The sequence below is a fragment of the Aotus nancymaae genome, unplaced genomic scaffold (genome assembly GCF_030222135.1).
Source record: "Aotus nancymaae isolate 86718 unplaced genomic scaffold, 86718_ANA_hifiasm-v0.15.2.pri h1tg000049l, whole genome shotgun sequence".
NCBI lineage: Eukaryota > Metazoa > Chordata > Mammalia > Primates > Aotidae > Aotus > Aotus nancymaae.
In genome coordinates this window covers 30,411,789-30,483,877 of record NW_026988463.1, presented here as the reverse complement: position 1 = coordinate 30,483,877, position 72,089 = coordinate 30,411,789, and the positions used below count along the sequence as shown (strand labels likewise).

At 39.3% G+C, this 72,089-nt stretch overlaps 1 protein-coding gene and 1 pseudogene across 1 annotated transcript; both read right to left on the bottom strand.

Annotated features, from left to right (window-relative positions):
* Window positions 1-33,179: 33,179 nt before the first annotated feature.
* LOC105708964 (farnesyl pyrophosphate synthase-like) lies at window positions 33,180-33,923 on the bottom strand (annotated as a pseudogene).
* A 5,962-nt stretch (window positions 33,924-39,885) lies between these two features.
* Window positions 39,886-55,510, bottom strand: LOC105708965 (zinc finger protein 85-like). The gene is made up of 6 exons (XM_064362895.1): window positions 55,381-55,510; window positions 54,127-54,222; window positions 41,455-42,588; window positions 41,089-41,286; window positions 40,408-40,752; window positions 39,886-39,914 (listed from the first exon to the last, which is right to left on the bottom strand). The coding sequence occupies exons 1-6, from the start codon at window positions 55,490-55,492 to the stop codon at window positions 39,886-39,888; spliced, it is 1,914 nt and encodes a 637-aa protein (XP_064218965.1). The 5' UTR covers window positions 55,493-55,510.
* Window positions 55,511-72,089: the final 16,579 nt, after the last annotated feature.

Sequence of the window (72,089 nt, the reverse complement as noted above, 5' to 3'; positions counted from 1 at the left end):
ATGGATTTTATACATAAGCCCAGTCAATAAGAGAGATTTTTATTATTATCAACAGCCTTATGGGCATGGGTAAGGTTTTGGGTATCCAGTTCGTACAATGGTAACAGAAGATTGTTACATTTATGCATATCGTATAGAGCCCTTGGGTAGTACAGAGACTGTCATAACAGGGTCCACAGCACAGGTGAGATTGTGCCTCTTATAGGAACACTGTGCTGACAGTTAACATTGTCACCCTCAGCTGGGCATGGTGGATCAAGACTGAAATCCCAGAACTTTGGGAGGCCAAGGAGAGTGGATCACTTGAGGTCAGGAGTTCAAGACCAACCTGAACAACATGGTGAAACCCTGTCTCACTAAAAATATGAAACTTAATTGGGAGCGGTGGTGGGCTCCTATAATCCTAGCTACTCAGGAAGCTGAGGCAGGAGAATTGCTTAAACCTGAGAAGCAGAGGTTTCAGTGAGCCGAGATTGCGCCACTGTACTCCTGCCTGGGTGACAGAGTGAGTCTCCATCTCAAAATCAAAAATAGATCATCATCATCACACATGGAAAAAGCCCACTAATGGGTTCTGAATCTCACATGAAGACACAATCCAGTTTAAGTCATCTGTCACATGTAGATCTGGCCACAGTTGGACCCAGCTTACAGGCATGGTGTTTACTCTTATACCTGGTCCCAGACAACAGGAGAGATGTTACCTCTTGCAGCTATGCTAAGAACAAGTAAGGTTGTGAGTCTTTTACTGGTACTAAAGTCACAGAGGATTACAGCACTCACACATATTATATATTGTCCATGGGTGGTAAAGAGAATGTCATAACAGGACCCAACACCAAGTTGAGATTGTGTCTCTTATATGTACATCCAGCCAACAGTTAGAACATTTACCCTAACACATGGACATATCCCACTGGTGAGATTCTGAATCTGACTCACAGATGAGGTCCACTGTTGAAATTGAGACTGTCATATGTGGATCTGGTCACAGATTGGACAGTCACTCATTTCTGGATCTAGCTCACAGGCATAGTGATGACTGTCATTCTTAAACCCAGTCATTAGAAAAACATTGATGCTCATGCCTGGGCTTAGGGCAGTGGGTCAGATCGTGGGTCCATAATAACCTGAAGGTCTCAGAGAAGATTTAAATGCTCAAGCATAACATGTGAAGCCCTCAGGTAAAACAGAAGGTGTCATAACAAAGCCCAGCACAGAGGTGAGATTGTCACCCTCATATGCAGACTCAGCAAATAAATAGTAAGGAGTGTCATTCCACCCCCCAAATGTACACAGCCTACTGTTGAGGTTCTGAATCTCACACCCAAAGGTAATTGAAAGTGGGAATTTTGACTCTCACATGTACATATAATCCACAGGTAATACAGTGACTCTTGGACCAAGATTCACACCCCAGTGGTGCCATGACTACCTCACCAGGCCAATATTTGCAGATGAAGTTGGGGCACTCACAGCAAGAGTTGACTCTCATATCTGGATTTTGGACATTTGCAAGATTGTAACTTTCATCTCTGGACCTTCTCTCAGGGGTAATTGTGATTTATACTTTTGCCTAGCACCTGATTTGTTTTGCTCTGTCTAAGCCCAGCACATAGTTGAAATGTGTACATATATGTGGATCACACACTCATGTGATATGACTCTTCTGCCTGGGACCCTCTCAGGGGTAACCTTGATATATGTATCAGACAGTCACCTAGGTAACATGATTCTTCTCTCCTGCCTGAGCCAAGCACACAAAATGCACTGCGGCATATTTCAGAACCTAGAATGTAACCAAAGTGATGTAACTTTTCTCTCTTGCCTGGACCCTGGCCTTCGTGGGTATGGTGACATATTACTGAAACCAATACCTATGTTATATGACTTTCCTCTGTTGCCTGTGACCTACTTACACCAGGATTGTGACATATTGCTGGCTGAGGACCTAGAAGATGTGACTGCTTTTCCTGCATGGTTTCTGTCTACAGAAGGATTTGTAACATACTGCTGGGTGGAACTGTTACTGTCATATGTGGATTCAGGCACAGATGAGATACTGACTCATTTCAGGACCTAACTTACAGGCACGCTAATGACTCTGATACCTGTACTTAGCCAGTAGAAGAGATATTGACTCCCATACCTAGGCTAAGGGCAACTGATAACTGATTAGATGTTGGGTCCATGTCAGCATGAAAGTCTTGGAACAGGTTGTGACTCTCACACATACTGTATAAAGCTTTCAGGTGGTACAGAGAGTGTCATCATGGGGCCCATGATTCTAGATGATCAGGCTGTCCTATGAGTGCCCTGCCTATAGTGGGCATTGTGACATATCACTGGGCTTAGTACCGATCTGATGTGACTCTCCTGCTTTGGTGAATTGATAAATTTGTGTCTCTTGTATACACACTCAGCAGACATTAAAAATTGTCACCTTCCAACACGGACAGAGACCATTGTTGAGGTTCTGAATCTCACACTGGAAGGCAGTAGAAAGCTGAAATTGTAATGTTCATACATGGATCCAGTATGCAGGTACATTGGTGACTCTCAGAACATGTTTCTCTCTCTTTTTTTTCTTTTTTTGAGATGGAGTTTTGCTCTTCTTGCCCAGATTAGAGGAAGAAGACATTCTAATCTCTGGACATTCCTGCAGGTGTGATTGTCATATAGACCTTTGCCCAGCTCCTGATATTTGACTATTTTGCTTAAATAAAGCTCAAAATGGGACAGTGGCATACATTTGGGCCATATAAGTTGGCAATGTGACTCTTCTATCTTGTTCCTATTGTTGGAGAAAATTTTTGACATATCTCTGGGCCTACAACCTGGGTGACATTACCATCTTTTTCTACCTGGGCTCTGTCCACAGGAAAAATTGTGATATATCTTTAAGCCCATCATCTAGATTATGTGACTCTTCCCTGCTGCCTGGGCCTTGCTTCCAACAGGAAATGTGACATATCACTGGACCCTGCACCCAAATAATGTGACTATCCTGCCTGGGCTCTGCCTACAGTGGGCATTGTGACTCTCACAGGTAAATCCAGCCAACATTTGAGATTGTCACCTCTACCTTCAAACATAGACACAGCCCACTGATGAGATTATACATCTCACATGTGAATGCACACCACGGTTGGAATTGTGACTGTGGGATTGGATTTGACCAGAGGTTGAACAGTAAGTCATGTTTTGACTCAACTCACAAGCTCAGTGTTATCTCTTATACCTGAATCCAGCTAATAGAAAAGATGTTGGCTCTCACTGTTAGGCTTAGGGCAATGGGTGTGGTTCTAGGTTTTCCACTTGCACAGAGGTCACAGAAAACTGCAACACTTATGCATACTATATAATGCCCTAGGGGGAAACAGAGACTGTCAGTACACAGCCCAATTTCATAAGAAACTGAGGTTGTTATTTGCATATGCACAACCAGCTGACAGAATTGTCACCCTCACACATGGACAGATCCCACTGGTGAGGTTCTAAATTTGGGGAGGAGCGGGCAGCTGCCTTCCAGGCATACTTCAATCAAATGTAACATACCTCGATCAAATATCTGTGAGAGGTAACTCTCCAGCCTGGACCTTCCTCACAGAATGCATTTGAAATATCTTTGGGCTTATCGCCTAAGTGATGTGACTCTACTTTCCTGCCTGATCCTGGTCTCCACTGAGAATTGTGACATATTTCTGGGCCCAGTACCTAGGTTATATGAATCTTCTTTGCTGCTTGTACCTGCATTTAGAAGGGATTGTGCCATATATCCAGGCCAAGAACCTCGGTGATGGGACTCTCCTGCCTTGGCCCTGCCTTCAGGAAAAATTGTGACATAACTCTGGGTCTATTACCTAGGTGATGTGACTCATGTCTTGCCTGGGCCAGCCCAAAAGGGTCACTGTGATGTATTTCTAAGAACATCACAAAGGTGCTGTGATTTTACTGTTTTTCCAGGCCCTGGTTCCAGTAGGAATTGTGACATAACACTGGGTCCATACCATAGGTTACTCATGCAACTCTTCTAACCTGTCTGGGCTCTGCTTACAACAAAGATTGTGACATACAGCTGGGCCTATCACCTAGTCAATGTGACCCTTCTTTTCTTCCTATGGCCTGTCATCAGTGAAGATTGTGACAAATCTCTGTGCCAATCAGCTGTGTAATATGACTCTTCCCTCTTGTCTGGGCCCTGCTAACAGGGAGCATTGTGACATATCACTAGGCTCAGCATCGAGGTAATGTGACTCTTCTCACTGCCTGGGCCCTACTTACAGAAGGAACTGTGACATACTACTAAACCAAGAACAGAGATGATGTGACTCTCCTGCCTGTGCCCTGCCTACAGTGGGCATTGTGACATATCACTGGACCTAGCACCAAGATGATGTAACTCTCCTGTCTTGTCCCTGCCCACAGGTGAAGTTAGGACATATACCTGGGCCCAGATCACAGGCACAATGATGACTCTCATACCTGGACACAGCCAATAGGAGGTATTTTGACTCTCATAGCCAGGCTTAGGGCCACAGGCAATGTCATGCCTCTTTTACTTGTATAAAGTTCATAGAGAATTACAACACTCAGGCCTATTGTATAAAGCCCTAGACTGATACAGAGAGTTTTATAACAGGTTTCAACTAACAGGTAAGATTGTGACTCTCATATGCAGACCTGGATGGCATAATCTTAATACTCACACATGAATAGAGCCTACTGATGAGGCACTTAATCTCACACACAAAAACAGTTGCAAGTTGGAATTTTTACCCCTATATGTGGATCTGGTCTACAGGTGGCTTGGTGACTCCTGAACCATGAGTCAGCAGACCTGTGAGGCTGTGACTCCCCCAGTGGAGCACAATCTGCAGGTGGGATTGGGGCTCCTATGCACAGCTCTTGCCCATTGTTGAGATTGTGACTCCTGTACTGGAACCCAACTCACAGGCGGGGTTGCCTCTCTTACCTGAAGCTGGGACTTCTGTGGGACTGTGAAACTCATTTGTGTACATTCCTGAGTGTGATTCAAACATGTGCCTTTTCCCAAAACTCAGGTTTCACTTTCTGAGACCAAGTCCACAGATAAGGTTGTGACATATACATGAATCAATCACCTAAGTAATGTTAAATTTTCCCTGGCCTTGACCCAGGTTATGTGACTCCCCTGCCTGGACTCTGCCTACATTGGGCATTGTGACTTATCTCTGGGTCCATCACAAAGGTGATGTGACTTCCTTCTACTGCCTTGGTCCTGCACTTAGAATGCATTGTGACATATAGTTAGGTACTGAACTCAGGTAATGGGACACTCCTGCCTGAGTTCTTTCTACTGGAAGCATTGTAACACATCACTTAGCACAACACATAGGTGATGTGATTCTGGTCTCTGCCCACTGAAGTGATTGTGACCTATCACTGAGCCAAGAACCAGGGTGATGTCACTCTCCTGCCTTGGCCAGGGGGATGGGTCCCTGAGGTGAGGTGAATCCCTCCATGGCAGTGCATATGGCAGCTTCAGTCTGATCTCTTAAGTAGGTCGACAGGATGTCCTCCAAATGCCATGATTTCCAGAGGACCAACATAGATTAAGAAAGCTCAGGCCGAGTCCTGGAGAACAAGCAGGGGATCACAGCCTCAGACCTGCCAGGATGGAGTGCTGGTGAGTCTCCCCAAAAACCATGACCCCTGTGATCTCAAGGATAAGCCTGCCTGTGGACCCATAGGCTGCTCTCTGAACCCAGGGTCATTCTCACTGATGTCCCATGAAGGTCATTGTGACATATATTTAGGCTAATCATCTAGGTGAAGTGAGTGTCCTCTCTTACCTAAACTCTGCCTACAGGAAAGATTTTGATAACAGTGGACCCAGCACCTTCTGACAGGATTCTGCCCACAAAGGGGATGATTACATATCCCTGGACCAGCACACAGTTGATGTGCCTTTTTTGCTGTCTCTCTGCCCACAGTTGGTATCGTGCCGTGGGACCTGGAACCAATTCACAGGCACAATGATGACTTTATTATTATTATTTTGAGACAGGGTCTCACTTTGTTGCCCAGACTAGAGCACAGTGGCATGATCTCGGGTCAACGCAACCTCCACCTCCGAGGGTTCAATCGATTTTCAGCCCTCAGCCTACTGAGTAGATGGTATTACAGGCACAGGACAGCACACTTAACTTATTTATTTATTTAAGTAGAGATGGGGTTTGGCAGTGTTGCCCAGGCTGGTCTTGAACTCCTGATCTCATGTGACCTGCCCACCTGGGCCTCCCAAAGTGCTGGAATTACAAGTGTAGGAAACTGTGGCTGGCCAATGGTGACACTTGTATCTGGAGCCAAGACATGTATGGGATGAGGAATCATCAATGGAACTTTCCACGAGTGTTATTGTAAAATATACATTTGTCCAACATGTGAGCGATTTGACTCTCCAGACTGGGTTCAGTTTACAGATAAAATTGTGACACATACCTGGGCCAAGAATTTTATATATATGACTCCTGTGAATGGGCCCTGCTCTCAGAAAGATAGAACCATCACACTGAATGCAGCACCCAGCTGATGTAATTCTTCTCTTCTACAAGGGCCTTGCCAACAGTAGGAATTGTGACATATTGCTGTCCCCAGCACACAGGAGGATGCCAAGTGAAACCAACCGACCCTGTGAAGCTCTGCTACATCGGAACTGAACCAGAAGATGGCTCAAAAGGGTACCGAGAGCAAGAGGCCTAGGTGTTCAGCTATGGATCTCGTGCAGCCCCCTATCCCATGACTACCTTACCCTCCCTCATCTGCCTCTCCCTGCTACAGAGCTGCTGTCAATTTTTTTCTTTTTTTTTGAGATGCGTTTTGTCTTGTTACATGGGCTGGAGTGCAATGGCACAATCTCCGATCACCGCAACCTCTGCCTCCTGGGTTCAAGCAATTCTCCTGTCTTAGCCTCCTGAGAAGCTGTGGTTACAGGTGCATGCCACCACATCTGGCTAATTGTTGTATTTTTAGTTGAGACGGAATTTCATCAAATTAGTCAGGCTGCTCTCAAACTCCTGACCTAAGGTGATCGCCCAACGTCAGCCTCCCAAAATGCTAGGATTACAGACGTGAGCCATGGAGCCCGGCCCGCCCTCAGTTTTCAAAGAGGCCGCAGCCTGACTTTCAGGAGAGCAGTGAAGTCAGCCTAGCTGATGCGCAAGCAGGAAGGGTGAGAAGATTCTCACGTCACAGTGACCACAGCCTAGCCAATGCGTGTGCAGGAAGCATGAGAAGGTTCTCTCATCACAGTGACTATCAGCATCACCAGGGGGATGGGTGCCTGAGGAGGGGATGAAGCCCTCCGTGGCAGTGCATATGGCAGCTCCAGTCTGATCTAAGGAGGTTGACAGGGTGGCCTCCAAATGCCGGGATTCCCAGAGGACCGACCAAGATAAAGAAAGCTCAGGCAGAGTCCTGAAGAACAAGCAGGGGATCACAGCCTCAGACCTGCCAGGACGGTGTGCAAGTGAGTCTCCCCAAAAGTCATGACCCCTGTGATCTCAAGGATAGGCCTGCCTGTTGACCCGTAGGCTGCTCTCTGAGCCGAGGGTCATTGTCACTGAGAGCAGAGTGCTGCAGCCTCAGGGGCTGCCTGGAGGTGGGTGCTTCTATGTCACTGCTGCATGTCTTTGTGTGTATGTCACTCTGCCTCCTCTCTCTGTCTCTGTGTGTGCATGTGCCGGTGTTTGTGTGCCCATGTGCATGTGTGTTGGAAGGAATGTGGTCTGTTTGCTGGAGGGCGGATGGTTGCATGTCGGCCTCTCTTCGGCGATCCTCTTTCGGCATCTGAGTCATCTGACTGGTTGTCAGTCACTTTCCCCGCGGGTGAATTTCGGGTTTGTGAAGGCCTGGGCGATGCGGGGGGCTGTGCGTTTCATCTAGAGTGAGCCAAAGGTGACTGTGACTGGCCTTTGCTTTTTAGGAAAGGCGGTGTTGCATTTCATCTGCACTTTCTCATTCTTGAGGGACATCTGCTTCCTCTGCTACTGGATGGGACTGCCTCTCAGTCCTGAATCATTTCACTGCCACAGGTGTCAGGGAGCCAAAGGGATTGGGTTTTGGCTGGGTACAGGGAGGCTGCCTCAGGGCTACTTAGTCCGTGGAGTGGTGGGGGTGGGGTGTACTTTGCAGAAACCTCTCTGCTCCTTTGGCAGACATCCCTGAATGTGGCTTGGACTGCAGCACGGTCCCTCTCCTGGTTCCCAGGTGTGCTTTACTTTTCCTTGGCTTTCTTGGGGAGGTCTCCAGTGCTCCCCCAGGTGCATGCCTGGACAGCTTTGACAATCTCACCATCGGCCGATAAGGCCACAGGAACACAGGCTGACTCCATCTTTTCTTGGGGACACCAGTGCCATCTGTGGTCACATTTGCCCCACCTCGAACTCACCCCTGTCCCTTTTGCACCTGTCCCAGAAAGCTGTGTGGGGATGCAGGAGCCCCTGGGCTTTGCAGACCGAGGCAGGCCACTTCTCCGCCCAGGGAGGACGAGGAGGGAGGAAGTGAGATCATGGGTCAGTGAATTTTCAGCTGACACCTCGCCTTGAGGCCCGTGGAATTTTTCTGTGCCCCAGCGAGGCCCTCCCCACCTCCTCAGATTGCCACCCCATCGTTGCTGACCCAGTGGGACCCTAAATAAGATCCGTAGAGGGGTCTGGAGATCCCAGCCAGTGTTCTGAAGCTCCTCCTGCACCGGAACCAAACCAGAGGACGGCTCAAGGAGGTCCTGAGGACAGGAGGCGCAAGGGTCTGGACCTGGGTCTAGCACAGCCCCTTCTCCCACGCCTCACCCTGCCCTCCCCCGTCCTCGTAAACTGCTGCCTTGCTATCTACATACCCCGCCGCCTCTGCACCGCGGCCATTTATTAAAGGGGCCGCAGCCTGATTTCAGAAGTAAAGTGCGAGTCGGCCTAGCCAATGCGCATGCGCGAGGAGCGAGCAGATTAGCGAGTCACAGTGACCCTCACCGTCGTCTGGGAGATGGGTCTCTGGGTTTGGTAAAGCAGGACACGACAGCGAGGCTCCTGCCTGATCTCTCCAGGGTGTCAACAGGAAGTACCCCGAGTGTAAAGAAAATGCCAGGAGTCGCAGAGGGTGACCGAGCTGAATAAACCTGAAGTGGAGTTTTGGGGAACCAACGGGTAATTCCAGACTCACGCTTGCCCGATGGTCTACGAGTGAGGCTCCCCAAAACTCGTGACCCCTGTGATCTGGAGGAGAGGCCTGCCTGTGCCCCTGGGCTGCTGTCTGACCTGAGGGCCTTTCTCACCAGGAGTGAAACCCAGAACCTGCAGCCTCAGGGGATGCCTGGGGGGTGGTGCTTCTGTGCCACTGCTGTATGTCTGTGTGTGTATATCTCTCTTTCTCTCCTCTCTATTTCTCTGTTTCTCTGTCTCTTTCTCTCTGTCTCTCCCTGTTTGTGTGCCCATGTCTGTGCCCATGTGCGTGTGTGTGTTTGGACGAATGTGACCTGTGTGCTGCAGGCGAATGTTTGCATGTCGGTCTGTCTTTGGTGGCCTCTTTCTGCATCTCTTGCTGGGTCATTTGACCAGTTGTCAGTCGTTTTCCTGGTTGTTCAAGTTTGAGTTTGTGAAACTTGGGCCATGTGGGGAGCTGCATCAGGCCCGCAGGGGTTGAAATCTCCTCTTTTGAGTGGTCTCTTTTCTAGGATCAAGACTGGCACATTACACCTATGGACAAAAGCCTCTAGGAGCTCATTGTCCTCCTGCAGGACGGGTGCAGACTAAAGTCAAAGAAGATGGTTCTAGATGGTTCTTACTCCTCCCACCCTCTTTTCTCATTGAGAAATGTTGCTGCACTGTGACACAGGCTTGGAGAGGAAGCCGGGAATGGGATTTGGCAAGGATCTCTGTTACTCAAACGCTGGCCTTTCTGGCCAAGTCACCCATCGGGCATTCCTTCTGCCCAGATGCTCATGGTGGTGGCATTGTGCTGTATCCTGCCTGGGCTCTGGCCTCTGCTCGGTCCTCCCTCTTGCTCTGTCTGCCATGTATCTGAGGGGCCTAGATCCTCCTTGGTCTAACTCAATGTCTTCAACAAATAACGCTTTTGATTTCATCATGTTGAAACTTTCTTTTTTTAAAGACGGGGTTTCACCATGTTGGTCAGGCTGGTCTTGAACTCCCAACCTCAGGTGATCTGCCCGCCTTGGCCTCTAAAGTGCTTGGATTACAGGCGTGAGCCACCACACCAGCCAGGTTGAAACTTTGTTGAGATCTGTTTAATGATTGTTTTTCTCTCCAAACCTATTTCTCTAGACTGGGTAGGTGTGATGATCCTGGAGCTCTGGTCTTCCATTCCTGTCTCAGATAGGGAAGCTCCTTTGGTCTCCATGTCCCACTTGATGGCTCCGTGTTTTATTTAGGATGAACAGTAGATGACTGTGGTGGGCCTTTGCCTTCTTGGAAAGGGGTTTTGCCTTTCATCTTGACTTCCTGTTTCATTCTTGAGGGACATCAGCTTCCTCTGCTCCTGGGTGGGACTGCCTCCCACCACTGAATCTTTTGGCTGCCAAAGATGTCAGGGAGCCAAAGAGACTGGGTGTTTTGGCTGGGTGCAGGGGAGGTTGCCTCAAGGCTACCTAGTTGTTGCATTGCCTGGGGTGGGGTTTACTTTGCACAAATATCTCTGCTCCTCTGGCAGGTATCCCCGAACGTGGCTTGGACTCTGGCACACGCCCTCTCCTGGTTCCCAGGTGTGCTTTGCTTTTCCTTGGCTTTTTTGGGGAGGGCTCCAGTGTCCCCCTGGTGCATGCCTGGACATCATCGACCTTCTCATTATTGCCCCTTAGGGCCACGGTGACACATGCTCACTCCATCTTTTCTTGGGGGATGCCTGTGCCACATGTGGTTGCATTTGCTCCACCTCAGACTCACCCCTGTTCCTGTTTGCATGTGTCCCAGAAAGGAGTGTTGGGATGCAGGAGCCCCTGGGCTTTGCAGACTGAATCAGGCCACCGCTCTCCATAGGGAGTAGGAGGGAAGAAGTGGGCTTAGGGGTCAGTGAATGTTGAGCTGACACTATGCCTTGAGTTACATGGGGTCTTTCTGTGCCCCAGTGAGGCCCTTCCTGCCTCACTGTATTGTAACTCCATCTCTGCCGACCCGGTGTGATCCAAAATTGCATCCGTGGAGGAGTGGGCAGATCCCAGCTGGCACCCTGAAGCTCCTCCTCTACCGGGAACCAAACCAGATGGCAGCTCAAGGAGGTCCTCAGGACAGACTCTTAGTTGTCCTGCCCTGGGCCTTGCACAATCTCCTTCCCCCTCCCCTCCCTGACCAACCCCCACCCCGTTTGGGCCACCGAGTATCTCCTCAGTGCAGCGTCTTTGCCATTTTGTCTTCCTTTCTTTCTTTCTTTCTTTTTTTTTTTACCTCTTTGTGTGTGTAAATATATATTTCTTTGTTTTTTTCATTTTTTATTGCATTTTAGGTTTTGGGATACATGTGATGAAATACAAGATTGTTGCATAGATACACACATGGCAGTGTGATCTGCTGCCTTCCTCCCCATCACCTATATCTGGCATTTCTCCCCATGCTATCTCTCCCCACCTCCCCACCCCCACTGTCCCACCCCTATTTCCCCCTGACAGACCCCAGTGTGATGCTCCCCTCCCTGTGTCCATGTGTTCTCATTGTTCAACACCCACCTATGAGTGAGAACATGCAGTGTTTGATTTTCTGTTCTTGTGTCAGTTTGCTGAGAATGATGGTTTCCAGGATCATCCATATCCCTACAAAGTACGTGAACTCATCATTTTTGATGGCTGTGTAGTATTCCATGGTGTATATGTGCCACATTTGCTCTGTCCAGTCTGTCATCGATGGGCATTTGGGTTGGTTCCAGGTCTTTGCTATTATAAACTGTGCTGCAATGAACATTCGTGTGCATGTGTCCTTATAGTAGAATGATTTATAATCCTTTGGACATATACCCAGTAATGGGATTGCTGGGTCAAATGGAATTTCTATTTCTAGGTCCTTGAGGAATCTCCACACTGTCTTCCACAATGGTTGAACTAATTTACACTCCCACCAACAGTGTAAAAGTGTTCCTATTTCTTCACATCCTCTCCAGCATCTGTTGTCTCCAGATTTTTTAATGATCAGCATTCTAGCTGGCATGAGATAGTATCTCAATGTAGTTTTGATTTGTATTTCTCTAATGACCAGTGATGATGAGCATTTTTTCATATGTTTGTTGGCCTCATATATGTCTTCTTTTGTAAAGTGTCTGCTCATATCCTTCGCTCACTTTTGAATGGGCTTCTTAGTTTTTTTCTTGTAAATCTGTTTTAGTTCTTTGTAGATTCTGGATATCAGCCTTTTGTCAGATGGGTAGATTGCAAAAAATTTTTTCCCATTCTGTTGGTTGCTGATTCACTGTAATGACTGTTTCTTTTGCTGTGCAGAAGCTGTGGAGTTTGATTAGGTCCCATTTGTCTATTTTGGCTTTTGTTGCCAATTCTTTTGGTGTTTTGGTCATGAAGTCCTTGCCTACGCCTATGTCCTGAATGGTTTTGCCTAGATTTTCTTTTAGGGTTCTGATGGTGTTAGGTCTTACGTTTAAATCTTTAATCCATCTGGAGTTAATTTTAGTGTAAGGTGTCAGGAAGTGTTCCAGTTTCTGCTTTCTGTACATGGCTAGCCAGGTTTCCCAACACCATTTATTAAATAGGGAATCCTTTCCCCATTGCTTGTTTTTGTCAGGTTTGTCAAAGATCGGATGGTTGTAGATGTGTGGTGTTGCCACTGAGGCCTCTGTTCTGTTCCATTGGTCTATATCTCTGTTTTGGTACCAGTACCATCTTGTTTTGATTACTGTAGCCTTGTAGTATAGTTTGAAATCTGGTAGTGTGATGCCTCCTGCTTTGTTCTTTTTGCTTAGAATTGACTTGGCTATGTGGGCTCTCTTTTGGTTCCATATGAAGTTTAAGGTGGTTTTTTCCAGTTCTGTGAAGAAGGTCATAGGTAGCTTGATGGGGATAGTGTTGAATCTGTAAATTACTTTGAGCAGTATAGCCATTTTCACGATATTGATTCTTCCTAACCATGAACATGGAATGTTTCTCCATCTGTTTGTGTTCTCTCTTATTTCGTTGAGCAGTGGTTTGTAGTTCTCCTTGAAGAGGTCCTTTACGTTCCTTGTTAGTTGTGTTCCTAGGTATTTTATTCTCTTTGTAGCAATTGTGAATGGCAGTTCGTTCTTGATTTGGCTCTCTTTAAGTCTGTTATTGGTATATAGGAATGCTTGTGATTTTTGCACATTGATTTTGTATCCTGAGACTTTGCTGAAGTTGCTTATCTGTTTTAGGAGATTTTGGGCTGAGACAATGTGGTCTTTTAAATATACAATCATGTCATCTTCAAATAGAGACAATTTGACTTCCTCCTTTCCTAATTGAATACCCTTTATTTCTTTTTCTTGCCTGATTGCTCTGCATAGAAATTCCAATACTATAATGAATAGGAGTGGTGAGAGAGGGCAACCTTGTCTAGTGCCAGGTTTCAAAGGGAATGCTTCCAGTTTTTGCCCATTCAGTATGATATTGGCTGTTGGTTCATCATAAATAGCTTTTATTATTTTGAGATATGTTCCATCAATACCTAGTTTATTGAGGGTTTTTAGCATAAAGGGCTGTTGAATTTTGTCAAAGGCCTTCTCTGCATCTATTGAGATAATCATGTGGTTTTTGTCTTTGGTTCTGTTTATGTGGTGAATTATCTTTATAGACTTGCATATGTTGGACCATCCTTGCATCCCTGGGATGAAGCCCACTGGATCATGGTGGATAAGCTTTTTGATGTGCTGTTGCAATTGGTTTGCAAGTATTTTATTGAAGATTTTTGCATCTATGCTCATCATGGATATTGGCCTGAAGTTTTCTTTTCTTGCTGGGTGTCTGCGGGTTTTGGTATCAGGATGATGTTGGTCTCATAAAATGATTTGGGAAGTATTCCTTCTTTTTGGATTGTTTGGAAGTTTCAGAAGGAATGGTACCAGCTCCTCTTTGTGTGTCTGATAGAATTCTGCTGTGAACCCATCTGGACCTGAGTATTTTTGGTTGGTAGGCTATTAATTGATGCCTCAACTTCAGCCCTTGTTATTGGTCTGTTCAAGGTTTCGACTTCTTCTTGGTTTAGGCTTGAGAGGATGCAAGTGTACAGGAATTTATCCATTTCTTCCAGGTTTACTGGTTTATGTGCATAGAGTTGTTTGTAGTAATCTCTGATGGTGGTTTGTATTTCTGTGGAATCTGTGGTGATATCTACTTTATCATTTTTTATTGCATCTATTTGATTCTTCTCTCTTTTCTTTTTTATTAATCTGGCTAGTGTTCTGTCTCTTTTGTTGATCTTTTCAAAAAGCCACCTCCTGGATTTCTTGATTTTTTGAAGGGTATTTTGTGTCTCTATCTCCTTCAATTCTGCTCTGATCTTAGTTATTTCTTGTCTTCTGCTAGGTTTTGAGTTTTTTTGATCTTGCTCCTCTAGCTCTTTCAATTTTGACAATAGGGTGTCAATTTTAGATCTTTCCTTTTTTCTCACATGGGCATTTATTGCTATGTATTTTCCTCTAGACACTGCTTTAAATGTGTCCCAGATATTCTAGTATGTTGTGTCTTTGTTCTCATTGGTTTCGAAGAACATCTTTATTTCTGACTTCATTTCTTTGTTTATCCAGTCAACATTGAAGAGCCAGTTCAGTTACCATGCAGCTGTGCAGTTCTGAATTAGTTTCTGAATTCTGAGTTCTAACTTGATTGCACTGTGGTCTGAGAGACTGTTTGTTATGATTTCTGTTCTTTTGCATTTGCTGAGGAGTGATTTACTTCCAATTATGTGGTCAATTTTAGAGTAGGTGTGATGTGGTGCTGAGAAGAATGTATATTCTGTGGATTTGGGGTGGAGAGTTCTGTAAATGTATATTAGGTTTGCTTGGTCCAGGTCTGAGTTCAGTCCTGGGTATCCTTGTAATTTTCTGTCTCATTGATCTGTTTAATATTGACAATGGGGTGTTAAAGTCCCCCCCACTATTATTGTGTGGGAGTCTAAGTCTCTTTGTAAGTCATTAAGAACTTGCTTTATGTATCTGGGTGCTTCTGTATTGGGTGTGTTTATATTTAGGATCATTATTTCTTCTTATTGCATTGATCCATTTATCATTATGTAGTGTCCTTCTTTGTCTCTTTTGATCCTTGTTGGTTTAAAGTCTATCTTATCAGAGATGAGAACTGCAACTCCTGCTTTTTTCTGCTCTCCATTTGCTTGGTAAATCTTCTCCATCCCTTTATTTTGAGCCTTTGTGTATCCTTGCATGTGAGATGGGTTTCCTGGATACAGCACACTGATGGGTTTTGGCTTTTTGCCCAATTTGCCAGTCTGTGTCTTTTGATGGGGGCATTTAACTCATTTATATTTAGGGTTAATATTTTATATGTGAATTTAATCCTGCTGTTTGATGCTAGCTGGCTGTTTTGCCCATTGATTAATGCAGTTTCTTCTTTCTGTTGATGCTCTTTACCATTTGGTATGTTTTTGGAGTGGCTGGTACTGGTTGTTCCTTTCTATGTTTAGTGCTTCTTTCAGGAGCTCCTGTAAAGCAGGCCTTGTGGTGATGACATCTCTGAGTAATTTCTTGTTCGTAAAGTATTTTATTTCTCCTTCACTTAAGAAGCTCAGTTTGGCTGGATATGAAATTCTGGGTTGAAAGCTCTTTTCTTTAAGGATGTTGAATATTGGCCCTTACTCTCTTCTGGCTTCTTGGGTTTCTGCTGAGAGATCTGCTGTGAGTCTGATGGGATTCTCTTTGTGGGTAACCTTACCTTTCTCTCTGGCTGCCCTTAGCATTTTCTCCGGCTGCCCTTAGCATTTTCTCCTTCATTTCAACCCTGGTAAATCTGATGATTATGTGCCTTGGGGTTGCTCTTCTTGAGGAATCTTTGTGGTGTTGTCTGTATTTCCCGGACTTGAATATTGGCCTGCCTTGCTAGGTTGGGGAAGTTTTCCTGGATAATATCCTGAAGAGTATTTTCCAGCTTGGATTCATTCTCTCTGTCACATTCTGGTTCACCTATCAAACTTAGATTAGGTCTTTTCACATAGTCCCATATTTCTTCGAGACATTGTTCATTCCTTTTTACCCTTTTTTATCTAATCTTGCCTTCACATTTTTTTTCATTGAGTTGATCTTCGACCTCTGATATCCTTTCTTCTGCTTTGTCAATTCAGCTGTTGAAACTCGTGTATGCTTCGCGAAGTTCTCATATTGTGTTTTTCAACTCCATCAATTCACTTATACTCCTCTCTAAACTGTTTATTCTTGTTAGCATTTCATCAAATCTTTTTTCAAGGTTCTTAGTTTCTTTTCATTGGGTTAGAACATGTTCTTTTAGCTCAGAGAAGTTTTTTATTACCCACCTTCTGAAGCCTGTTTCTGTCAATTCATCACACTCATTCCCCATCCAGCCTTGTTCCCTTGCTGGTGAGGAATTGTGATCCCTTGGACGAGGAGAGGCATTCTGGTTTGGGGTGTTTTCATCCTTTTTGTGCTGGTTTCTTCCGATCTTTGTGCATTTATCTACCTGTTATCTTTGTAGTTGTTGACTTTCAGATTGGGTCTCTGAGTGGGTGTCCAGTTTGTTGATGATGAAGCTATTTCTTTCTGTTTCTTAGTTTTCCTTCTAACAGTCAGGCCCCTCTGTGGTAGGACTGCTGAGGTCCACCCCAGGCCCTGCTTGCCTGGGGATCACCTGCAGCAGCTGCAGAACAGTAAGGGTTGCTGCCAGCTTCTTCTTCTGTTATCTTTGTCCCAGAATGATACCCGCCAGATGTCAGTCTGAGCTCTCCTTTATGAGGTGATTCTTTGGATATACAGGGGGTCAGGGAGCTGCTTGAGGAGACAGTCTGTCCTTTATAGGAGTTCAAGTGCTGAGCTGTGAGCTCCATTGTTCATTCAGAGCTGCTGGGCAGGTACATTCAAGTCTGCTGCAGCAGAACCCATAAACACCTTTTTCTTTTTTTCCCCAGGTGCTCTGTCCCAGGGAGTTAGGGCTTTATTTATAAGTTTCTGTCATGCTGCTACCTTTTCTCAGGGCTGCCCTGTCCAGTGAGAAGGCAGCCTAGTCACAGTCTGCCTGCAGAGGATTTGCTGAGCTGCTGTGGGTTCTGCCCAGCTGCCATGTGAACTTCCCTGCAGTCCTGTTTATACAGGTATGGTTAGAACTGCCACGGCAATGGCAGGCCATCTCTGTAATGGGGGATTCTCTTTGTAATGGCAGACTGCCTCGGCAATGGTTGGCTGCCTCAGTAATGACGGACTACCTCTGTAGTGGTGGACTGCCTCGGTAATGGCAGATGTCCCTCCTCCACAGAGCTAGACTGTCCCAGGTTCAGGTGTGCTTGCTGTGAAACTCTCAATCCAGAGCATTTCAGATTGCTGCTTTTTTGTGAGGATGGGACCAGCCAAGCCTGATCACCTGGCTCCCTGACTCAGAGCCCCCCCTTTTTTTTTCAGTTGTCTCCCAGGCATTCCAGTCACCTGTTGAAAAGGTGCCAGGATCTGTGTGATTTCCCATGTGGCAACCCACTGTGCTGGCTGAAACAGCTGCACGAAGATTCATGGTGCTTTTTTGTCCAGGGATCTCCTGGCCTGGCTCCCTATTTCAGTCCCCATTTTTATCAGTTGAATGGGTGACTCTGTGTCCCAGGAGCTCCAATTGCCAGATAAAATGGTGCCTGGACCCATGTATTTTGTGAAAAGACCTGCCACACCAGCCAAAACAGCCGTGCTGATGACCCATGGGGCTCCTCTGCCTGGGAATCTCCTGGTCTGTGGGCAATAAAAATCCATTTGGAAATGCAGCATCCACTCACCCTCTGTGCTACCACTGGGAGCTGCAATTCTGAGCTACTCCTAATCTGCCATCTTGGATCCCCCTCATGAGCAAGTATTTTCTAACAGAATATTTGTTGATATTATTTATGTTAAGACAAAAGCAAAATTAAAATGAATGTCAGAACTTATTTAACTTATTTGTCAATGCTGCTTTGATGGATTGGATTATAGTTTCTGAATACTGAAAGATTTTTTTCCATTTTTTCATGCTAGTCACAATGTACCTGCTACAAACACAACAAATTTGTAAGTTTAATCTGCATCATTACATTTTCTCCATTACTTCCTTCAGTTTAGATAATTGATGAAATAATAAATCAATCTCTGATTTGTACTATTTACCAGTCTTCATGGTGGAAATACTCCCACAAGCTACCATTGAACACAGATTTGGGAAGAGATGCACAGTATGCTACAAATTCTATTGTGCTTCCACCACGTGGATACAAGGAGATAAATGATCTCAAGAACTTAAGTGATAGGAAAATGTCAAAAAGTAATTAGAATGTGATGAGCCTTAAGTATTTATTATAATAGCTGAATGTTTCATATTGGCTGCATTTAACAACCAGCTTGTAAAATTTTTGAAAATTTAACAATCAGCTTGGGGTGGTAATCACACCACTTTGGGAGGCGGATGGGGATGAATCAGTTGAAACTAGAAGTTTGAGACCAGTCTGGCCAACATCTTGAAACCCTGCCTCTACCAGAAATGCAAAAATTAGCTGGACATGGTGGCAGATGACTTTAATACCAGCTATTTGGAAGGCTAAAGCCAAAAAACTGCTTGAACTTGGGACGTGTATGTTGCAGTGAGCCAAGATAATGACACCACACTCCAGCCTGGGAGACAGAGCAAGACTTCATCTCAAAATAAATAAATAAACAATCGGCAGTTGAGAGGCACATTGGTGAGAGCTCTGGGGCACTGTGGTGAGGCACTCACTTGAACTTTAGGGGATCGCGGCAGCTGAGATGCAGGGGACAGGACTTAGCCAGGCTAAATAGCACAAGGTGGCAAGGCAAACAGCATATAATGATGTAGAGAATATGTTATCTCAGCAACTGAGATATTTACAGAAAGTAGGTTCTTTTTAAAGAAATGCCTTTGACCGGGCAAGGTGCCTCATGCCTGTAATCCCAGCACTTTGTGAGGCTGAGGTGGGTGAATCACGAGGTCAGGAGTTTGAGACCAGCCTGAGCAACATGGTGAAATGCTATCTCTACTAAAACTACAAATATATATATATATATAGCTGGGCATGGTGGTGGGCATAAGGCAGGAGAATTGCTTGAATTTTGGAGGCAGAGGTTGCAGTTAGCTGAGTCACACCACAGCACTCCAGCCTGGGTGACAGAGTGAGACTCTGTCTTAAAAAAAGAAAGAAAGAAGAAAAAGAAAAAAGAAAGAAAGAAAAAAAAGAAGAAAGAAAGAAAGAAGGACAGAAAGAAAGAAAGAGAAAAAAGTGGTCTTAGATGTCAGCAAAAGCTGAACCTCTAGGTCAAGGGTAATGGGTGGCTCTGAGGCTTTACAAGTAGGGGGAAGTTGCTGTGTGTGGTAGAATAAGGTCCATTACTCAAAGGAGTGAGGGAACTGAGAGCTCTCCAGGGAACTGGGGTGGGAGAGAGAAGCAGGGAAAGGAAGAAGAGCTGAGTGCTTGGCACCGCATAGAGGAATCCCGCCCCAGATCAGCTCCTCCTTCAACCTTCAGGAAAAGATACACCGCAAATAGAAAAGTCACTTGAAGAATTAAATTTCTTGCAATAAAATGCAGTGAATATGCTGACAGTTGTGTTAGGACTGATGCACACACAGCCCAGAAGTGAGAGAGCATGGGGTACCCTGAGAACTAAAAATGATTTATTCCCTGAGCCCTAGGAGTGAGGTGGGGAGTGGGAAAAATGCTGACCTTCTGAAGCCTGGTGGACAGTGATGGGTCCTGCCCTGTGCAGATCAAGGCCCCATGTGCTTCTGTCCCAAGCACAGTTATGGGCCTCTTTGCCCCTTTTTTGTGGGCAGCCAGAGGTGACCCCCACATCAGAGTCAGATCCCCCTGCTGGGCAGATCTTGATCCCGTGTTCTTAACCCCAGAAGTCTTCCTCAGGGCAGCAAAGCTGCAGAATGACAGTACTCAGGCAAGGCTGCCTCTGAGGTGGCCATGGACACCTGTCCCTTTGCCAACAATGACCTTAAATCAAGGGCTCCTGATGGAGGACAGTAAAAATGTTTCCCCGGCTGCAGAAAATCCTCTCCTTGGTCTCTTGAAGTTCACCCCTTGGTGACACAGCTGGCTTCAGGCAGTGACAAACTAGGGTTTGAGGGAAGTCTTTACATGACAGGGCAATGAGGCCTTGGAAAAAATCCCACTCATTCTGCAGGGAAAGTTTTCTTCCTCCATCTACAGTTGGCTCATTTTAAAGCCACAGAATCTTCACCTTTCTCATCCCCATTTTCTAAAGCCCCTAGACATCCTGCCAGTGTGGGAATAAGAACAGCTCCTGCAAGGTCCAGAATCCAGCTCTTAGGGACTCTGCCATTCTGCTTCTCAGCTCCTGTACATCTGCCTTCCAGAGACTAGAGATACAAGGCCTGACACAACACATTCCCATCCCCATAGGACCACAGTCCAGTGAGCTGTAGGAGACAGACAAAAAATAAAATAAAAGTTGCAATGTAACATAACACAACTGTAACAGAAATAAGTCCAGAATCCTCTGAAGAAATGGAGGAAGGGCACCTTAGACTGGGTGGGTTGGGAAAGGGCAAATCAGAACCTCTGCACATGGGGCCCAGAAGTAGTCTGCACTTTTAAAAAGCACTCCAGGTAGTTTTTTTGTTTTGTTTTGCTTTGTTTTGTTTTGTTTTGTTTGTTTTGTTTTGTTTTGTTTTGAGATGAGTCTTGCTCTTGTTGCCCAGGCTGAAGTGCAATGGCCCGATCTCGGCTCATTGCAACCTTTGCCTCCTGGGTTCAAGCAATTCTTCTGCTTCAGCCTCCTGAGTAGCTGGGATTACAGGCACCCACCATCACACCTGGCTAATTTTGTACTTTTAAGTAGAGATGGGGTTTCTCCATGTTGGGCAGGCTGGTGTCAAACTCCTGACCTCTTGTGATCTGCCCGCCTTGGCCTCTCAAAGTGCTGAGATTACAGGTGCCTGACAACAGGCCCAGCTAATTTTTGTATTTTTAGTAGAGATGGGATTTTATACCAACTTGGTCAGACTGATCTTGAAGTCCTGAACCATGATCCACCCACTTCGGCCTCCCAAAGTGCTGGGATTACAGGCATAAGCCACCATACTTGGCCTCTCCAGATCAGTCTTTTTGCATGCTGAAGTTAAAGAAACACTTCCCTCAAGATTTTGATGGACAACTAAACCTCCGCACTGAGGAAGGATCATTGACTGGAGGCTGGCTTTGTCTGAGGCCAAGAATCATGCAGGTGACCAGGTGGTCATAGCACTTCTGATAAAAGCCTGAGGCTTCACTCAATGCCAGCTCAGTATGTAAAATTCCAGCAGTATTTAGGCCTCTGCAGACTCCCCGGGTCAGCTGCAAAACTTTTTATGAGGTGTTCTTCTCTGAGGAAAAGCCTCCAGCAACGCATCCCTTCCCACTCTTCCAACCAGTCCTGACTTGCTGAGGCTCCCCTCCTGAGGACACGGAACCTGCTCCTTTTCTTTCAGAATAAGGCTGATGGCTGCATAAACAAGACCCTGGTAAGTAGCCTTCTTACCAGAGTCACACAAAGGCCTCAGAGGAGTCAGAGGCTCTCAATTGCCAGCAGGTTCTCCCAGCACCTGCCACTGTCATCTGACTTCCTATGCACTGCTCCAAATCCCACACATGCTCAAAAACACACTGTAACTCCCTATGGCTTCTGGCCCATGGAATCGGGTCTGCACTTCTTACTCTGGCTTTTAGATGCTTCCAAGCCATATCGCACCTTGCCTTTCCAGTCCTTCATGTCACCCTTTCCCAACCATGTTCTTGTTTCTCTCCCTTGCTGCAGTAACTTACCTGGGAGGGGAGTTTAGGCCGATCCCCTGTAATGGATGCCGCTGGTGTCCTGACAAGGCCCCTTTTACCATCTACTAGAACAGCATACAAAGTCTGGCTCTCTGGCTTAAGAAGCTCAATCCCTGGTGCCTTTCACAACCTAGGGCTCCCAGGTGGGATCAGGCTGAGGTTAAACTGCAGCTGAGCCTCATCCTTGCTTTGCTTCTTCCCCTGTCTTATCTCACTTTGCCCACTTCCTCACAGAGCTTTTTCTCCAGACAGAACTTCCTCATCTACCACTTGCACAGGAATCCCTGTCTCTGGCTTTGCTCCCAGGGAGCCTGATCTGAGACTCCCCTGTCCCTTGGGAAATTACCTTGAGGCAATAGTAATAGCCTCCAACTATACTTCCAGGCAGGCTTCCCACAGGCCACAGAGCAGAAGGCTTCAAGACCAAATGACGGTGCTTATTTAAACCATTTTAAACACACAGCAAGAAGCAAGGGCAAAGAGATGGAACAGGTGAACATGACTAAGAACAGGTGAGTGAGCATGTGGAAGGATCAGCCACCTTAACCCTTGGTTATGTAACACTCACCTCCCTTGTTCTCCCTCTGCTGCACCAGCCTTTCCTCCTGATGGTGTGTGGCTATGTGGGACAGTGGGCAGGGCTTTCCTATCATGAGTGAGCCACTGATTTGAGGCCACTGGTGACATTGTTCAGGGACAAGGAGAGTTGCTTTTGCAATGAGTAGATAATGCTGTTTTGAAATTAAACTTTTTCAGTCAGATGATCGATTTCCTGGAATGGTTTCCAAAATATGGCCATTTTCTTTCCCAAAAAGTCAGCAGATCATGGATGGAATGTAAGTCCAGTTCTGTAGCGGTTTTCTGTAAATAATGTACCCAGGAGCAGAGATGACCTACAGAGGGATTTGTGATGTCCTGGACATCTCTTTGGTTTTATGGTGAGAGGAGGGCAAACAGAAGACAGTGAGTGAGTGGTTTAGAAATAACTTGAGAAAGTGTTATTGAACTGAACTGGGGTCAGCTCTTTTGGTGCAGCAAGGCCAAACATCCACAGTGAAGTTTGCAGGAGGAGAAACAACATTTATCTGCAGGGCACCAAGCAAGGAGAATCACACAGCTCATTCCTAAATCTCACACTCCCCAATGGCTTGCAAGTAATAATTTTTATGGAGGCAGAGGTCATAGGCTAGGTCATACATTAGCAAATGGAGGCTATACATTGGTTTGATCTAAAAGGTGAGATCTCTTGAATCAGGACCTTGAAGATCATGGGTAGATTCAAAGATTTTCTGATTTGCAATTGGTTAAAAAGGGAAATATATATATTTTTAATTTGGGTCAGCAGAAAAGACTATTAGCTCTGGCTCATGGGTGTGACTTTCTCCAGGCCCTCAGGAAGAACAAAAGATGATGGCAAGAGTTCAGTTTTCAGTTTTCCTTTTTTTTTTGTTTGGTGGAGTCTCGCTCTGTCACCCAGGCTGGAGTGCAGTGGTGTGATCTTGGCTCACTGCAGCCTTTGCCATGTCAGGCACACAGCTTGGAGGATATTAGCTCCCGTTTTACAAAGAGTGGAAACACTGTACCCATATTTCATGTAAGACAGAGCTTGGATATAAGCCTTGGGCTTCTATAGTCACAACTACTTTTTCCATAACTTTGTAATACATCATTTTAAAGTTATCATCTGATTTCACAATGTTTTACAGTATAAGAGTGACATCTATACCATCTTCTTTGGCAGGTTACCCCTGGAGAGAACCAATCAAATTACCTCATAATCTGGCACATTTTAAGGCAGTTACACCACTAACTTGATTTCTCAGCTATGCTTGGGTCCCAGGAGCCAAAATTGCAGCCAAACTGATCTGAAAGGATCAGGGAATAGAATGGTCAAGTATGTTTCCAAGTTTAACCTAGGCCTGGCACATCCCTGCCAACTGCTCAAATGGCAAGTGAGGGGCAACTAGGTAAAGAGAGTGGCAGGAAGACCCACCTGGTGTGGACACTGATGAAAGACACAAGCAGTATCAGACACACTATTTTGAGGTTAAAATCCCCATCTGTCCAGTTGCTGGCCTACTGTCCACTATGTCATTACGAGCAAGACAAAGGGCAATACATCTGGAGACTTGAATATGCAAGAAGAAACTTAAGCTGCCTGCCTGTCTGGGGCCTACAGAGTCAAACAGTGCTAATTTCATCCATACCAAACAAGAAAAATTGTTCATTTCTTTCTGATTTGGGATTTAAGGAAGAGTGCTGATCATCAGAGAAACCAGGTAATTCTATCATGAAGTCCAGGAAGAGACATGGTGGGCATTTCTGAGTTATAGATGGTGCAGGGAGGAACACAATCAGCTAGTATGAAGGGAAAAAGCTATCTTGGTAAGCTTTGGTTTTCCACAGGACATGGAACCAAAGTAGCAAGATCAGGGCCTGCGTGACCAATTCTGATTAAGAGCAGGACTTGTCACATAAGGTACACAAGGGCCGGGTGCATTTTCTCACACATGTAATCCTAGCACTTTGGGAGGCCCAGGCGGGTGGATCAATTGATGTCAGGAGTTTGAGACTAGCATGGCCAACATGGTGAAACACTGTCTCTTTCTCTACTAAAAATACAAAAATTAGCCAGGCATGATGGTGCATGCCTGGAATCCCAGCTGCTTGGGAGGCTGAGGCAGAAGAATCACTTGAACCCAGGAGGTGGAGGCTGCAGTGAGCCGAGATCACACCACTGCAGCCTGGGCAACAGAGTGAGACTCTGCCTCCAAACAAAGACAAAAATAAAAAACAAACCAAACAAAACCCATAAAGTGCACATGTATCTGAGAAGGGTCTCAACACCCTAAAACAGTGAGCAAAATTTTGTGTGTACTTGCTTTCCTGGTGAACTGTTCCTCATTCTCAAATCCTGAGCTTTTAGAAAAAAGTACTAAGCCAGTTTCAAGTAAAGATACAAAAGCCCCAGGTACACTTAGAGCCAGCCAAGTCTGAGAGCTCTCAAAGCCGTCACTGACAAGTTGGAACATAGACTCACAGCAGAGACAAGTGAACACTTATTTTTGTCCCTTTCTTCCTATGTGTAATTCAAGTCTTTTATAAAACAATTCCCCAGGAATCTCAAGATTCAATTATATCCTAAGACTGTTGCAGGACTCTTAGGAGCCTTGTACAAATGCTAGAGTTACTCACTTAGCAACATTAAACCCTAGGACAAAAGATGCAACAAAGCAGGACTCCTTCCTCCATGGAATGTGCTGCTTTCAAATGAGGCAGCAGCCAATGTGGAAAACGTTGGAATTTTTATTTCTCACTGGACTGTGATGAAAGGCACTTGCCATGAACACAAGCTACTGTCTTTGCTTTGACCCCTGCTTTCCAGTTTTTAAAGATAAAGCAGGAAATATTCTTCTCTCAAGATACTTGATAAAAATTCCCCCCAAAAAACCAGAAGCACATGCTTCCACTTCATTGATAAAAATTTACTGCACGTTGACACCTGGGTCTAGTTCAGCTGACAGAGGAGCTGATTGATTAATTCACCTCGATAGCCAGGTGTGCCCATCTCCTTGAGGAAGCCCACTCTGCTTTTAATAGTATTAATGGCCACTGAGAGGTGGAAAAGGCACAAGGACCAGGAGATCTCCTGGAAATGCTTTCCTGGGGAGGCAATTTCATGAATGAGGTCTTCTAAGCAAATGACACCAGACTTCCCCAGGTGCTCATCAAACAGTGTACTGTCTGTCAGAGGAATGACCTTATTCTTGACCTTGGCTTGTTCACATTTCAAACTGATTTGGAAATCCCCAGGTTACATAAGATTCCACTATAGGCAGCATTTTTAGGTTCTTGGGGGTGACTTTTACAAAGACACCACTAAAATTTTTCTTTCAGTGAATTCTTGCAATGGTTTTCTGCACCAGTAAACTCATGCCATCAATCTTTTCAATGTCTACAACAAAGGTCAAGAAATGTTTATCTGGCAATTCCAAGGCATGAGCTTTCATTTCTAGTCATCTGAGACACATCTTGTCCTGTTTCTGCCACCAGAAAACATGCAGACATGATTCCAGTCTCTTAAGCTTGAGACCTTTTTCTTTCCTCTGCTCCTTCTTTGCCAAAAGTGCCGCTTTGCCTGGGTGGCTTTGAAAGTTTAACAAGCCTTCCTCTTTTACAGATTTTCTGGAACCAAAAGGATTTTTCTTTGCTCTTGCTCTGCCATCTTTCTGACGTTACAGCTACTGATTGATTTTGACTCATTTTTTCTCATTTCAATTGTTTTCTCTAATTTTTACTTCCACCATGTTAATCTAAGAGAAGCTATCTATGTAACTGTTCATGCATTCAATACATATTTATATGAAGATGTTTACAGTTTAAAATTGCATGACAGTATAGTAGAATCCTGTAAAATTAGAAGTTTATTATTAATAAATTTATTGGCTGGGTGCGGTGGCTCATGCCTGTAATCCCAGCACTTTGGGAGCCCAAGGCAGGTGGATCACAAGGTCAGGAGATTGAGACCATCCTGGCCAACATGGTGAAAAGCCATTACTACTAAAACATAAAAAAAAATCGTGGCAGGCACCTGTAGTCCCAGCTACTTGGGAGTCTGAGGCAGGAGAATAGCTTGAACCTTGGAGGCAGAGTTTGAAGTGAGCTGAGATCGCACCAGTGCACTCCGGTTTGGTGACAGAGAAAGACTCCATCTCAAAAATAAAATAAAACATTTATTGCATTTTCAATTGTGAAAACAAAAAGTTATGTATGCTTCTTTTATAATATAGTAGACTATTTGTGTCCCAGAGGCTGATCCTTTACTATGAATTAGTAAATATTGCTTCCTAATGCCAGTGAGACTTTCCAATCAGATTTTATTGCCTTCTTCCTCCATGGATGTGGCATGTCATAGCCTCCTCTGTTTATCGTAAGCTATCCCTAATAAGAGGTGGTTATTTCTTGCATGACTGAGACCCCCTTTTTTTTCTCTGCCATGGGATCCTCCTGTACTTCTTACTGGAAATAAAATGTGGGAGGCAGGAATAATGATACTATAGAAATATATTTCCTACCATGTAGCCATCATAAGCAGCTTACAATATGGCCCACCAAGAATTCACTGACTTCCAGGCTGGCAAATGTGTTTTTACATGATGTGTCTTTCTCTTATGATTAAGTTTAGTTCAATCATCATAATCTCTCTTTGAATGAACACAAAGTCAACACTTTAGTTACCTTATTTCATGAATAATTTCCCAGCAAGGTCACAATTTTTATATACTCCAAAGGAAAGGATTACACACACAGCAGGTATTTAACAGACTGAGAATCATCTTAGAATTTTGCCTACCCATCTGAATAGATTTTTAAAACAGTCTTTTTGGCTGGACACAGTGGCTCATGCCTAATCCCTGCACTTTGGGAGGCTGACGTGGGTGAATCACCTGAGGTCAGGAGTTTGAAACCAACCTGCCTAACATGGGAAAACCCCGTTTCTACTAAAAATTAAAAAAAAAAAAAGCCAGGTGTGGTGGCACGGACCTGTAATCCCAGCTACTTGGGAGGCTGAGGCAGGATAATCGCTTGAACCCAAGAGGCACAGGTTGCAGTGAACTGAGATTGCAACACTGCACTACAACCTGGGCAACAGAGTGAGACTCTATCTCAAAAAATTCTTTTAATTGCTTTTGTTATCTAAGTAAACAAAGATATTGTCTGTACATCATAACTGACTACTTCGCAATTTTATTTGTTGCAAACATTAACGTATCTTCTTCTCTGGCTTAAATTCTTTCTCCTTACTGTATTATTTTATAGAACCACACACATGTAACAATAAAAATTTATTGAATTATTTTTAATTTTTTTATTAAAAATGAGTGTTAAAAATAATCATTCTTTTGTTTGAAAGGTTTTTATTGATGCACTCAAGAGTGTTATCTCTGGAGACAAAGTCGCCTGTGTTTTAATACTGCCTCTGCTATGGTAAGCAAGTTATTTCTCTCAGTGGCTCTGTTTCTTTCTCTCTAAAAGGAGAACAATTAAAATACATATGTTATTAACTTACTGTGATTAAATCCATTAACATATACAGTGTTATGGTTAGTGCTATCTAGAAATTAGCTAGTATTAATAAGATATTTATAAGCTGAATTACATTAATACATGCTTTGACACAAAATATTTTTAAATAGCACACAAGATTTTCAAATGAATAAATACATTTTAACATATTTAAATTAATTTTCCTAAATGTGATATACATAATGGAATACTATTTAGTCTTAAAAAGGGGTAAATCTTATCATTTAAAACAATATAAATAAGTTTGGAAGACATTATGCTAGATGAAATAAGCCTGACAAAGGAAGACAAATACTGCATGATCTCATTTATGTGTAGAATCTAACGAAGTTTAACTCAAAGAAGTAGAAAGTGGAACAATGGCTACTAGAGGTCATATTATATACCTATGTTAAAACATCACATTGTACCCTATAAATGTGTGCATCTCTAATTTGTCATTCTAAAATACAGAAATATTAAACAAAATAAAAGAGAGAGAGAGAGAGAAACTTTAAGAAATTTGGTGAGAGAAAAAATATTTTATCATAGGTAAGTAAACTATTATTATCATAAATAATCTGAACACGACACTCTGGAATAAAATATTGGGTTTTAATGCTCAAAATAATGTAATACTTTAAAAGAAAGACTCTGAAGTAACTGTTCTGAGTAAAATTCTCCAAAGGTCTATATAAATGATTTCCTTCACATGTTAAAGGAGAAAAGTTATTTGAATATATATTTTTAAACTACATTCAAATATAATAAGTGAAAATAAATAGAAAATTTATTAAATAGATGAAGAAACAATTTCCTTCTTCTCTACTTTTAAAACTGATGAACACCCAGCATTTAAGTGCTTATTTATCTAGTGTTACTGGAGTGTGAGTAGGGATCAATAAGAAATCTTTTCATATTTCTATTTATGCTGTATATGAATATATGGAAAATTTCCAGCCTCTATTATACTCCAGATTAACTGATAAGAATGAAAATGAGTTACAAACTACTAATGTGTCCACCTTGTTTTCAGGATTAGAATTTATCATGATTTAAAAGAATCAACAAATAAGAGCTACACATTTTCTGTATAATTGCTCTGTGCCGAGCACTCTTCTGGCACCCTTATTTGCATTAATTGCTTCCAAGCAATTCTCCTGCCTTAGCCTCCACAGTATCTGAGATTACAGGTGCATGATGCCATGTCCGGCTTTTTTTTTTTTTTTTTTTTTTTGTATTTTTAGTAGAGACAGGGTTTTACCATGTCAGTTAGGTTGGTCTCTAACTCCTGCACTGGTCATTCACCCACCTCAGCCTCCCAAAGTGCTGGGATTGCAGCCATAAGCCACCAGGCCTGATTAATGTCATTATTTCTAGTTGATGTACCACTAGATTTTAGATGCTGTCTGTGTAGAAACTAAAAGTGCCATTTTTAACTCTGCTTTATTTTCTGTCTTCCTATTTCACACAAATACAGTAGCACAAGAAAGGCCATTAATGGTACATTTTTGTTGTTGAGATGGAGTCATGATTGTCACCCAGGCTGGAGTGCAGTGTTCCCATCTAGACTCACTGCAAATTCTGCCTCCTGGGCTCAAGTGATTCTTCTGCCTCAGACTCTCGAGTAGGTGAGATTACAAGTTTACACAAGCATGCTCAGCTAATTTTGTATTTTTAGTAGAGCTAGGGTTTCATCATGTTGACCAGGCCTGAACTTGTGACCTCAGGTGATTCACCTATTGTGGCCTCCCAAAGTGCTGCGATTACATGCATCAGCCATTGCACCTGGCCAGAAATGCTACATTTTGATTCAAACACACCAGTACCCTTCTAGGGAGAATATATGTGTGAGCATATTAACTTGAAATTCACAAAATCTTTTGTTAGTAGAGACTTCTATATGGCAAATAGTAAAGCAAAACATCTAACACTGCAGTTGAATCAGAAAAATAGTCTAAAAATGTCTTCTAATCCACTGTTCTTTTTTTCATCAGAATAATTGTGATGGAGTGAGCATTTGCAGCAGTGTGGTCTTGAATAACTCAGTCTGTGTCATTGTTTTTGAGCTGTGGCTATAAGATTCCTATGCATTTTTTAGAAATGTTTTTTTCTCCTAATTCAACAATTTAGCATAATTTTCATAGCCTCACATTTTCAAAAATGGTTCATTCTTAAAAAGAAGTGATTAAACAACACGCCATTTTTCTCCAAGAAGAGTAGAGTTACAAATTAACTCTATAGTCTATTGTATAGATAAATGAAAAATAAAAATGTAGAGTCATTCATTTGTTTTAGCTGCATACTTAGAAATAAAACACTTCTCAGGCTATACGCCAAGAGCTTTTAGAGATACCAGCTTAGGCCGGGCACGGTGGCTCATGCCTGTAATCCCAGCACTTTAGGAGGCCAAGACGGGTGGATCACGAGGTCAAGAGATCGAGACCATCCTGGCATGGTGAAACCCTGTCTCTACTAAAAATACAAAAATTAGCTGGGCATGGTGGCTCACGCCTGTAGTCCCAGCTACTCGGGAGGCTGAGGCAGGAGAATTGCTTGAACCCAGGAGGCGGAGGTTGTGGTGAGCCGAGATCGCGCCATTGCACTCCAGCCTGGGTAACAAGAGCGAAACGTTATACTGGTAACTGTAGCTTGTAGTACAGTTTGAATTCAGGTAAGGTGAGGTCTTCAGGTTCATTCTTTTCATATAAAGTTGCCTTGGCTATTTGGATTGTTTTATTTTTTCATATAAATTTTAGAAGTTTTAAAAAATTCTATAAAAAATGGAATTGATAGTTTGATAGAAATAGCACTTAATCTACAAGTTACTTTAGTCAGCCTCTACATCTGAAATATATTGATTATTCAATGTCATGAGCATGGAATGATTTTCCATCAATATTTGTGTCATCTCTGATTTCTTTCAGCAGTATTTTTTAGTTATCCTTGTAGAGCTATTTTACTTCTTTGATGTAATGTATTTCTAGGTATTACTTTTGTTAGCGTCTATTGTAAATAGAACTGTTTTTAATTTTGTTCTCAGCTTCAATGTCAGAAATGCTACTCATTTGTGTATATTGATTTTGTATTCTGATACTTTAATGAAGTCATTTTTAGGCTTAGGAATCTTTTGGTGAAATCTAGGTAGAAAATTATATCATCTGGTAAGATAATTTGACCTTCTCTATTCTTATATAAATGTGTTTTATTTCTTCACTTTGTTGAATTGCTCTGACTAGGACTTAAAACAACTATGTTGAAAAGGAGTGTTTACAATAACTATTCTGGTCTCATTTCTATTTATGTAAAGAATGCATCCACATTTGCTTGTTCAGTATGATGTTGGCTGAGAATTTGTAATAGATGGCTCTTACTATTTTGATGTATGTTTTGTTATTTGTCTTGTTTGAGAATATTTTCATAAATATTGGATTTTGTTGAGTGTTTTTTGCATCTATTTCATTAATCATATAATTTGTTGCTTTCTATTATTTTTACAAGGTAAATTGCACTTATTGACTTGCATATAATGAAACATTCTTGAATACATGAGTAAAACTCAGATGACTGGTAAAGTGATCTTTTAAAAACTCATCTTGCTAGTATTTCATGAAGAATTTATGTTTTAATGTTCCCAGAAATATTGGCCCGTGGTTTTCTTCTGTTGTTGTTGTGTCTTCGCTACATTCTAGTATCAAGATAACAGTGATTTCATATGAGTTAGGGTGGAATCTCACTATGATTCTTTGGAATACATTTAGTAGGATAAGTACCAGCTCATCTTTATATATGTGGTAAAATTTGGTCATAAATTTATCTAATCCAGGGATTTTTATGGTTGTTATATTTTGTATTACTCATTCAATCTCATTTTACATTTTAGACATTTTTGCTCTGTTCAAAATTTTGTTTTTTCTGGTTCTATCTTGGAAAGTTCTGTGTATTCATAAGATTATTTATTTTCTATTCATTTTGTAGTTTGCATACATGGAGATTTCATAGTAGTCTTTAAATAATTTTTTTATTTATGCAGAATTAGTCATGATTTCACAGCTCTAAAATTTAAATAGATGCAGAATAAAAGTTTGACACAATTTAACATCTCATTATGATAATTCTCTAAAAACTCTAGATATGGGAAAAACTATCTCAAGCCAATAAATTTCATGTATAGCAAAAAAAAAAAAAAAAAAGAGAGAGAGAGGAAAAAAAGCACACCTAGGAACATACTAACTAAACAGGAAAACCTGGAAGCTTTTACTCTATGATTTACTCTATGAGCTAGAACAAGGATGTCCACTTTCCTCAGTCCTACCAAACATAGTATAAAATGTCCAAGACTGAGAAATTAGACAATAAAATCAAAGAAATTCAAATTGAATAAAAGAATGTAAATTATCCTTTTTGAAGATGACATGATCTTATATATCAAAAAGTTGAATACTTTACTAAAAACTATCAGAGCTACTAAACAAATTCATTGAACTTGTAGAACACAAAAGCAACATCTTAAAATCAGTAAGATTTCTATACACGCACTAACAACTATCTCAAAATGAAATTTAAAAACAATCCTATCCACAATAATTGTAGTAACTATATTTTGAAATAAATTCAACCAAAAAGTTGAAAGTTTACGTTATACTCTAAAGAGAGTTAAATAAAAAAATTAAATACTACACAAATTGAGAAATATTACTCATTAATGAATTGGCATTAATATTGTTGAATATTTATATTACACATCATAATCTACAGATATAATGCAACCTCTATCAAAATACTGGTAACATACTTAAAATGGTGACAGTTCCTTAGGGAAAAGACAGTATCTTCAATAAGTGGTGTTGAGAAAACTTTAATTCACATGCAAAGCAATAAGATGAGGTTCTCACCTCAGAATTTAAAATGTTAGTTACTTAAATGTAAGGCTGGAAACTCTGAAACTACTACAAAAAATACAGACTAAAAGTCTCATAACATTGTTCTGGGCAGTGAATTCTTAAATTTAACTTCAAAACCCGAGAAACAAAAGGAAAAATGGATAAGTCAGTTATTATTATTATTTTTTTACACAATAATTTATTTATTAAGAGCCTCCTTTCCGCCCTTGCATTCTCTAGGTCACTTTTTCCACTTGTAGATTTTGCACACAAGCCCCAGAAAGATAGCTGGGGGCGGGGGCACTGCATACTGTTCAATGAGACCCATAATGTGGTTTTAACTGTCTTCCTCATACTGTGAGAACACGGCTGGCATATCCAGCTCCTCATATAATGCCTTCACTCGGGCCACCTTCTCAGCCTCCTTCTGCCCGTAGTTTTCCTTCAGGATCTGGCACTGTTCCAGAGTGGACCGTTGCAGACACTGGACCACCAGCCAGCTGCATTTGTTGTCCTGTATGTCACTGCCAACTTTGCCAGTCACACTAGGGTCCCCAAAGAGGTCAAGGTAATCATCCTGAATCTGAAAGAACTCTCCCATCTCCAGCAGGATCTTCTTGGCATTGGCATGCTCCTTTTCACCATCAATTCCTGCCATGTTCATGGTTGCAGCTACAGGAAGGTAGAAGGAGTAGAAAGCCATCTTGTGCTTGACAATATATTTGTACCTCTTTTCAGTGAATCTGCTGAGATCCACATTGCCCTAGGGGGTTGTGATGAGGTCCAGGGTCTGCCCAATCTCAGTCTGATAGGAACTCTTCAGGAAGAGCTTGATCAGGTTCAGGTAATAGGGCTGCTCCCAGCAGTAGAGTTTCAGCAGGTGGTAGATACATGCTTCCAGGATAGCATCATTGATGGCATCCAAACCCATGCCTGGCTTCTGATACCAGCAGATCTGTCCCCGGTAGGTGAGGGATGAATCCATGATGTCATCTGCCACCAGGAAGAAAGCTTGCAGCAGTTCCACACACCAGCCCACAGTCAGGGCCCACTGGAGACTATCAGCATCCTGTTTCCTTGGCTCCACCAGCTCCCAGAACGCTACTAGCACCGTCAAACCCCGCTGTTACTTGCCTCCAATGGCGTTGTACTCCAGGACCTCCTTGAGCCAGGCAATAGCTTCTCCTGTCTCTGGGTGCCCCATCTCATCCTCAGTCAACACCCTAACGATAAACATCTCATTTCTGGTCTTCATTCATTCTGAGGGAGGAGCAAAGGCCTCTGTTCCTGGATGTGGGTTCCTGCTCGGTCAGATTATTTCAAAGTGAAAATCTGCTGCACAGAGTTTGATGCAATCAACATTCTTAGAAAACTAAACAATGGAGGAAAGTATTTACAAATTATGTGTGTGACAAGAGAATAATGTAAAAAATATGCAAGAAACTCAAATGAGTACACAACAAAAAATAATAACTATGAGCAGCAGGCTGAATTTTTTTTTTTTTTTGAGATTGAGTCTCTGTTGCGCAGGCTTGAGTGCAGTAGTACAATCTCGGCTCACTGAAACCTCCACCTCTGGTTGAAGTGATACTCCTGCTTCAGCTCTTCTAGTAGCTATGACTTTAGGCATGTACCTCCATGCCTGACTATTTTTCTTTTTGTATTTTTAGTAGAGATGGGGTTTTGTTGTGTTGGCCAGGCTGGTCTTGAACTCCTGACCTCAGATAATCCACCCACCTCAGCCTCCCAAAGTGCTGGGATTACAGGCATTAGCCACCACACCCAGACCAGGCTTAAATAGTTTTCAAAAGACATAGCCAAGAGATACATTGAAAAATGCTGAATTTCAATTATTGTCAGAGAAACACAAGCAAAAAATACCTATATTTATAAAATTTACCTATGAGAAAAACAAAAATACTAAAACAAAAAGAAATACCTATGAGATATTTAGTAAAATAAAAAGAAAACATTAGTAAAGATGTAAAGGAAATGCTTGCACACAGTTGGTTTAAAAGTAAATGAGGACAGATATTAAAAAAACAAAATAGGAGTTTTGAAAAAAAAATTAAAATTGAACCACCATATACTCCAGCAATTGCACTTTCAGATATATATTCAAAATGAGAATGAAGAAATACTTGCACTTCTATGTTGTTTGCAGCACTCTTCACAATAACCCAAATATGGCATCAACAGTTCAACATCTAATACAAATGAATACAATATGGTGTATGTACAAAATAGAATATTCTTTATTTTTTCAAAAAATTCTATTATTTTCAATCACATGGATTAACCTGGAAGACATTATAGGCGTTGAAATAAGCCAGTCACAGAAAGACTAGTATCTCATGATTCCACTTACAAATGGATACTTTAAAAAGTTAATCTCACTGAAGTACAGAGTAACATGGTGACCACCAGGTGCCAAGGTAATTGAAAAAAAGAGGCGATTGGAAAAATGTCAACAAATACATAATTATAGTTGTATAGGAAGAACAATTTCAAGAGATTTATTGTACAGCTTGATGACTCTAGTTCATAAAAATGTGCATGTATTTATGAAAAATGCTAAGACAATGCCATGTGGTCTCACCAAAAAGAGCTAACTCTATTAGTTAATGCATTTATTACACAGGGCTAAGTATCTGACAATGTATGTATACTTCAAAATATTATGTTTTAAAAAATAAATACCCATTTCATCTGTCAAGTTAAAAAATGTATTTTTGCCGGGCGCGGTGGCTCAAGCCTGTAATCCCAGCACTTTGGGAGGCCGAGGTGGGTGGATCATGAGGTCAAGAGATCGAGATCATCCTGGTCAACATGGTGAAACCCCGTCTCTACTAATACAAAAAATAAGCTGGGCATGGTGGCGCATGCCTGTAGTCCCAGCTACTCAGGAGGCTGAGGCAGGAGAATTGCCTGAACCCAGGAGGCGGAGGTTGCGGTGAGCCGAGATCGCGCCATTGCACTCCAGCCTGGGTAACGAGCGAAACTCCGTCTCAAAAAAAAATAAATAAATAAAATACTTTTAAAACTTTATAGAAAGTTAACAATATTTCAAATATGATCTGTATTTGTCATAAACTTGACTGAATAGTCTTAACCATACATAGCTTTGTGCTGTTTTGTAATTTGTAAATTATAACCGTAGAAACTTTGATACTTAACATCATGCCATGGACCCTGTACAGTACTTGGAAGAAGCCAATTTACTTTAGGGCTTTCCTTTAATTGTGGGGCACCCAGAGTTTCTGGTGCTAATGCTAATGACATGAAAGACAGTAAAAGGGCAGGCGGTCCCATGACTGCTGGTGGTCCCATGACTAGACCATCTGTGAACACAGTAAACAAATTTGCACACAAAATAACAGAAAATATTTTAATTCAAAAACTGGCAAAATCTTCACATATTTTCCAGAGGAAAAAAACGACAATTGGCTACAGATAGGTGACTAAGTATAAAAACTGTATCCTGAACTTCACCCCCTAAAAAATTATATAAAACAATGAGAAATTTCTTCAAATTATAATATCAATATAAAAATATTCAAATTTAAGCTTTACACTAGCAATTTTATCATTTGGCAACCATTAACATTCAAACTTAAATATAGAGATTCTGCGTGGAAATATAAGTTGTGCTGTAAGTATATCACAAAACATTAAAAATTTATTACTTACCACTAACTTAGAAATTTACAAAGATACATTTTACATTTTGCACACTTTGTGTAAGAATCTTTTAAAATTTTTCTTTTACAAAAAAATGCTAAATAATTTATTTCTCCCCCTAGCGAATACCGTATAGCTTTTATCTTTATCTGATGTCAAAGTTATGTTGATAAGCAAACTCTCCAGTTATAACCAACTTTTACTGCATTAAAAGTTTCAGGTCAGGCACAGTGGCTCATGCCTATAATCTCAGAACTTTGTGAGACCAAGGTAGGCAGATCACCTGAGACCTGACCAACATGCAGAAACCCCATCTCTACTAAAAATGCAAAATTAGCTGGGCATGATGGCAGATGCATATAATCCCAGTGTCTTGAGAGGCTGAGGTAAAAAAAAACCCAGGAGGCAGAGGTTGTAATGAGTCAAGATTACACCCTTGCATTCCAGCCTGGGCAACAAGAGCAATACTCCATTTCAAGAAAACAAAAACAAAAACAGAAACAGAAACAATTTTCTAATCAAAATCTACCAAGTACCATGTGAAATGACAGGGCATAAAAACAACATAAAAACAAAAGTGAGAAAACTGTAGCCATAACACAGAAAAAGAAGGTCTGTGATGCATATATAGTTGGAATACACATAAGAAGACAAACAAAACTGGATAATCAGGAAAAAAAAAACAGAATTTCTCTTTAAATTCAGCAAGAGTCCACTTTGCAGCCTGGAAACAATGTTCTCTCCACATCAATAATCAGTATTATTTCTTCACTACTGATATTTTCCATATATGACTTGACTTGCAAACTAACTCCAGCAAAAATATTTATGGCTTATTATGGAACATCTGTTACATGAGAAGCACTATCAGGTTTGTTTGCTACATTTATATATCAAAATGTTCTTGCCAGGTATGGTGACTGACACCTGTAATCCCACTTTCAAAGGTTGAGGGTCAGATCAACGAGGTATGGAGTTCAAGACTTGCCTGGCCAATGTGGCAAAACCTTGTCTCCACTAAAATTATGAAAATTAGGTGGGCATTGTGGCAGACACTTGTAATCCCAGTGACTTGGAAGGCTGAGACAGGGAGAATTGTTTGAACTCAAGAGGTGGAGGTTGCATTGAGCTGAAATTGAGCCACTGACCTTCAGCCTGGGTGACAGATCAAGACTCCAGCTCAAAAAACAAAGAGACCAAAAGAAAAAAATATATATATATCTAAAATCCTCATGACTCATGAAGCCTCCCAAGTAATTCCCTGAATATATTGGCTTAACAGATAAATTTACAAGTCAATTATAAAAAGTTAAAGGAACAATAACCAAGGAATAGTAGGCATAAAGAGGTTTCTCCAATTAAACACAATAAAATGTTCTAACTGAAATATAAATAGACAAATTATGAAATTACATCTAAAAATCATTTTGTGTGTCCTACCACATTTTATGAAAATTAATTACTAACAATAATCTTATAGTGTAAAACAAAAAATGAATTATAAGAAACAGGAAAAGGATTGGTCTGTACAATAAAGAAATAATAAGTAAAGAATACAGATTTGCATTCAGCATTATTGTTTTTAATTTTGTAGAAAACTAGTCACCATATGAAAATAATTTGTTTTGTTCCAATATTGCTTTTTCTGAAAATAGGCAAAACTCATACACACACACACTTATCCCACAATTCTATTACATTTAAGATATATCATTAGACTAACATGTATATTTAACTGTATGTGAATCAAAACTAAAAGTTTTTATGTGTAGGTAGTTCACATGTTCAAAGAAAAATATACAGGAAAATTTAACAAAGTACTTATTTGGGACATAGAAACATACAAATTTTATTTATACTTTTATATAGTTTTTATTATGACCATAAAAATAAAAGATACAGTATGAAGTAAATTGTGAGTTGAATCATATCATTTACTTTCCAAAAATAAATCTGTAAGGTTTTCAAATTAAAAAAAAGTATTCTTTGAATGCAATCATAACAGTCCAATTTTCTTTTGTTAGTTACATAGAAATAATTTATCTAACAACTTTAGCTTTGAATGATGTTCTACACTCAATACTCTGATTTAGTGTAATGTCTGAAGCATCAGTGTCTTAGTTATTTCTACTGTGAATTATCTGATGTTGACATAGACTTAATTTTGAAGTAAATGTTTTCATAGTTACTGCATATGTAAACATATATTTTACTATGAACTCTGGTGTTTTCTTAGCTGTCATTTTTGAACAATTCTTTAGTTAAAACTTACACATATTAGGGTTTTTTACAATATAATATAAATTCCCTGATGTTGAACAAGTCTTGAGAAACTTCTTCAGGCTTTTTATCCAATACAAACTCTGCACATTACTTATGAAACAAGTAATGGTACTACAATCCTCTTTATATTTTTAATGCTTGTCTTCAGAATGAATGCTCTTCTTTAATGACATATTTTCTGAAAGTGATTTTGACAATAATTGCACTTACAATGCTTTTATTAAGTATAAACTCTTGGATTTTGAGTAAGATATGAGCAGGTATCAATAGCTATTCCAGTTTTTATTATTTGTGGAATTTTTCTCGAGTATTAATGCTTTCTTGTGCAGTAAAATGTGAGTACTAGTTAAAAGTTTTGTCACATTTTTCAAACATAATTTACTTTATGTTTTTAAGTTTGAGGTGTTGTGAAAAGATTGTCTCATCTTTCAGGTTTGTAGAGTTTCTCTTAAATATAAATTATCTTATGTCTGCTGAGAATTGAGAAGTTGTAAAAGGCTTTGACACATTCTTTATCCTAGTAGGATTTCTCCCCAGTATGAATTGTGTGTAATAAATGTTGAGAGCTTGTTAAAGTCTTTGTCACATTTTTCTCATTTGTTGGAAGTCTCCAGTATGAATTACCTTAGGTTTAGTTATGGTTAACAATATACAAAGGACATTGTCACATTCTTAACATTAGTAGTTTCCATCCATTGTGTATTATTTTATGTTCTGTAGGGTTTAAGAACTAGTTAAAAAGTTTGCCACATTCTTCACAAGTGTCAGAATTCTCTGCAGTATGAAGTTACTTACATTTAGTAAAGGATGAGGACTGATAAAAGTTTTTCCACATGCTTCAGTATGAAATATTTTATTTACTATGTGCTGAGGATTCACAAAAGCCTTTGCCACATTCTTCACATTTGTACAGGGTTTCTCATCAGCATGATTTCTTAGTTTTAGCAAAGGTTAAGAATACACCAAAGCCTTTGCCACAATGTTCACATTTGTAGGATTTCTCTCCAGTACGAATTGTCTTGTTTAGTAAGGTTTGAGAGATGGTTAAAAGCGTTTCCACATTCCTCACATTTGTTAGGCTTCTCTGAAGTATAAATTCTCTTGGATTGATGCCTGGTTAAAAACTTTGCCACATTCTTCACATTTTTAAAAATTCTCTCCAGTATGAATTCTTTTATGTCTAGAAAGTTTTGATGGCCGGTTAAAAGCTTTGCCACATTCTTCACATTTGAAGGGATTCTCTCCACTATGAATTCTCTTATGTGCAGTAAGGCTGGAGGACCAGTTAAAAGTTTTGCCACTTACTTCACATTTGTAGGGTTTCTCTCCACTATGAATTATCTTATGTTTAGTAAAGCGTGAGGACTGGTTAAAAGCTTTGCCACATTCTTCACATTTGTAGGGTTTTTCTCCACTATGAATTCTCTCATGTTTAGTAAGGTCTGAGGAACACCTAAAAGCTTTGCCACATTCTTTACATTTGTAGGGTTTCTTTCCAGTATGAATTATCTTATGCCTAGTAAGGTCTGATGAACAATTAAAAGCTTTGCCACACTCTTTACATTTGTAGGGTTTTTCTCCACTATGAATTCTCTCATGCCTAGTAAGGTCAGATGACCAGTTAAAAGCTTTGCCACATTCTTCACATTTGTAGGGTTTCTCTCCAGTATGAATTATCTTATGTTTAGTAAGGTCTGATGACCAGTTGAAAGCTTTGCCACATTCTTCACATTTGTAGGGTTTTTCTCCACTATGAATTCTCTCATGTCTAGTAAGGTCTGAGGAATACCTAAAAGCTTTGCCACATTCTTCACATTTGTAGGATTTCTCTCCAGTATGAATTATCTTGTGTTTAGTAAAGCGTGAGGAGCGGTTAAAAGCTTTGCCACATTTTTCACATTTGTAGTGTTTCTCTCCACTATGAATTTTCTTGTGTTTAGTAAGGTATGAGGAACACTTAAAACCTTTGCCACATTCTTCACATTTGTAGGGTTTTTCTCCACTATGAATTCTCTCATGTTTAGTAAGGTCTGAGGAACACCTAAAAGCTTTGCCACATTCTTTACATTTGTAGGGTTTCTTTCTAGTATGAATTATCTTATGCCTAGTAAGGTCTGATGAACAGTTAAAAGCTTTGCCACACTCTTTACATTTGTAGGGTTTTTCTCCACTATGAATTCTCTCATGCCTAGTAAGGTCAGATGACCAGTTAAAAGCTTTGCCACATTCTTCACATTTGTAGGGTTTCTCTCCAGTATGAATTATCTTATGTTTAGTAAAGTCTGATGACCAGCTGAAAGCTTTGCCACATTCTTCACATTTGTAGGGTTTTTCTCCACTATGAATTCTCTCATGTCTAGTAAGGACAGATGACCACTTAAAAGCTTTGCCACATTCTTCACATTTGTAGGATTTCTCTCCAGTATGAATTATCTTGTGTTTAGTAAAGCGTGAGGAGCGGTTAAAAGCTTTGCCACATTCTTCACATTTGAAGGGATTCTCTCCACTATGAATTATCTTGTGTTTAGTAAGGTATGAGGAACACTTAAAACCTTTGCCACATTCTTCACATTTGTAGGGTTTTTCTCCACTATGAATTCTCTCATGTTTAGTAAGGTCTGAGGAACACCTAAAAGCTTTGCCACATTCTTCACATTTGTAGGATTTCTCTCCAGTATGAATTATCTTGTGTTTAGTAAAGCGTGAGGAGCGGTTAAAAGCTTTGCCACATTCTTCACATTTGTAGGGTTTCTCTCCACTATGAATTATCTTGTGTTTAGTAAGGTATGAGGAACACTTAAAACCTTTGCCACATTCTTCACATTTGTAGGGTTTTTCTCCACTATGAATTCTCTCATGTTTAGTAAGGTCTGAGGAACACCTAAAAGCTTTGCCACATTCTTTACATTTGTAGGGTTTCTTTCCAGTATGAATTATCTTATGCCTAGTAAGGTCTGATGAACAGTTAAAAGCTTTGCCACACTCTTTACATTTGTAGGGTTTTTCTCCACTATGAGTTCTCTCATGCCTAGTAAGGTCAGATGACCAGTTAAAAGCTTTGCCACATTCTTCACATTTGTAGGGTTTCTCTCCAGTATGAATTATCTTATGTTTAGTAAGGTCTGATGACCAGTTAAAAGCTTTGCCACATTCTTCACATTTGTAGGATTTCTCTCCAGTATGAATTATCTTATGTTTAGAAAAGCATGAGGACTGGTTAAATGCTTTGCCACATTCTTCACCTTTGTATGGTTTCTCTCTAGTATGAAATATCCTGTGTGTAATAGCGTATGAGGACCAGTTAAAGGCTTTGCCACATTCTCCACCTTTGTAGGAATTCACTCTAATATAAATTCCTTCATGTTGAACTGGATGTGAAAACTTGCAAAATGATTTGTCACATGTTTTACATTTATAAGTGTTCCTTTTAGCAAGTCTTATCTTATATCTATTTGAATATGAAAATGTATGAAAGACATTTACATATTTATAACACAGAAGTGTTTTGCTCTGCATAGCCATCAAACATTTCTTAAGTTTGTAATAAACTCTATTGTGCATTTTACAATCATCCAGTGATATATTTTCATTTCCACACTTTCCATATCTTCTCAGTATCACTTTTTGGAATAATTCTTTTATGTCCTGCTCTGCCCATAGTTCTTGAGCAAAGTAAGAACACATAACTGAAAAAAATAAAAATAACAAATTACTCTACTTGCTAGACTAAGATTTGTATAGTCTATACATCTAACCTATAAAATTATACAAACTGCATAAGCAAGATGGCATAGAAAAGTACCATAGGCCCTACTTTCTTCATAGACATATAAATCCAACAAAAAAAATCTGACCAAATCACATTTGTGGAAGATTTATAAATCAGTTACTTGTGTTCAGGTGAGCACAATACAAAGAGTTACATAGAAAAAAAAATCTGTTACATTTACCCAACAGAGACCTCAACAGAGCTTTTCCTGCTCCCCAAACATAATATAGTGACTTTAGAAGTAAACTGCCAACTTCCGCTTTGTTTTTCTTTTTTGTTTTTAAGAAAAATACATAAATAAAATAAACTCCAGAAAAATAGTGACATCTACATTTCTATTTCTGGCTTCTAAGAGTCTTTTCACACACTGGTTTCTGTCTTCCATGGCATTAAATACTAAAAAAAAAAAGTGGTAGCTAATATGGTTTCATTCTGTGTTTCCACTTAAACCTCATTTTGAATTGTAGCTCCCATAATTCTCATGAGTTGTGGAAGAAACCTAGTGGCAGATAATTGAACTATGGGGCTGGATATTTCCTATGTTGTTCTTGTGATAGTTAACAACACAAAATCTCATAGTTTTTATAAAGGAGAGTTCCTCTTCCTATGCTCCTTGTCTGACTGCCACCATGTAATATGTCACTTTTCTTTTCTGCCACGATTATAAGCCCACCCCAGCCATGTGGAATAGTGAGTCTATTGAATGTTTTTTCTTTATAAATTACCAGTCTTGGGTATATCTTCATTAGCAGGATGAAATCAGACTGCTACAGTAGCATTCATTGGAATGACAGTTTGAGTCAGTAAGACTAAAGGTAAATGCTATAGCAGTAGAGATACTGCAGTACGACAGAGAGAAAACACATGTAGCAAATGAGGACTGGCCATTAAGCAGAAACATTAATACATTTATTTAACTAAAAATAAAGAAAAAAATTTCAGATAAGATACATCCTAAGAACTTGTCTGAGAGATTCCCAGCATCTCTAGCTAAAACAATTGGTTTTAATGTATGTCAGGAAAAAGCTCTATTACAAAGACTGTGACAGGTAGTTTTTTTAAATGTTCAAATCTCAATCAAAAATTGCAATGCATAGAAAATACTATAGGAAAATAGCCTCATATAAAAATTATAAGCTGTTCAGAAAGCAACCATAAAATGAAGATGTATAAATTAATTTTTAAAAATTTAATAAATTATAGTGAGTGAAAGAGAAACACAGACAACTATAAAGAAATAAAAAATCAGAATAAGCACAAAAATATTAAAAATATCAAAAAATTATAAAGTAAAAAATTTTAGAAGAGCAAATGATGAAAAAAGATAGAAGCTCAACAAATAAACTAGGATATGCACAAAGATATTTATAACAAACACACATATAAACACAATTTTAAAAGTGAGATGAAAAGAAAATCTCGGGCGCTGCAAAAGAAAAGTGATGTGTCATTTACAAGCATAGTCTTCTTATAAGATAACCAGTGAATGTGCCAACAAAAAATTTGCAGGACAGAGGAAAACCGTGTGTTATGGTCAAAGCCTTAAAAATAAAAATAAAAATCTGTTAAGTGAGAATAATATCAACAGCAAAACTGTTCTACCAAATAAAAAGAAGAAGAAAAAAAAACACCTTCCAAATTAACTAAATTCTGAGAAAGTATATTGGCACTGCATGTATGCTACATATCAAAGAAAATAAAATGAGTTTCTATCACTGAAAATAACATGATTCAAAAAAAAGCATCTAATTATTGGAAAATACATTGTTCTGGGATAGATATGCATATACAAATAAATTAAATTCTTTACCATTATCATAATCATGAAAAAAATTAAATTATTCTTTAAAATTTATAAAAGCCTAGAAATTTTTATAAACATGTTAATAAATGTACAACAGAGATATAATTAGTAACATAAATAACAAATGAGAGCAAACATAATGAAGAATATTTGCTTGCAACTGAAGCTATTTTTTAGAAGATTAAAGTATATTGTTGTATTTTTTTATAAAGGTACTCAAATGTCAACTTTATTGTTGCTATATAAACAACTTTTTGTATTGAAAACTGTAAAAATAGCATAAAGTTTGCTCTTACTGTAACCCAAGGTTTTGAAAGCCAGAAAATATAATTATTATGCTCTAGCTAAACTAGTTAATGCTTTCTTTACCCACAAGTAACTTTGCTTCAATTTCTTGATGTTGGGTTTCACCTCACTGACTTTGGGCTTCTAAAACACATGGAAATACTTATATCTCTTGGCTTCTTTGGGTCAAATTAAATAGCAGAGCTAAAGTTATTCAAATATATTCAAACTGCATAGATCCATTATAAATTATTAGCATCACAGTAGGAAGAAAAAGATACCATAAAAATACATCCTAGAATCCATTATCAAAATTATTGGTGTATAGTCTATAATAGCAGAAAGTAGCTTTCTCGGTCTGCTATATGAAATTACCAGCAAACAAAAAAAGTGCAAGAATAAGCTTTATGGCTGAAGTGGCTTGGTGTCATAATTTCCTATTCTAGCATTCTCAGAAGGATCTCATTCACTAGACACACAGAAACTGCAGGGTCACTTGAACATTACTTTTCTTGATGCATTCTTAACTTTCTTAAGCCCAGTTTTTGTTAGTGTCCTTTCATGCTCCCTAGGACCTCTGCCTGGTAACATGTATCTGAATCTTGCCATCCTTTCTGTTTGCACAGACAGCAATGTTCTTACTTCTCCCCTCCTGTAGGGCAAGTCATCTCCAATTTCCCTGAGGATTGCTGCTCCTGTAGACTGTTGATGGAGTGAACCCTCTGGTAGAGGGAGGAAATTCAGTAGCAGCATTGGGAGTCAGCTTACTAAGGTTCTTTATCAATGTCTCCTAGTTTTGTCAGGCCCCTGAATTGTCTTGGGATTTTTTTTCAGTGAACATTTGTGAAGACTCTGGGATGAAGGTTGAATTAAACTTTTGCATTAAGTCCATCCTCATCTTGAGACAACACTAAGCTTCTCCTGGATTTTTGAAACCATATGAAATCAAAACACACTCTTTAACATATTCTTGCTCAATAGTTAAAAATGTTAATTTTTGAAGATGTTAATACAACCTACAGTGATACACAAATTTAATATAATTTCTACAAATGTCCCAATAGCAGTTTTTATAAGACTACTCATTGATATTTGAAACTTTGATTATGAACTATACCAAACACCCATGTAAGAAATCAAAGAGGTATTATACTTCTTGATTTGAAAACATATTCAAAGCTAACAAAACAATGTGGTACTGACACAAAGATAAATAGGTGAAAGAAGAGAACAGAGCTCAGAAATAAACCTTTTTGTACACCATCAAATAATCTTCCACTATGTTGCCATGACCACTCCATAGAGAAAAGATAAATAATATTTTATTAAATTTGATTAATCAAAATATAATGTTGCAAACTAAAAATCTACACTGATAAAGTAGGATCATTCTCTTGAGCCATATACAAAAAATAGTTTAAATAAAATACTTAGACACAATAAAATAACAAATATCTTAGAAACAAAATAAGGGAAAGACATGACATTGGTCTTGGTACCATTTTCTTAGATATGACATTAAATGCAGAAGCAACAAAGAAAAGAATGGAAACATTTAACTACATTATAATTCAGTATTTCTGTACACCAAAGAAAACATTCAATAGAGTGACAATGCCTTTCAGAAAATGAATGAAGGCCAAGTGCAGTGGCGCACAGCTATAATCCCAGCACTTTGGGAGGCTAAGGCGAGTGGATCACAAGGTCAAGATTGAGATGATCCTTGTCAACATGGTGAAACCCCATCTCCACTAAAAATACAAAAATTAGCTGGGCATGGTGGTGTGTGCCTGTAATTCCAGCTACTCAGGAGGCTGAGACAAGAGAATTGCTTGAACCCAGGAGGTGGAGGTTGCAGTGAGCCAAGATTGGGCCATTGCACTCCAACCTGGCTACAGGGCAAGACTCCATCTCAAAAAGAAAACAAAGAAAATGAATGAAAATATTTACAAATCACATGTGATAGGAGTTAATATTCAGAATATATAAACAACTCTTAAAATTTAAAAATAGAATTGAATAATTAGATTTAGAAATGAACACTTAATTAAATGAAACATTAGAAAGAAGCATTTGGAAGAATATAAAAAACTAGTAATTGATAGAGAAATGCATAATAATTATAATGAAAACCCAGATCACCTCACACCAATTAGAATGGCCATTATAAATTTTTTAAAAGCAGCAGATCCATTGATGATACAATACAAATAAAACATATGTTGATTGTTGGAAGACAAAAATACAGCCATCATTTAAAAATATTATGAATGTTTCTCAAACAATTAAACATGAAAGTATCATCAAATACAGCAATCACAATTACAAATCTATATCCAAAGTATGCAACTGAGGACCTGGAAGATATATTTAACAATCTGTGTTTACTGTACCAGTATTCACCAAAGCCAAAAGGCAGAAGCAACTCAGTTGTTTTTTGATTTATATACATACCAAAAAAATGTTACATATATGCACAGTGAAATATTGTTTAGCCTTAAAAAAAAATCTTGTCACATTTAAAAATCTTGTCAGATACTAAGATAAACCTTGAGAATATTATATTACCTAAACTAAGCCAGTAACAAAACATTGAATACTATATAATATCATTTATATGAGATATGTCAAGCAGTCACATTTATAAAAACAGAAAGGGGAAGAATGTTTCTCATGGGCTGAAGAGAGTGTAAAATGGGCAGTTGTTACAGGTTTTGAGTTTTAGTTTTACAAATGTAGAATTTCTTGAAGTGTTCCGAATAACAATGAGAATATTCTCATCATGCCTGAAGTGTATGGTGCTTTTTTGTTGTTGTTGTTGTTTTTGTTTTTGTTTGTTTTTTAAAGACAGGATAAGGCCAGGCACAGTGGCTCACACTTGTAATCCCAGCACTTTGGGAGGTCGAGTTGGGTGGATTGCCTGAGGCTGGGAGTTCAAAACCAGCCAGACCAACATGTAGAAACCCTTTCTCTACTAAAAATACAAAATTAGCTGGGTGTGGTGGTGTAAACCTGTAATCCCAGCTACTCAGGAGGCTGAGGCAGGGGAATCACTTGAATCCAGGAAGTGAAGGTTGCAGTGAGCCAAGATCACACCATTGCACTCCAGCCTGGGCAACAAGAAAGAAACTCCAACTCAAAAAAAAAAAGATGGAATATTACTCTGTCATCCACGATTCCAAGACGAAATGCAATGGCACTGTTATGGATCACTGTAGCCTGAAACTTTCAGGCTCAAGTAATTCTGTCCCATCAAACTCCCAAGTTTCTGTGACCATGATCCCAGCCATGCCTGGCTATTTTTTAAAATATTTTGTAAAGAGGGGTTCTTTATAGATTTACCAGCCTCGTCTGATTTTTTTTGGGCTCAAGCACTTAGATAAAATATTTTGAGATTAATAAAGCTATGATGCCTTTTAGCTCATGGCTATCACTCTAGTGAGATGGTTAGCACAGGATAGTGTGGTCTTATAAATCTCATAGTAGGTCATTGCCACTGGAAGGAAAACATAAAGTGACACCAGTTCCCACCTAAAGTTAGAGACATCTGACACTCTATAATTGAATCCCAAAAGGGGACACCCATGGCAGAGATTCTGAGGCCTGGTACTAAACCTTACTTAGAATTTTCTCCTAGGCTGGACACGGTGGCTTGTGCCTATAATCCCAGTACTTTGGGAGGCTGAGGCAGGCTGATCACCTGAGGGCAGGAGTTCGAGAGACCAACATGGAGAAACCCCATCTCTACTAAACATACAAAAGTTAGCTGGTCTTGGTGGCACATGCCTATAATCCTAGCTATTTCAGAGGCTGAGGCTGGAGAATTGCTTGAACCTGGGAGGCGAAGGTTGCAATGAGTTGAGATTCCACCATTGTATTCCATCCTGGGTAACAAGAGTGAAACTCCATCTTATAAAAAAAAAAAAAAATCGCCACACTTGCAATGTATGCAATGTGGAGTTTACTGCTGAATGGGAAAGTGAAATGGCATTGTATGTATATAGGCTTTTGTGCTGTGGTTCTAAGCAGGGAGTTTAGTTAACATGTGATGCTCTCCTTTTTTGCTTTTTGGCCCCAGAGTTCCTTGGAGTCTGGAGAGGTTGGGACTTTAAACTGCCTTATCTGAAATTTTGGTTCACAGCTTTTATTGGTTTATTTATTGGGCCAAAAAAATAAAACCAGTGAGATTGTACTGCTATGTCATGGATAGGATTTCAAGCTATTAAATCTTAGTTTGTGTGTATACATGTCTAGATGTGTTTGTTGATATACTTATTTTTAAATGTGCCTACCAAATTGGTTTGTAAGTAAGTGTGCTTATGTAAGAAGTATAAACAAGTTTTTTTTTCTCTCTCTTTTTTTTCTTGGAGACAGTCTCACTCAGTCATCCAGGCCTCAGTGCAGTGGTGCTATTCTGGCTCACTGCAACCTCTACCTTCCAGGTTCAAGTGATTCTCCTGCCTCAGCCTCCCAAGTAGCTGAAATTACAGGTGGGCCACCATATCCAGCTAATTTTGTATTTCTAGTACAGATGGTGTTTCAACATTTTAGTGAATCTAATATCAAAATTCTGACCTCAGGTGATCTGCCCACCTTGGCCTCCTAAAGTGCTGGGATTACAGGCATTAGCCAATGCACCCAGCCAGCAATTTTTAAATACATATGACTTAAGTATAACTTAAGCAAATCAGCTAGCTTTAAAATTACTGCTAAAATAAAAATAGAAACATCTTCAAAATGTAGCCATATATTCCAAATTATGCAAGTCAGAAACTAGATTAGTTAAATGTTTTAAGGTCACTAATTGATTCTTTGGCTTTTGAAAGTTGTTTGACTTTCTGCTTTACATGTTGGTAAGAGAAGGAAACATATACCATGTCCCTATCTATGCTGGAAACAGTAAATCCTGATCTGCACCTAAGTCCATAAAACTAAAATAACTTACAAGGTATTTAACAAAAATTAAGGATGCTAACAGTTGCCATTATAACATGTAATTGAGACTACTGAAAACAGATTTGCATGCAAGGTGTGTAAGGAGAGTGAAATATGTCTTTATATATATATTTATACATATATATCTTTATACATATATTTATATATATACAAGAATGTAAGAAGGTGTGAAAATACAAATTTTTGCCTAGTTTAGAGGGTTAGAGGATTGTTTTTAAATAAGATACAACTAAAAGTTTAAACAATTTATGGAAAGTTTGTAAAAATTGTATATTGACTGAACTCAAAAATGTATTATTTGGTTTTTCCATAAATTGAACATTGGAATAACAGAACAAGGGTGTCTTGAAGCACTGACACTACTCCTTAACACAAATTGGTAAAGGGTTATAAAAGTTTAAGCAGAATCAAACCTCATGGTCAAACTGGTTAAGATTGGATGAAATTATCTATAAGGTTTTATTTAAAAAGTTGGGGTTGACAATAATACACTAATGCAAGTGTGAAATTTGGCTTTCGTTCCCTTGAAAAAAAATTTTTCTTTGACTTATGAATAAACCATCTAAAAAAAAGGTGAGGACAAGAAACAGATTGAAAACCTAGACTTTCCCTCTTTATGAGTTTTTGTTTAAAAAGACAACAACAACAACAAAATCAACTTTGTGTCTTTTAAACATATGGCTTGTGGTAACCTACATTTCTATTATGTGTTTTGAGCCTTTAGAGCTTCAAAATTGTCTTTTCTAACCTCTAGGTTTTAGAAACTACAGAGGGCCCCTGGGGCATCCAAGGGAGAGGTAAGCAGGATTATTTGAGATGTTTATTGACATAGGATTTTTGATCAGGTAGTGTTTGACTTTCAAGTTATATTTTAGTGAAAATGTTAATGTGTGTTCCAAAAGTTGTATGGAATTCCCAGAGTTCTGATGTCTGAGTTTGTGTTATCGATCATAATTAAAGTTATTGTGTTAGGTCATTGTAAATCACAAAGGTGACTAAATTTCTTTTGTCAATCATGTTTTTCACTGGGGGAGAGCTGAATCTTCCGTCCTCGGTGAAGCAGCAGCTGTCTGACTCATGACTACAGACCTGGACCTCCTGCTACACAAAGGCAAGCAGGAGCTTGGCCCCTTTTGAGTTGGTGGGCTTGGAGCTCCCTGGGTGCAACTGCAGCCACCCTCCCAGGTGGAAGACATGGGCATCTCTGCTGCCTACATCCTTGGAGTCCTGGCAAGGTCCTCTCCCATTTTTGCTGGCTTGGAGTTGTCTGCTCTTGCTTCATGAACTCACTCCTCTCCCAGCACCTGCACACTCCAATCTCAGAGCAGAGTTTTAGTCAAGCCCAGGGGTCATAAATGGCAGCAGGAGGAAGACAGATTCCTTAGCAGAAAAGAGTGAGTCCCTTGTAGAGCACCTTAAGGGGCCCACAGACCACAGCAGGGACTTCTGATGCCTCCTTTTGGCCTGCCCATGGCCACTCATGGACCAACTGTAATGCACTTACTTCCTTTTGAGGCCCAGAAAAGCCCTGGCTTCAGACAGAGAGGGCAGAGGACACAGAAACAATGTAATGATCAGTTGCAGAGACAAGCTACCTTCTCTGCTGGCAGCTTTGGAGATCTGCAGAGACCTACGAATGACCTGCCTGCAGAGAGAAGTCACTCTTGTCAGGGCATTTTCTCTTCTGAGAGCTAAGCACTTGGTGGGATGACCTGTCTACAGAGAGGAGCTACCCACTGTGGGTCTCCTCTGAACCCTTCTAACACTAAATAAAGATCCTCCTTGTTTTCTTCACCCTTCACTTGTCTGCATACCTTATTCTTCCTGGATGCAGGACAAGAACTCAGGCAATGGTGCCACTGGTCACAGAGGTTTCCAGGAAAAAAAACTGGCACCTCAAAGATTCTGTAACACACACATAGCATGTATATTATAACATATTGTCCTAAATGTCTGAATCTAATGTTGCAGACAAATTTAAAATAGGAAATAGAAAGTAGAAATATATAGGGATAGTAAATCAGTAAGAAGGAAAAAATTAAAAGGTACTCTATTTTCTCATTCCCCCAGATGAAGAAAATTTGTCAGCCATTCTGGACAAAAATGTCTACATAATAGAGTCAGACATCATGGCTCACACCTGTAATGACAGCTACATGGTACACTGAGATTGCAGAATTGTTGCAAAAAAGGATTTCAAGACCAGGCTGGTTTATGTGGCAAGATTACATCTCAAAAATAAGTGCCCTTAATAGAGCTTTGAGATCCAGGAAGGAAGTTGTGAAACTTTGCTAAAGCCCAAAATTGAGGAGTGTTCTTTTCAGAAGGCAGGCCCTCATTAATGTAGCAAATTACAGGACCTCTGCTCTTGGCTAAAGAACCAGAAACGGTCCACCCAACTTGGTCTCACTGAGAATGGTGAACTTACTCTGTAACCATCCCAAACTCCTCCCAGCAACCATCTGGGAGAGGCCCTTTCCCCACAGAGGCCTGGAGGAAGATAAAAATTAATAGCCATGCAGGCAGACCTGCAGACCTTGGCCTTTACTGTGATTCCAGAAGTAGTTCAGTGACTCAGTTTCAGCCTCCTGGACCACAGTTCATGGCCAGTTATGCCTCCATAGAAACCCACACAGTGACTTAAAAAAATTCTCTTTGGGACTGGGCATGGTGGCTTATGTCTGTAATCTCAGCACTTTGGGAGACCAAGGAGGGTGGATCATGAGGTCAGGAGTTCAAGACCAGCCTGGCTACAATGCTGAAACCCTGGCTACACTAAAAATACAAAAGTTAGCCAGGTGTGGTGGCAGGCATCTGTATTCACAGCTACTTGGAGGCTGAGGCTGAGAATTGCTTAAACCCAGAGGCACAGGTTGCATTGAGCCAATATTGTGCCACTGCACTCCAGCCTGGGTGACAGAGTGAGACTATCTCAAAAAAAAAAAAAAAAAAAAAAAATAGAATCCTCTTTGGTATTAGTGAAAGCCATATTCACCCACACACTGATATAAGGTCCACCATATGCAGACCCAACTGCAGACACCTTAGTGTATGCGCTACACATCAAAGTCCTAAAGGATATTCAGTCTGTCTAAAAATAAAATGGAAATTACAACTACCCAAGCTCTTTTAACAAGCCAAATAAGGTGGACCCTAGTGTAGACTCAGAAGTCTTGTAACAAACCAAACTACAATCCTTCTCCACCACAAACCCAGAGAGCATCCAATCACCCAGGGGGCATAGCTAAAGAAAATCTTTACCTTCTAAAACCATTTTACAAAAACTTGAAGAGGTATTTGCTCCTTCAAACTCACAGACACCAATGCAAAACTATATTGTGCCCATTGTCAATGCTTCTATTTTAACACAGCACTGAAACTACATGGCAGAAGAATTAGTCAAAATGTTTTTAAAGACATTGAAGACAAATAAGTAAAAAGTTGCTGTTTCTAGATTGTATAGTCTTATATATAAAAAACTATAAACAGTACATTAAAACTTGTCTAAACTAATATACTCATTAAATAAGAAAAATATAATAAAATTAAATTACAAGTATAAGTTATGGTTCCATACACTTAAACTCTCTGATATAATGGAAAAACAATCTATTTGGAATAACATTAAAACAATAAATTTCTAAGAAAAAAATTAACCAGATGTAAATAATATTTACAATGAAAGATATGATATAATAAAAAATTAAAGAAGACAAAAATAAATTTAAAATTTTTTATGTTTATGGATTGAAAGAATAAATATTTTTAAAATGCCCTATTATCCAAAGTAATCTATAGATTCAACAAATTCCCTTTCAAAATTTCAGTGGTATTTTTCTCAAAGTAATGAAAAATACAATTGTAAAATTTACATGAAACTACAATAAACTTTGAATAGCCAAAGCAATCTTGAGGAAAAAGAACAAAGCAGAAGGACATCATACTTTATAATGTTAAACTGTGTTTCAAGTCTACTGTAATAAAAAGCGGATGGACTGTGTAGAGAAATGAAAAACAAGAACAAAGATGGGACATAAACCACCATGCACACATTTCAGGCATGATGCTAAAAGAGAATTTAAAACAAGAGGTTTCTCAAAATTATGCAGATATTTTTGTGCTCCGCATAACAATGGAAAAGCAGTCAGATTGTGCAGTCTCTTATACTTCATGAAGAGGACTTTGGGCTCTCATTGTAAACTTGAAAAAAGATCACCGAAGAAAAAGTAGAATCTTTAGAAAATTTAAAATCATAAGACAGAAGGTACTTCTGTGTGAGAGCAAAATACAAACTCCTTAGGCATCCCAGAAACTATTTCCTTTTGAACACAGCTTCCCAAATCACATTTTAAAGACTGACTTTCACTTTGACTTTTGGACCTCTCATCTGTCACATTCATTCTCACATACCTGGTGGTTTGGCTACAGTCTCATGTCTCTTCATATTCCAAGCCTCTTTTCCTTGCTCCAGATAGGTGATCAGGTCTGGCTTAGACAAAGCAATACCTGTTTTATTAAAAATAAATAAAGAATCACGAATGTTGCTCATATTCTCCAGTTCTCAAGTTACTAATTTGCTCTGTAAGAATGACATAATAGAATATCCTGATAAATTAATCCCAAAATAATTTACAACAGAAATTTTTGAATATTTAGGAAATATTTTAAATTTATATATGCATATATTTGAGATGAAGTTCTGCTCTTGTTGCCCAGGATGGAGTGCAATGACACAATCTACACTAACTGCAATCTCCACCACCAGGGTGCAGGTGATTCTCCCACCTCAGCCTCCCGAGTAACTGGGATTATAGGCATGCACCACCACACACATATAATATTTCATATTTTTAGTAGAGATGGGATTTCCCCATGTTGGTCAGGCTGGTATCAAACTTCCAAACTCAAGTGATCTGCCCACCTTGGCCTCAAAAAGTGCTGAGATTACAGGCATGAGCCACCGTGCCCAGCCTAAATTTGTATGTTTTTAATTTAACTACCTAGTACTACTGAATCAAAAACTGGTGGTAGAAGGCTGGGCACAGTGGCTCATGCCTGTAATCCCAGCAGTACAAAAGACAGAGTCAAGCAGATCACCTGTGGTCAGGAGATAAGAGATCAGCCTGGACAAAATGCTGAACCCCATCTCTACTAAAAATACAAAAAAAAAAAAAAAAAAGGAGCTTGGGGTTGTGGTATGTGCCTGTAATTCCAGCTACTTAGAAGTCTGTGGCAGGAGAATTGTGTAAACCAAGGAGGTGGAGGCTGCAGTGAGCCAAGTTTGCACTACTACATTCCAGCATGAAAACAGAGCAAGATTCCATCTCAAAAACAAAACAAACAAACAAACAACAACAACAAAGAAAATAATTGGTGGTGGCAATTAGATTTTTTGGTGTAGGAAACAATGTTTTAAGCCGCCAACTTTCTATCATTACCAATAATCTATAGTGAAAAATACAGATCAGCTCAGGAATGTGGAAAATTCAGATCAACATGAAACATCTTGAAGATATTCCTCTCTATACAAATTTCTAAACTTTTTTTCAAAACTGAGATCTTAAACTTATCTATACAAAGAAAAAATTACCAAAAACATTTTACAAATAAAATAAAATAAAACCTTTAGGGTATATTATGAATGTGTATTGAAGTTATTCTCACCAAGGAAGACCAGGTTTCTGTAGTTCTCTAGCATCACATCTCTGTATAAATTCTGTTGTGCAGTGTCCAGGCATTGCCACTCTTCCAGAGAGAATTCTATGGCCACATCCATAAATGTCAATGGTCCCTGATAAACATACACATATTACATATTTACCAAGAGGACATAGGCAGAATTTTAAATTTGACTCAAGATGAAATGAGAGTAAAAAGAAGTGCTTCTAATGTATGGGAGTGAATAAAATCTATAAAATAATTCTCAACACAAAAATATATTCTAATGTATTCACTAACTCTGTGTAAAGAGAGTAGCATAATCCACAACATGAGTGTATATATAACAGTTTTCTAGATTGCAAAGTATACAATTTAGGGCATAAACACAAATGTACATTTTTAAGTGCTGTATTTGCATCAAACAAAATGAGCTGTGTATATTTTTCAAATGAAAAAGACATTTTGAGTTAGAAGGTACGTCTCAAATTTCATTGTGTATAATGAACTGCAGATCTTGTCTTGCAAATTATTTTTTTCAGAAGATCCAAAATAAGGACTGAGTTTCTGAATTTCTAAGAAGTTCACCAATAATGTAACTGGTTTTGGCCTGATAAGAATATTTTGTCAAACATCCAGTAAATGAAAGAACCTGTTTTTACCAGTTTTTCTGGCCCATAAACACAATAAATGGGCTGATAACCACTTAGCTAAGAATTACCTCTCAAGTTTGAATGACCTTATAAATCTCTTGGTAATTTTGTCCCCACTCTAGGTAATGTGATTCCAAAGTTTGCAAAGGGTCCATAAGTGTGTGTTTTAACCAAGTCCACTGTCGATGCTGACGTTGCTCCCCGTGCTCATCATTAGAATTAGTCAGAGAAAACCAGCACAGCACAGAATCCCTTACACTCAGCACTCTTGTCACAACATAAATAATTTTGGTACAAATGAAGACAATCAATCTCCATCCTACAATATCATAATATTTGCTGGATCTTTAGGAGGAAGTAATGTCTGAGTAAGTCTACATTTGGAAAACAGCATGTACACAGGTATTAATGCAATGTTTATAAAGCAAGTACTATGTGATCAAGAGAATGTTACAGAGAACATGCTGGGAATAATGTATTATGAGATTTAATCTTCATAACACCCTGGGAATGGTACTAAGTGTCTAATAATTCCCATTATTTAAATAAAGGACCCAGCATTTTTCTTTACTTTTCTGTTTCTCTGTAATTGGTTGTTAAAAAATTGTAGAGAATAAAAGCTAAATATAGACAGATGAGAGGGATACAAAAAAAAAGTTTACTGTTGTTTGGAGAAATTGTTACTGGATTTATGTTTACTTTCTTGTTAAATGTTTAACAACTACTGGATCTGAAGGAATAGAAAAAATGTTGCTAAATGGAAAGTCTCTGCAAGCACTGGTTTTAATAGAAAATTTAAAAATTAAGACCTTAAAATACATACTTTATTTTTTCATTTATCTCCTTTTGTATTTCAGGAAATTCTGCACAACAGCTCTAGAAAGGTAGCAGGATTCAGCAGGGCACGGTGACTCACGCCTGCAATTCAAGCACTTTGGGAGGCTGAGGCAGGTAGATTACAAGGTCAGAAATTTGAGAGCAGCCTGGCCAACGCAGTGAAGCCCCGTCTCTACTAAAAATACAAAAATTAGCTGGGTGTGGTGGTGTGCACTGGTGCTAAGGAGGCTGAGGCAGAAGAATCACTTGAACAAAGGAGGTAGAGGTTACAGTGAGCTGAGATTACAGCACTGCACTCCAGCCTGGGCTTCAGAGCAACTCAGTCAAAAAAAAAAAAAGAAAGAAAGAGAAAGGTACCAGGATTCACCACCCAAAACTGATTTTCTCTATCAACTCTGTGAGGCAAGAACTCCAGGGTGGGGACAAACCTAAATGAATCCCCCAAATAAGGTGAGTCTGAACAGAACTGGGTCAGGAAGAGAACCCTATGCAGAATTCTGCTCTCTATGCCTCTTGGGGGCATTTCCAATTCTGTTTTTCTTAAATTTACCTAAGAGAAACTTAAATGCCAGAGTGTATAATTTTAATCTTTTTTAGTCACTGTCTTCAGTTTTATTACATACCCTAATAGGCAATTAAAACAAATTTTTTTTTTTTTAATGATAGGGTTTCACCATGTTGGTCAGGCTGGTCTTGAACTCCCGACCTCAGGTGATTCACCTGCCTTGGCCTCCAAGGTGCTTGGATTACAGGCGTGAGCCACCACCCTCAGCCAAAACAAATCTTTTTAGATTTTCATGGGTAATATTTTTAGAAGATAAATACATATTCTTAGCAAGGAAAATAAATACAAATAGCAATAACAACTATTCTGTCCCTAAATATCTCTTAAGATGATATCAAAAGTCACAATAATATAAAGTGGCCCAAGTAAAGCTAACATTTCTTGCACACATTTATTTATTGCATCAATCATATAATTCTTTTACCTTTTTGAGATGGAGTCTTGTTCTGTAACCCAGGCTGGATTGCAGGTGGCATGATCTTGGCTCACTGAAACCTCCCCCTCCCACATTCAAGCAATTCCTGTCTCAGCCTCCCGAGTAGCTGGAATTATAGGCACCTACCACGCCTGGCTAATTTTTGTACTTTTATTAGAGATGGGGTTTCACCACCTTGGCCAGGCTGGTCTTGAACTCCTGACCATGTGATCCACCTGCTTCAGCATCCCAAAGTGCTGGGATTACAGGTGTGAGCTACTGCACTCAGCCCCAACTATATGTTTCTTGATTCAACAATGTATCTAGTTGCTAGTATAGACTAAAAGTTCCTGGATGGTAAAAACCGTAACTGTTTCAAATATTTTCTGAATGGCCATAAAAGATTAAAAAACTAAAAAAACTTTATCTGTTTGAGTCTCCAGATCGTATTTTTCACCCAAGTACCAGGAAATTGGAGAAAATTTCATCTGGATACCAAAGGCATCTTTTGTATGAGGGGAGGAACAAACACAGGCTGACTCATTTCTCTTACACTGAGACTTAGGAGAATTAACCACTCTTGTCTGACTAATACAGTTCTGCTCTGGATATCCTGATTTCTGAATGGCACCCAGCTTATTGTGAGAGGGCTTCCAGTGAGTCTGGGCTGATGGCCCAATAGTAAGCCAGGCAGGGGAAACTCAGGCTTATTCTAAATAGAAAATGGAACCATCCTGGTGTAGCTCCAGGACCTGGATTACCTTGTCCTGACTAGCTAGCTCTTGGGTAAGAAGGAGAATAATATTGTACTACAAAATCACATTTTACAGGTAGGTGTAGTGGTGATTATGCCCTGGATACACTGTGGTCTTGGTTTCTCACTCCTAAGATACCTTTTTACACTTGCAGATTTTGCCATCAGATTCGGTTTACACCTGGAGCCTCTCACATAACTATAGCAGGTCACTGGATAAGAGCTGAAAAGCTCAAAGAGCCACGTTCTAAAAAAGAACTTTAAAATTTTACTGTTGACATCTCACAATGCAGAAAAGGCCTCTTGCTGGTTTTCAGTACATATTTAATTCTATGTCTGGTCCTGTTTTGTAATACCAGGCAAGGCCAGAACTTATGTGCAGATTCTAGGTGGGATCAACCAGGCTCTGCATTCTTGTGTGCTACAGCAAATGGAGTACAATCAAATGAGAAAGCCCCTTACAGGCTGCTCTAGTACATTCTAAGTGATATATCTACCTAAAAAGAAAAAGCAGAGTCAACATGAATATGAGTAGACAGTGTATTTGGGCCAAACTTGAGGACTGTAACTTGGCAGCAAAGATTTAAGTTGCCTGGAATCTATACTTTAATTAGCAGTAGTTACTAGTGAATTTGCAAAGGTAAAAAAAGAAGGACAGAATGGGCTGATACAAAAATTCTTATTTATTTATAGAAATAACATTAATTATTGATTGGATATACACTATCAAGATTTAGGGTTTGGGTTATCGTGTCCAGTGTGACATTAGTAGTTTAATTTATAGCTACTAATGGCAACAGTGAACAGCTTTAAGAGATATAGTTCAAAGGTGAAAAAAAAGACAAAATTGTGCTCTCATTTTAATGTCTCTGAGTCTGACAACAGAAAGAATTTGTATTTCTCAAATACAAGGTTTTTCTCCCCCCAAATCTCGAGATTCAGAATTTGGATCTGCAGGTTTAGGCCCTGGATTGCTGGAATAGCAACAGTTGTTATCTGCATCTTTTTGGGCATTTTAGTAAGAGGAAATTTTTGGGCCTTTTAGCAAAAGGAGGAAAGGGAAAGTTGAGATTCTCATGTCTACATCTAATTACTCTGATTGGGTTTCTGGGCCAGCCTCGTGATCTATGAATCAGTTTCAGGTCTGAAACACAAGAGTCACTGAAAGAGGTCCTATGATTGATTGCTGCCCTGTGAAGTTTGTAAAAATCTGATCTAGCCCCTCTAGAAGTGACTGTAGGAGACTACAGATAGCAAATACGCAGAGACACAATTCTGCCTGCATATTCAAGAGACAGCATGCACTCTGCAGCACAATTATGAGTTTCCTGGAAGGCAGAGGGGGAAAGTCCTTGCTAGAGTTAAGCTTGGTTGGCACCTTATATATTTATATCATTTCTGATGATTCTAGACAATATTTGGAAAGAATAATTAAAAGAAAAATTTTCTCCAGCCCCAGAGAAACTCCACCATAATAGAAAAGAGAAAAAACTGTTTTATTATGCAATTTAACTAGAATGTTACATATATCAAAGTGAATCTGCTTAAGAAATTGCAAAGACAGAAAAATGATCACCATATTTATTACACAAGTAGAAGAATTTATAGCACCATGTCACACATAGTTCATTCTAAATTCACCTGGTAACTAAGGTGGCCATCCATGTATGCTAATTGGTTATATTCAATGACAAAATGAACTTTTCACCTCTTCATGATAGAAGGTGATTTTGTAACTTGAAGCCAGATGCCTGCTGAAGGTAGACGCTCACTCTCCAACATAAATGGTTGAATAGGGTGCTACCTTTCTGGCTTTTTACATTTTAAAGCAAAGGCTCTCTACTCTCTGAGCACTAGGCTATAGTACTCCTGCTTGCCCACTCCTGGTGGCTAGTGTGCTCTCTTGACTCCTACCATCCAACACAGAGGCACATCTTACAATACAGTGCTTACAGCTGATATCTCACATCTTATGTAAACCTCAATTGCCAAAGCAGCACTCCAGTGCCACATTAGAGAGTGAAGCCTGAGCTGTAGGAGGAGAGCCTACAGTCCTCCTGGGTAGAACTGTAGCTTCCAAATAATGGGAATATGAGCAGTGCTTCAGTATCAGTTTCTATTTATAATGGTGTCATAGAAAAAATACTGCTGGATTTCTAGCATGAGTCTAGACAGAGAAAGATCCAAGAGCCCTAACTATGAGCATGCACCTCATTCACAGATGCCATGAGGTACTAAAAGGGCTTCTGAAAGACACCCAAAGCTTTAAAAAGGAAAACAACTCCCAGCCTGAGCAAGATTACATTGAAAAAAAAAAAGTTAAAAGCATCTTAAGAAAAACCTCAGACCACATACAAGATTAAGTCAGCCAGAAAATATTTTCCTAAAAGAAATTTATCTCTAAACACCCAAAGTGTACAGCTACTCTCAGCATGAGATACATAAGCACTATGAAGAAAGGGGTCATACTTTCAGCAGAATTTTGTTTCTCTTTTATCTCTGCTGCTCTGTCATCTCCTGCCATCAAATGTGGGATCTATATTGTAATACATCTAATAATTTCCACCAGCACTGTTTGATGAAGAATTAGACTCTGACTTTGTTCATATAGTGGAATATATTTAAGCTTGGAACATAGGTAACTGAAGAACTATTATAGCGTTTGGATGGCCACATCACTTGTGTTCATTTGCCCTGTAATAGTTTATTTGTCCTGTAAGAGCAGTATTCAAATTTAGTAAAAGAAAAGACACTAAACATATGCTTACCTATAGTTATCTCTACTAGATAAATTATGAGTGTGTCAGACTAATATCTCCTATAACAATTTGGTAGTGAATTTATTTTGGATATTAGATATAAATATCTAAGTATAAATAACTTTAATGTAGTAGTTGTAATGTATGTAGGATTTTTAAAAATTATGTTTAACCATAATTCAATTAATACAATTTATATTTCAAAAGTATTAATGATAGTATTAAAATAACTATTTAAGAAATGTATTTAGACCAGGCATGGTGGCTTATGTTGGCAATCTCAGCAGTTTGGGAGCCCGAGGTGTGTGGATCACCTGAGGTCAGGTATTCTGGACCAGCCTGGCCAACATGGTAAAAGCTCGTTTCTAATAAAAATACAAAAAAAAAAAAAAAAAAAAAATGCCTGGCATGGTGGCAGGTGCCTGTAATCCCAGCTACTCAAGAAGCTGAGGCAGGAGAATCAGTTAAACCCTGGAGGTGGAGGTTGCAGTGAGCCGAGATCATGCCAATGCACTCAGGCCTAGGCAACGAAAGCAAAACTCCATTTCAAAAAAAAAAAAAAAAAAGAAAGAAAAGAAATAAAGAAATGTATTCAAAGTAAATATTGTGGCCTAATAAAGAATATTGTTTAATTTATGTAAATGCATGTTGTCTACAAACACTACATATTACTATGCTAATTGTTTTATAGATATAAACAGAAGCCAAAGTACAACTACAGACTCCACTCTTCAGTTTATATACTGAACTGCTTTTGCAGTATAAGTACTTCATCCTGTAAATATTCATTAATTACCTTCGATAATCACTTTCCTATTAAACAAACTTAATCAGTATCTTTTAGACTTTATTATTTTGTAATGCTAAATTTAATCCCATCCTTGTGTTCAACCTTTGTGTTCTCTCAGAATCAGCTTTAAACTAAACAAATCTGTGTCTACTTTAAAAGACTAAAAATAGAAAACATAAATCTTTGCCAAAGCAAAAATACAAAGCAATAAATCTGAGGTCCTAAATGAATACAATCCTGAGTCCATAAGAATGAGAAACAATTTATTTAGCTGTTACAATTATTTACACATATTTTCTGAAAGGCACAGAAAAAACCTACATACAATCCAAATGCTTTAAGGGAGATGAGCAAAATATCCCCCTGATTTTCAGATAGGAAAATAAAGCCACTTATTTCTCATTTATGTTTTCTCCTAAAGAAGCCAGGTCTCTGGACATGTTTTTGAACCCTTAGACATCTGAATTTTAGTAGACACTGGATTCAAGCATCTAAGGAGAAGCCCTGGGCATACTGTGCACGTGGAAGAATGTTTATGGGGAAAAAAGCAGAAGAGAAAAAGTGTTATAAAAAGTTCATGGTTGCATATGAATAAATCAAGTTCTTCGAGTCAGATAAAGAGACTTAGATTCTGACACAAAAACTTTGGTAGACTACAACAACCCACAGACAATTAGACAGATTTTTAAGACAGAAAATTAATCAAGATATTAGGAACTAAACTCAACACTTGACCAAATAGTCCACATATACATCTACAAAACTCTCCATCTAAAAACAAGATAATACACATTCTTCTCATGATCATGTGGCACATAATTAATTTACTGACAACACAGATGTGCACAGTGGCTCACACCTGTAATGCCAGCACTTTGGGAGGCTGAGGCAGGTGGATCATCTGAGGTCAGAAGTTTGAGACCAGGCTAATATGGTAAAACCCCATCATTACTAAAACAAAAATGAGCTGGGTGTGATAATAGAAAACTGTAATCTCAGCTACTTGAGAGGTTGAGGCAAGATAACTGCTTGATTTTGGGAGGCAGAGTTTACAGTGAGCTGAGATTGCATCACTGTACTCCAGCCTCAGTGACACAATGAGACTCTGTCTTAAAAATAATAATAAAAAAATTGCCCACACTATCAGAAATAAAACAATCCTCAGCAAATTCAAAAATTCCAAAATCATACCAATCACACACACAGCATACAGCTTAATAAAAATATGATTCAATTAGAAAAAAAACAATGGATACCATAGAATTACATGGAAATTAAACAACCTCCATTTAAATGACTTTGGGGTAAATAATGAAATTAAGGCAGAAACTAAGAAATTCTTTGAAACAAATGAGAAAAATGATACAACATAACTGAATCTCTGCAACACACCTAAGACAATGTTAACAGGAAATTTTATACCATTTAATATTCACATCAAAAAGGTAGAAAGAGCTCAATTTAAACTTAATATCATCAATAAAAGAATGGGAGAAGCAAGAGCAAATCAACTCTCTAGCTAGTAGAAGACAAGAAATAACCAAAATCAGATCTGAAATAAAGGAGATTTAGACATTAAAAACTATATAAATGATTAAGAAATCTAGGAGTTAAATCCTTAAAGGAAATACTAAGTTACACTTTTACTAGCTAGATTAATGAAAGAAAAAAAAAGAAGTTTCAAATTTGAAATGACAAAAGGGACATTATTACTGACCCCACAAAAATATAAATAACTATTGAAGTATAGAATGAACAGCTCTATACACACAAACTAGAAAATCTAGAAAACAATGGACACATTTCTAGACAAATACATCCTCCTAAGAGTGAGCAAAAAAGAAATTGAGTCCCTGAATAGACCAATAACAAGCTCCAAAACTAAATTTGTAATAAATAGCCTACCAACCAAAAAAAGCTCAGTACCAGACAGATTCACAGCTGAATTCTACCAGATATACAAAGAAGACCTAGTATCATTTCTACTTAAACTATTTCAAATAAATTGAGAAAGAGGGACACCTCACCAAGTCATTGTATAAGAACATCGTTCTTATACCAAAACCCGGCAGAGATAAAACAAAAATAGAAAACTTGAAGCCAATATCTTTGATAAACATTGATGAAAAAATCCTCAACAAAATACTAGCAAATCAAATCTAGCTGCACATCAAATAACTAATCTATTATGTTCAACTATGTTTTATCTGTGGGATGCAAGATTGGTTCAACATACAAAAATTAATAAATGCTATAAGTCATATAAACAGAACTAAACATAAAAAACACAAAATATTTCAATAGATGCAGGAAAAAACTTTCAATAAAATTTAATATCTTTTTTTGTTAAAAGCTCTCAACAAACTATGCGACGAAGGTACATACTTTAAAATAATGAGTTATCTATGACAAATCAAAAGCCCAAATACTGAATGAAAATAAGCTGGAAATTTATTCTTGAAAACTGGAGAAAGACAAAACTGCCTTCTCTCACCACTCTTATTTAATATAGAATTCAAAATTCCAGCCAGAGCAATCAGGGAAGAGAAAAAATATAAACATTCAAACAGAAAGAGAAGAAGTCAAACGATCCCTGTTTGCAGATCACACAATTTCATATTTAGAAAATCCTACAGTCTCAGTGGAAAAGCTCTTTAAACTGACAAGCAACTTTAGCAGAGTTTCAAAATACAAAATAGGTATACTAATGTCAGTAGCATTCCTGTATATCAACAACAACCAAACCAAAGCCAAACTTAAAAAAATAAAAAATTCCATTCACAATATCTAGGTATACAGCTAGCCGGGGAGGTGAAAATTCTCTTCAAAAAGAATTATAAAACACTGAATAAAGAAGTCAAAGATGAAACAAACAAATGGAAAACCATTTTATGCTCATACATAGAAAAGATCAATATTGTTAAGATGGTCATACTGCCCAACAAAATTTACAGATTTAACACTATTTCTATTAAACCACGGATACCATTTTTAACAGAACAACAACCACCAAAACTACTTTATATTTCATTATGAAACGACAGCAACAAACAAATAGCTAATACAATCCTAAGCAAAAAGCATACAACTGAAAGCATTACATTACCAACCTCAAACTATACTACAGGGCTACAGTAATCAATGCAACATTGTACCAATGCAACACAATACGGGCCTAGAAATAATGTCACACACCTACAACCATCTGACCTTTAAAAAATCAGACAAAAAGAATTTGGGAAGATATATCTTTTTAATAAATGGTGTTGAAATAACTAGCTAGTACTATGTAGAAGATTGAAATCAGATTCCAACCTTAGTCCATATACAGGACTTAAACTAAAGACCTAAATGTAAAACTTAACGTTGTAAAAATAAATAAATTAATTAAAACACTGACAGATAATCTAGGAAATACCATTCTAAACCTAGAACCTGGCAAAGATCTCATGATGAAGGTACCAAAGCAATTGCAACAAAAGCAAAAATTGACAAATGGGACCTAATTCAACTAAAAAGTTTCTTCACAAAAAAAGAAACTATTAACAGAGTGAACAGACAATCTACAGAATAAAATAATAATAAAAATAAAACATTTGCAAACTACGCTTCTGTCAAGGGTCTAATATCTAGAATCTATTTAAAAAAAAAAAACTTAAAACAGGGAGATTTCCACCATGATGGCCGAATAGGAACAGCTCTGGAGTACAATTCCCAGCGAGAACAACTCAGAAGGCAAGTAATCTCTGCATTTTTAGCCAAGGTACCACGTTCATCTTAATAGGACTGGTTGAACAGTGGGTGTAGCTGAAGGAGGACAAACTGAAGCAGGGTGGGATGTAGCCTCACCTAGGAAGTGCAACGAGCTGGAAGGCACTCCCTTCTACCCAATGGAGGCCATTGGGGACGTTCAGCCTCTCCAGAGCTCCGGTTCCAATGCTGCGCTTCCCTTGTGGCCTTTGTAGCCCACAGACCAGGAGATTCCCGTATGCCAGTATGCACCGCAAGTTTTCAGGGCAAGTCTGGGCTGCTGATTCAGCTGCAAACACATGTTTCCAGCAAAAATCTCTGCAGCTGTTTTGACTGGTGCCTGGAGCACCTAGAGAACCTGAGAGACAGGGTCACCCATACACCTGTGAGTCAGGGTCACCCATACACCTGAGAAAGGGGGTTGAAGGCGGGGAGCCAGGTGATCTGGTTCTGTGGGTCCCACCCCTACAGAAACAAGCAAATTGAATCCCACTGGCTTGGGATTTTCACAGCCAGCATAGCAGAAGTTTGAGCTTGACCCGAGCTCCGTGGGAGGAGCGACATCCGCCATTACCACGGCAGCTGTACCCTTACCTGTGTAAACAAAAGCACAAAGAAATTTACACAGCAGCTGGAGGGGAGCCCAAAGCAGGTGGCAGCTTAACAACGCCTCTGCAGGCAGACTGACTTGACTCCCTTTTTGCTGAGCAGAACATCTCTGATAAAAAAGAAGCAGCCTGTCAGAAACTGATACATAAAGCCACACCTTCCCAGGACAGAGGACCTGGGAAAATGAGCGGTTGGGAGTTTTGTGCAACAGACTTAAACGTTCCTGCCCATAATCTTTAAAAGGAGTAATGAAGCTCCCAGCACAGCATCTGAGCTCTGACAAGGACAGACTGCCTTCTCAAGTGGCTCCCTGACCCCTGTGTATCCAAAGAGTCACCAGACACAGGAGAGCTCTGGCTGTCATCTGGTTAGTACCCTTCTGGGATGAAGCTACCAGAGGAAGGAACAGACAGCAATCTTTGCTGTTCTGCACTCCCTGAAGGTAATTCCCAGGCAAGCGGGGTCTGGAGTGAACCTCCAGCAGACCTGCAGCAGAGGGGCCTGACTATGAGAAGGAAAACTAAAAAACAGAAAAAAATAGTCTCAACATCAACAAAAAGTATGTCCACTCAGAGACCTCATCCGAAAGTCACCAACTTCAAAGACCAAAGATAGATAAATCCATGAAGATGGGAAGAAACTAGCACAAAAAGGATAAAAACACCAAAAACCAGAATGCCTCTCCTCCTCCAAGGGATCACAACTCCTCACAAGCAAGAGAACAATACTGGATGGAGAATAAGTTTGATGAAATGACAGAAGGAGGCTTCAAAATGTAGACAATCACAAACTTCTCTGAGCTAAAGGAACGTGTTCTAACCCAATGCAAAGAAACTAAGAACCTTGAAAAAAAAGGTTAGATGAAATGCTAACTAGAATAACGAACTCAGAGAACATAAATGACTTGATGGAGCTGAAAAACACAACACAAGACCTTTGCAAACCATACACAAGTTTCAATAGCGTAGTCGATCAAGCAGAAGAAAGGATATCAGAGATTGAAGATCAACTCAATAAAATAAAATGAGAAGGCAAGATTAGAGAAAAAAGACTTAAAAGAAATGAACAAAGCCTCCAGGAAATACAGGATTATGTGAAAAGACCTAATCTACATCTCTTTATAGAGAACACCACAAACATATTCCTTAAAAAGAGCAAGGGTACACAATCATCAGATTCACTAAGGTTGAAATGAAGGAAGAAATGTTAAGGGCAGCCTGAGAGAAAAGTCAGGTTACCCACAAAGGAAAGCCCATCAGACTCACAGTGGATCACTCAGCAGAAACCCTAAAAGCCAGAAGAGTGGGGGCCAATATTCAACATCCTTAAAAAAAAGAACTTCAAGCCTAGAATTTCATATCCAGCCATACTAATCTTCATAAGTGAAGGAGAAATAAAATCCTTTATGAACCAGCAATTGCTAAGAGATTTTGTCCCCACCAGACCTGACCTACAAGAGCTCCTGAAGGAAGCACTAAACATGGAAACAACAAGTAGCAGCCACGCAAAAATGTAACAAGTGGTAAAGACCATCGACACAAGGAAGAAACTGCATCAACTAATGGGCAAAACAACCAGCTAGTATCAAAATGGCAGGATCAAATTCACACATAACAATATAATGCTTAAATGTAAACAGCCTAAATGCCCCAATCAAGACATAATCTGGCAAAGTGGATAAAAAGTCAAGATCCATCAGTGTGCTGTATTCAGGAGACCCATGTCACAAGCAAAGACACATATAGACTCAATATAAGGAGATGGAGGAAGATTTACCAAGCAAATGGAGAGCAAAAATAAAGCAGGGTTTTGCAATCCTAGTCTCTAACAAAATGGATTTTAAACCAATAAAGATGAAAAGAGATAAAGAAGGGCATTACATAATGGTAAAGAGATCAATGCAACAAGAAGAGCTAACTATCCTAAATATATATACACCCAATTCAGGAGCACCCAGGTACATAAAACAAGTTTTTAACAACCTACAAAGAGACTTAGACTCCCACACAACAATAGTGGGAGACTAATACTTCACTGACAATATTAGACAGATCAATGAGACAGAAAATTAACAAGGATATCCAGGACTTGAACTCAAATCTAGACCAAGTGGACCTAATAGACATCTACAAAACTCTCCACATCAAATCCACAGAATATATATTCTTCTCAGCACGACATTTCACTTACTCTAAAACTGACCACGTAATTGAAGTAAATCACTCCTCAGTAAATGCAAAATGGAAATCATAACAACCAGTCTCTCAGACCACAGTGCAATCAAATTAGAACTTAATATTAAGAAACTCAGGCAAAACTGTACAATTACTTGGTAACTGAATAACCTGCTCCTGAATGACTACTGGATAAATAATGAAATGAAGGCAGAAATAAAGGTTTTCTCCAAAACCAATGAGAACAAAGTCACAATGTACCAGAATATCTGAGACACATTTAAAGCAGTGTCTAGAAGGAAATTTATGGCAGCAAATGCCCACATGAGAAGCAAGGAAAGATCTAAAATTGATACCCTATTGTCAAAATTAAAAGAATTAGAGGAGCAAGATCAAACAAATTCAAAAGCTAGCAGAAGACAAGAAATAACTAAGATCAGAGCATAACTGAAGGAGATAGAGACACAAAAAAACCCTTCAAAAAATCAATAAATCAAGGAGCTGGTTTTTTGAAAAGATCAACAAAATAGATAGACTGCTAGCAAGGCTAATAAAAATGAAAAAAAGAGAAGAATCGAACAGATGCAATGAAAAATGACAAAGGTGATATCATCATGGATTCCACAGAAATACAAACTATCATCAGAGATTAATACAAACAACTCTGCACATAAACCAGTAAATCTAGAAGAAATGGATAAATTTCTGGACACTTACACTCTCTAAGACTAAGCCAGGAAGAAGTGGAATCCTTGAATAGACTAATAACAAGGTCTGAAGTTGAAGCAGCAATTAATAGCTTACCAACCAAAAAAAAGTCCAAGTCTAGACAGGTTCACAGCCAAATTCTACCAGACGTAAAAAGAGGAGCTGGTATCATTCCTTCTGAAACTATTCCAAACAATACAAAAAGAGGGAATACTCCTGAACTCATTTTATGAGATCAACATAATCCTAATACCAAAACCTGGCAGAGACACAACTAAGAAAAGAAAATTTCAGGCCAATATCTATGATGAACATCAATGCAAAAATCTTCAATAAAATACTGGCAAACTGAAAGCAATAGTACATCAAAAAGATTATCTATCATGATCAAGTAGGCTTCATCTGGGGAGGCAAGCCTGGTTCAACATATGCAAGAATAAATGTAATGCATCACATAAACAGAACCAAAGACTAAAACCACATGACTATCTAATGGATGCAGAGAAGACATTTGACAAAATTTAACAGTGCTTTATCTAAAAACTCTCAATAAACTGGAAGCATTCCCCTTGAAAACTGGCACTAGACAAGGGTGCCCTCTCTCACCATTCCTATTCAACATAGTACTGAAAGTTCTAGCCAGAAGAATAGGGCAAGAAAAGGAAATAAATGGTATTCAATTAGGAAAGGAGGAAATTGAATTGTCTCTAATTGCAGAAGACATGATTGTATATTTAGAAGACCATATTGTCTCAGCCCAAAATCTCCTTAAGATGATAAGCAACCTTAACAAGGTCTCAGGATACAAAATCAATGTGCAAAAATCACAAGCATTCTTATACACCAATAAAAGACAAACAGTCAAATCATGAGCCGATTATCATTCACAATTGCTAAAAAGAGAATAAAATACCTAGGAATACAAGTAACAAAGGACATGAAGGACCTCTTCAAGGAGAACTACAAACCATTGATCAAGGAAACAAAAGAGAACACAAACAGATGGAAAAACATTCTATACTCACGGTTAGGGAGAATCAATATCGTGAAAATGGCCATACTGCCTAAAGTAATTTATAGATTCAATGCTATCCCCATCTAGTAACCATTTACCTTCTTCATATAACTGGAAAAAACCACCTTGAACTTCACATGGAACCAAAAAGAACTCGCATTGCCAAGACAATCCTAAGCAAAAAAAACAGAGCTGGAGGCATCGTGATACCTAACTTCAAACTATACTAAAAAGATACAGTAATCAAAACAACATGGTACTGGTACCAAAACAGAGCTATAGACCAATGGAACTGAAAGTAGGCCTTGAAAATAAGTCCACATACCTATAACCATCTGATCATTGACAAATCTGGCAAAAACAAGCAATGGGGAAAGAATTCCCTGTTTAATAAATGGTGTTGGGAAAACTGGTTAACCATGCACAGAAAGCTGAAACTGGACACAGTCCTTACACCTTATATAAAAATTAACTCCAGGGCCAGGCGCAGTGGCTCACGCCTGCAATCCCAGCACTTTGGGAGGTGGAGGCAGGTGGATCACAAGGTCAAGAGATCAAGACCATCCTGGTCAACATGGTGAAACCCCGTCTCTACTAAAAATACAAAAAATTAGCTGGGCATGGTGGAGTGTGCCTGTAATCCCAGCTACTCAGGAGGCTGAGGCAGGAGAATTGCCTGAACCCAGGAGGCGGAGGTTGAGGTGAGCTGAGATTGCGCCATTGCACCCCAGCCTGGGTAACAAGAGTGAAACTCCATCTCAAAAAAAAGAAAAAAAAAAAAATTAACTCCAGATGGATTAAAGATTTAAACATAACACCTAACACCATAAAACCCTAAAAGAGGCCAGGTGTGGTGGCTCACACCTGTAATCCAAGCACTTTGGAGGCCAAGGCAGGAGGATCATCTGAGGTCAGGAGTTCAAGACCAGCCTGAACAACATGGTGAAACCCAGTCTTAAAAAAAATAAATAAATAAAAACCCAAGAAGAAAACATAGGCAATACCATTCAGGACATAGGCATAGGCAAGAACTTCATGAATAAAACACCCTAAACAATGGCAACAAAAGCCAAAATAGACAAATGGGATTTAATTAAACTTCAGAGTTTCTGCAAAGCAAAAGAAACTATCATCACAATGAACCAGCAACTAACAGAATGGGAAAAAAATTTTGCAAACTACCCTTCTAACAAAGGGCTAATATCCAGAATCTACAAAGCAATAAAACAAATTTACAAGAAAAAAAGAAACAACCCCATTAAAAAGTGGGCAAAAGATATGAACAGGCACTTCTCAAAAGAAGACATTTATGTGGCCAATGAACATATAAAGAAATGCTCATCATCATTAGTTGAGAAATGCAAATCAAAACCACATTGAGATACCATCTCACACCAGTTAGAATAGTGATCATTAAAAAATCTGGAGACAACAGATGTTGGAGAGGCTGTGGAGAAGTAGGAACACTTTTACACTGTTAGTGGGAGTGTAAATTAGTGCAGCCATTGTGGAAGATAGTGTGACAATTCCTCAAGGACCTAGAAATAGAAATTCCATTTGACCCAGCAGTCCCATTACTGGGCATATACCCAAAGGATTAGAAATCATTCTATTATAAAGACACATGCACATGTATGTTCACTGTGGCACTGTTTAGACTAGCAAAGACTTGGAACCAACCCAAAT

Bases quoted from the DNA above. Each gene is read 5' to 3' on its own strand.
- LOC105708965 (XM_064362895.1), bottom strand. From the start codon at position 55,492: ATGGATGTGGCCATAGAATTCTCTCTGGAAGAGTGGCAATGCCTGGAC. The intron at 42,589-54,126 runs GTATGTGAGAAT...TATTTTTTTCAG, and splicing joins GACTGTAGCCAAACCACCAG to TTATGTGTTCTTACTTTGCT. The intron at 39,915-40,407 runs TTCATACTGGAA...AACAAGACAATT, and splicing joins CCTTACTAGGCATAAGATAA to CGTACTGGAGAGAAATCCTA.